The following is a 69,648-nucleotide window of genomic DNA, read 5'->3' as shown; positions in this document are numbered from 1 at the left end:
CAAGAACTTCCAAACCAGGTTTGTTGCACGAACTGCCTGATCGGAGTTTCTTGTTGGACCCTTAGCGAAAGGGCCTCTTATTGCTGCAGCTGTACAAAAAAAAAAAAAAAAATAAAAAAAAAAAAAAAAAAGTAAAAGTTTGTATTTCCTTTATTATTGTTCTGCTTTGCTTACCCTCCAAATCCCAACAGGGACTGGGTGGGCTTTGTTTGCGCCAGAAGTGACTCACATTCCCAGCAGAGATCAGCCGCAGCCAGTCTAACGTGACGCCACAAGATAGCACGGTTTCCACGCTCCTAATAGCCCATCCTGATTGATTTGTGATTGTAGTATAGCGCAGCCGCCCGCTGCGGGGGGTTAGTGGGCTCTGGGACATGCAAAGTTCAAAACGCAGCTAGTCTCTACTTATAGGCTGGTGGCTTTCTCTTTCGGCGGACACAAAAGCAAGTCGCAAGACAAAAATACAACAAGAATAACCAGAATATCCAATTTAAGAAATACATTAGCTTCAATTCTCAAAATAAATAACAAATGTCTAAATCTCCCGAAATTTTAACCTGCTAATTTCCAATTTTGTCAGTTAAAATACAAAAAATAAGTCCCTTAAAATTGCTGATTTATAGTAGATTTAAAAAGACACCTTAATTCCATGGAAAATAATAAAATATTAAATTCTGAAGACATTTTAACACCAATATCTCAAAAAAAAGGGAAGTGTTTTGCAAGGGTAAACCTACAAAACAAATTGCAAAATCCAGACACAGATTGCTGTCTTATGAAAGACTTGAATAAAAACATTCATGAAAAATTAAATCCACTCCACAATATAAAAGCAGGCTAGTTTTTAATTTTTTGCATGAGCAAATATATGCAAACAAAAAGTAATAATAAATAAAACACACACACACAAAAAAAAATAGAAATGCCGAGGGACCCTGGAGAGTTATGAAGCAGGTTTATCTAAAATATGCGCTCTGCATGTGTCCTAAAAACTGATTTGAATAGTTGGGTCCCTGCCTAATAAATATGCATCACAACTCAAAGTGAGTCACTTATTTTCCTCCTCATTAAACTATCCAGTGAACCATTGTCTCACATATGAAAGAATAATTGAGGGCGCCGTATCCTGCTGTTTGGATGGCTTTTCAGTGGCCGCTTTTTTTTTTTTTTTTTCTGTTGTATTCCAGGTTTTATAGGAACATTAAAGCTCTCAAGGTTTTAGGTAGCTACCATAGAATCTATTTGTGTCAGGATTGTTTTAAGAGATTTTTTTGCCCCCGTCAAAATGATTCCAACTAAGCTCAAAACAAATTTAATATCATCCCTTTAATATATTATATTGTACATTTGGTCTGGGGGTTTGTACACTTTATTGTGTTTAAAGCAATTAAAAGCATACAAACTCCAAAACAAAGTTAACTGGAAATAAAGCATTGTGTATGAAATCCATATTCTCAAAAACTTGATAAACCAATATATGCATAATGTTGTGTGGTGTTTAAATAAAGAGTAACATGACAATTTTTTAAAGGAATCACTTGCAGCTTTGCGGAAGCTCGTTAATTCCAGCAGTCTTCATACAAAGCAGCGGAGGAGAGAAGCTTGCTGGTCAGGTGGGTCATGCCATCATTATTCATCGTTGCCGTGGAAACCAACCTTGACCTCAGTTTCACATCTTCATCTTCATAAGAGGCCGGGGAAAAGCCAAGTGTGTGTGGGTATGCTGAAAAAAAAAGTAAAAAATGACAGCATGCAGACATTTGAAAGTCAAATTAGAAGTTTTAAGTTGTTCGCGGCTGAAGCCTGGGAACAACAAGAGAGGGGAATACAAGACGAGTGACAAGCTGAATGGTCAGCTGCAAAAGCACGTAAAAGTACAGGTGCAGGCAGAGAAGAAAGACATTTTATGTGAAGCCTGAATTCATGTCGAGAGGAAATTTGCAGCATGTAAACAGGAAACTGGTAGTAGAAAAGCCACTATGTTAAAAGAACAGGAAGTGTTGGTCTGTTCTGAACTCGGCTTTGCTTTCTTTGATCCACAAAAGATGATTTTATCTTAAAACAAAACACTTAGTTTGAACTTTTTTTTGTGGCTCGAGTGTTTAGTTGTGCTTTCTGTGTCGGTGGAAAACGTGTATGTGCGTCTTCCAGCCCGCAGGGTTCATACATTATTCAGTCTGAGACATTAAAGATGTAGATGTGGTCAGAGACATATGCAGCAGAGGCTGCACACACAAGTACACACATGCATGGGCGTGCATACAAAGATTTCTGTTGTTGCTAATGAAACTCTGGAAACATTTTCCATCCCACTGGCGTTAGAATTTCTGTAATCCTCTCAGTAAAACAATCAAGACTGCACATTGTTTTCTGAATCTTTGATCAGGCCGGGAGTGAAGGATAAGGTAAATGAGAGAAGAAAATGGCAAAATGGTAGAAAAAAAATAACGGTTTGCATGGGTAAGCGCGCGTGTGTGTGTGTGTGCGTGTGTGTGTGTGTGTGTGTGTGTGTTTGAGTAGGGGAGGCAAGAAACGTGTCTTGAGAAGGAGAGATTTCATGGCTCAGTGACTCTGTCACTGTGCACCTGCTCACCAGGATGGAGGGAGAGAGAAAATAAGATAAAAATGGGTGGTAAGGTAAGGAGAAAGTGAAAGTAAGCCAAATGTCTAAAAACAATGAAAAGGGTGAAGAACTGAAATGATCACAATCATGTTGAATAAATTACAACATCACTTAAATTTATTTTTGACAACACAATTTGCTAAAAAATTAAACCATTAAACACAGACTGTTTTCAGGTCTGTATTTCTGTTACCTAAGATGTTTTTGCGCTTACAGCTGATTGTTGTTCCATGCAAATTGAACCTAAAGAAAGACATTGTTCAGCCCATGTTACCATCCACAACCATATTCAGTTACAATTTTCTTTATGTGCACATTTTTCTAGTAACAGTTTCACTTTGCTTCTTTAGATGGAAAGAAGCTTTGTGCTTAAGTCTATTCCATCACAATTTGCTCAGGGTGTAATCGTTGTCACGTCAACATATTCTTCCACCTCAGCTGCAGATCTCTGCTGCTCCTCCTGAGTTTCGGGGGGGCCTCTGCTGCTTCACTGACTATTGCAAAGGTAAACCAGACTTGGAAAGATGAATATTCTTCTTCATTATCTTGCCTGGTTTCTTTTGATTTTGTTTTTCAGTGATGTCACACAAGGACACATTTCCAATGTTGCTTGGAAATGTTGTAGTGCCATGTTTCCTAAACTGTGTGGACGCAATGCATAATAACTCCAGGGTAAATCTGTAACTTTGAAGAAATGAAGAATTTTTCTTGTAGAATAGGAAACAAAAATATTTTTTTTTCAAATCCACATAAAACATAAAACAGCAAAGGCGTAGTTCATTGTGTGTAAATACTTAGTTCCTTTCTTCTCTCAGTGATATCTTTGTTTTTTGACTTCTCTTTTTCTCCCTCAGCCTCTTTATTCTCTCCTTCTTTTCCTTCCTTTGCTTTATGGCAAACTGGCTCTGTAATCAACCTTTTCAACCATGCCCATTTGGCTTTATCTCCTGTTTCCAGTTTACCCCTCTGTCATTACTCTGCTGTTAGCTTTTCATCCTGAGGCTAAAACACTGACCTTATAGTCACAAATATCCTCAAAATGGCTGCTATGGAGGACAGCAGTCCTCTTAACCCTGCCTATTCCGTCTCTTGTCTGTGCGCACACTAAGAAACACAAAGCACTGCACAGAAGTGCTTATGTTTTTATGTTTCAAGAAAATAAATTTTTGAGACCTAAGCTATTACAGCAAAACTTTCACAAGTATAAGATGTACTCTCTTGACTACTTGACCTTTTTTAATTTTGTTCTTAATCTCCAGATTGAGTGATGTCATTATTTTTTTTTTTTTTACTACGTTATATTTTTGTACCCTTCACATGTGTTTGTGCAATAAGCTAATATTGTTCTTTTGTAGCCTCTTTGTAAACTTTAGCTTAAGTTAAATAATATGAATGAGAAAATATCAGTTCAGACAGCTGAACTTTACTCCAGCTTAATCAAATCTAGTAAAAATAAATGACAGTATTGTTCAAAACAAACAAACAAAAAAAACACAACTAAACGTTGCAGTCAAATGGCTCTAAAGGAAGAGCAAACTGCAACCAGAGTGATGATGTTTTTGATTATTTATTTCTACCTATTATTGGAAAACACAGTTGGTATTTTTAGTCAAACCTACAGGATAAATCAAATTAAAAATCTGAGAAAATCAGAAATTAAGTCCTCTCTTTTAAGTCCTTATAAGCTTGGAACACAACATGATGGACATTGGAGCCTGTGAAAATCATACGCTGTTGATAAATCAACCTCTGAAACACACACACGTTTGTGATTTGGAAAAGATTAGTTTGAATTTCCTTGCTCATTTTACTGTTGTGTATTATCTTACGAGAGCATTGTTCTTACTGAGTTTGTTCTCCACCTAGTGGATAGTATGAGACATTACACCCATAATTCTTTAACCACTGTACTACGTTTCCTGGAAACCAGGACACAACCAGTGTCTCCAGTTAATTTTGATAAGAACAAATTAGCCATTAAACCTTCACTGATGCTATCAAGCAGGCAGGAGAAACAGTTAAATGATTAAGATTTGATGCGTTGTGGCAGTGCTTATCAAATCCTCATTCCTCCACAGGACAAATGACTGTCAGACTCTGTAATTTATTAAGTAAGAAGCGTGGATGACAGGGTGAATAGTGAAAAAAGGAGACAACATTAATCTTATATATAATACAGAATGCAAAAGTTACAAACAGACACAAACATGTGAGGTAAAAAGCCTTAATTCATTCACGTAACATAGGGTGCGTTCACACTGCAGCCTGAAGTGACTCAATTCCGATTTTTTTGACGTAATGCGACCTGTATCCGATCTTTTCATGGCAGTGTGAACAGCACAGATCAGATTCCGATCTTACATATTTGAAGTTGTTGTCCAACCAGAGCAGCATATTAACAACTTAATCCTCATATAATCCGTCATGGTTGTTGTTTTTCTTCCCGCTTGTGCGTATCAGGACGCAGAATAGTGAGATTTGTTGAGAAACAGTGACGTTAAGTTCGGATGAATGCGACCTGGACATTAGGTCGCATTTGAATCGGATACGTATCAGATATGGGTCAGATTCGAAAAAGAATCCGACCTGTGCTGTTCACACTGCCATGAAAAGCTCGGATACAGGTCGTATTACGTCAAAAAAATCGGAATTGAGTCACTTCAGGCTGCAGTGTGAACGCACCCTATGAGAGGCCCCAAGGGCCAAAACTTACAAACTCTCTTACACTACTATCACGTGTAAGAGAGTTTGTAGGTTTTGGCCCATGGGGCCTCTCATAAATAGCTGTCGAAAATCCCACTTTTCATGAATTGTGCAGTTCATGATCCACGTGGCTCCTTGGAACCACAAGAGCTGTGGTTCCAATCGGGCCGGCCAAGCGAGGCTACTTAAAATTCAACAGCTGATTGGTTTAGAGTCAGCCACTGATCGGGTCAAACTGGCTGTCACTAAACTGTTCTTAATGTACTTTGTAAAAAGTGCTCTCTTTAATATTTTATTACTATTTTTAATGTGCGATGAATTCCTCTCAATATTCTGTTGTTACCTGGTCCCATGATGAGTTAATTTTTTTTCCTCTGCTTACTCGCTGATGAACGAGTACAGAATGAGATAGATCGGTCAACGAGGAATGAGAAAGTTTTCCGCTGCATCTCTGAGGAAAAGGCTTCGGCCGCTACATCGAAACAATTGTTTAGTTTAAAAAAATAATGACGTCAGGTACAGCTTCGATGCCGCCCTCAGTTATGCAAACACAACTGGGCTGCAGTACGGGTGGAACCGGACCGAAGCGTGCCGGTCCGTTCCGTGCCGGGCCTTGCAGTGCGAAAGGGGCTTAACTACTATTAATTTGAATGTGTTTTAATTTGAATTTGGATCGTTTTTCGCTACTTGCTTCACCATGGTTACTCGAAATGCCAACAAAAGTAATAACACCGTCTTGATCAATATATATTGGTAATTTTTGATATTACTTCTTTTTTTTTTGATTAGCTGAAACAAAAACAGAAAATGAAAAAAATGTTATAGGGTAGGTGCAATTTCATTACAAAGCTGTAATATTGACCATATATTTGTGAAGTTTATGAAGTAAATTTGTGCACTTCATTATTGTTTTTAATTTGCTAATTGGTATCATCATTCCACTGTGCACTCATTTTGTCCCAAATGAGTGCATGTAAACTGTTCAATAGGTTGTAGTAATTTTTAAACATCTTTCAGAAACTGTAGTAATACTCAATATTTGTTAATACATTTCAAAGGTAAAATCCCTTCCTTGTTTGACTTTGAAATTGGTTTTCACATACATAGCGTTTATCCGTATCAAAGCTATTCCCTAACTTGTCCTCTAGATGTCAGTACAGGACTTGAGAAAAAGTTTCCATTAATTCATTTTTTTAAAATTCCACTTTAAATAAGAAAACTTTTACTGTGGTGCTGCTCTCTTTATCTAGTTTGGTGTTGTTCCACACAAAAATGTTAAAATTTGAACTTGCAAGGAAAGTTTTCTGCCTGCACAGATTATATCTTGGCCTACATTAAACCTTTAGGCTTTGGTGTCAGTTTTTCATCCCAACCCAATGCAATCCCCAAACACATCTGCTCCATCTTTTTTGTTTGACCGTTTCTTCCACCTTTCTCTTTTTCTTGTCCCACACACAGACACAGACGTGACCACCACGGCTCTCCGTGGGAGAGTTCCGCTGTGCTCCGTAGATTGGATGTCCCAGGGTGATAAACTATTGATACGAAGCTCAGGTAACGCACCTGATATCTGAGGGGGTTGTTAGGGTGAAGGAGGGGTAGAAGGCAAGGGGAAAGACAATAGCATTGTAGGAGGAATAAAACAGTAAGAGGGGGGAAAAATTGTGTGAAGCACATCATGGAGTCACATCTGCTGAGAGTTCCCATACAGGGCCTTTTTCCACTGGAGTACCAAGTGAATGCTGAAACACGTTGACCAATAGCTAGGCAGCATTATGTGATGACTCATGGCACTGCTGAGGAACTGGGATAGAGAGGACAGCAAATACATCGAAAGGGATGAGCAGCCTGCGGCTGTGTGTGTGTGTGGCAGTTAACAAATGGATTACTGTTGGAGAAGAGACCTGTATTTGTGTCTTAACTACACACATCATGGCCCTAGTCTCAAAGGCACCCAACCTCCCCTCGCTGCTCCCCCGAAATTGCTCTGCTGTCCCCTTTGTTGTACTGCTGCTTGCCTACAAGTATTTGTCATGTAAACAGTGTGACAGTTAAATTTTAGTGTCAGCACTGTGACAAAGAACTCAGCCTTTAGATTTGTCATCTTCACCTCCTTTCTGCCTGATAAGCATCTTTCCTTTTCTTCACTTTTCCTGCAGGTGGGGAGTTAACCCTGTCCTCCCATTTCTTGTAAATACTGCATCAAGGTTTGGTGTGCAATTCTCCTGATATAATACACTTGAGCAAAAATAATGCAGAATTTTCACAAAAACTTAAAACGAGAATGTTCAGCATTATCCTTTTTATTTTTTACTATAGAAGAGCCAAACTACTTTTTACTCCTTCCACAATTATATATTGTGAAAGGAGTGAAATTAAATTTTATTTATCACGTTTAAGGGGACTGAGTTACGTCCCCTTAAACAAATGACAAGTGCAAAATCAGTTTACTAAAGAGGAAGTACAACGCTTCAGAATAATACATGCAGATGAACAGTTTTTGAAAGTATTTTTAAATAAATTGTGAAAGAATTTCTGCAAAGTCCTGACACATGACAGAAACAAAATCGCTCAAATATTTGGGGCTTCTCTAGTGTGAATTACTGCCTTAATGTGCAGCTGCATGGAGGCAATCAGTCTGTGATAATGCTGAGTGTTGAGGAAGACTAAGCCGCTTTACTGGTCTCCAGCCCATCTTTATTGTTGGGTGGGGTATCATCATCTTACTCTTAATAATACTTCATAGATTCTTTGTGTGTCTTAGGTCAAACAAGCTTGGTAGCCTGAGGCCCATTCAAATACAGTGACCATTAAATCAGGTATTGGGGCTTTTGGTGGTCCAGTTGGAAAATTAAATCAGCATCTCTCCAAAAACTTGTCAGAGGAACAGGTGAAAGGCTTTATAATTTCCTGGATGCCATCTGTACTGACTGCAAACTTGAGAAAACACAGTGAGCCAACTTTAGGAGGCGGCATGGCGTACAGCAAGAAAAAAAAACATCATTGTAGACAATGTTCAAATTACGTCTGTTTGTAGAGGCTCTTGAAGCAATAATTTCAGCCCAAGTCTAAGCCTTGTGAATCTCAGTCTGACTCACGAATGAGGTTGTTTTTAACAATCTTCTCAAATGTGCTGTTATCATTGTTACTTTTGCACATTTTTTTTACCACATTTTTTCCTTCCACCTAATGTTTCATTAATGTGCTTGCATGCAGCACACTTTGAACATCCAGCTTATTTAGCAAAGATCTTTTGTGTCATTCTGTCTTAAAATTACTTCTTTTGTCTTGTGCATCAAATATTAACTGAATTTTGGAATTTTATTAGCTGTAAGCCTTAGTTATCTAAGACATCAGATATATATCTTTCCACTTGTTTCTTTAAATGTGCAAGAGCTCTCTATTTCTCTATTGATTTTGTACCACCAAAAAAAAAACAAGAAAAAATACAGAAAAAAATGCATGACATGTATGCTTTTCTTTTATAAGGTATGACCAAGACCTTTTTGGCGCTTTAGTTCTACAATGATTTGCAGATACAATTTCTGCAAAAATCAGACTACTTATTTTGATTTATTAAAATGTATTTTATTGCTGAGCAGGTATATAATAATAATAATAATAATAATAATAATAATAATAATAATAATAATAATAATAAGAAGAAGAATAAGAATAATAATAATAAGAAGAATAAAACAAATTTTGATTGCACATGTGTACTTTCAGCTTGATCATTTTGGCTCGTGTGGCAAACAGCTTGGAACCCTAATTTAAATAATATAAGAGTTTCACTTTTTTAATTGAAATGATGAAAAAGTAAATTTTTTTATTTTATTTTAAGTACTGAGAAGCACATGAATGCCAGTGCTGTTGGCGAAAAATGGTTTGATCTGAAAATGACCATTTGTTAGACAGAACAAAAAGTGAATGAAAAAAACACCCATAGTAAAAGATAAACCATAAGACTCAGGCCAAGTACTTTTGCATAGGACTTGCGTGTTTCTTGAACAACCTGTTTGATCCCAGTCGTGTGGCTCAGGTAGAAATGTAGCACTTTGGACCTCCTTTTCTTTCAAAGGAACTTGTGACCTTTAAGCTAATCCCAACTTCCAATATCAGCAGCCATGGACCGACTTGCAGAACAGCCTACCTGTGCGGGCTCTTACACCCAGCACTTATACCTGAATCACCCAATTACTCAGTCGGTGTTTGTTTTTTTTTCCTTTTGCCACTCCCTTTGTTTCCATCTTGGAACACTAATAAGTCCCGCCTTCCACCCCCCTCCCCCTTGAAGGAAGAGAGCGAGTTTCACGCTTTCCTCTGTCGTATTCGATTCTCGGGACCCATTTAAACTTCAGCTAATAGTTTTTTTTCCCACCCAAAGTCTATTCTTTGGTTTTAACACTTGAAACTCCGCACAGTAAATTCGGGACTGCAATTTTACCTCTCCTTTCCTTCTCCTTACCCGAAAGTCTTAAAGGTAAGGCCAATGAAAATGCGTTTTACAACAGGTGTACAGCACAATTTGCCTTTAGGTAACACAGCCAAACTGTTCGCCCCATTCTTCTTCTTACATGCTACGTTTAATTTAAGTAGTTATTTTGTCATGAGTGAGGAAAACTTTACTTTGTTCCTATGGCGTATTTGTCAGTTTGTTTATTTTATTTATTTAAATTGCGTTACAGTCAAATCCTTATTGCAGACTCTCAGGTGTAGCCGGGATCCAGTGTTGCGTTCAGGAACTTTGCGAATCATCAGTACTCGAAATTTACCTATCAGCGATTATCTAGTGCTTTTGTTTTTGTTTTTGTTTTTGTGTTGTTCTTTTCCTCGTTTACCCGTAAAGTCTTATGTTTGAGTCCATAAGGATCACTGTCTTAAACATTAGTTTATAGTTTGTAATCTTGCTGTGTATGTAAAAATCCGTTTTACCTGACGTAAAAAAATATTTTATGTCAGGTGAAGTGCCTTTACTTGACATAAAGGTAACTTAATCAGGGATAATTGAAATTGTGTGAAATTTTTCATGAATGACACATGAGTTTTCTAACAGCTTTTGCCTAAATGTCTGGATTGCTAGTTTTGCCACTGCGTGTATTCGTTTAATGTTGATGTTCGAACGTAACAAACTGATAGTAAACGCAGCATTTTTGACGTCCTACAGTCATCCGTAATACTTTCAAAACTACGATAGTGATCACCTGATGGTACAAACAAATTGTTGCTTTCCGTCTAGCTGGCCTATGGGTGTGTTAACATTTTTTAACTTACAACGAGAAGCGCATGTCAAAGAAATGAAACGGACACTATAAGTATTTCAAACAATACTAAAATCAGGGTTAAGAAACTGTGTTTTCAAGAAAAAAATCGTTTAATTTATGGCCTTTGATTTACATTATAACCAGCTAAAATGTGAACTTAACAAAAATTATGTGCCTTTTACAACATAGCATATAGCAAAAAAAAAATTAAGTAAGACATTTCTGCTTGAATTATTTTTTTAGGTAAAATGTTACAGCTAGATCCTGAGATTAGGATACAAATTCCTTCCAAATTATTTCACTCAACAAGGGATCTTTAATGAATAATCAACCAGTTTCAATGGCTCGACTAAATGCCACACAACTGACACATATCAGACCTCTTTATTCAGTCCAAAGGTCACATTCATTACTATAGAGCATGACATTTTTATCATTAAAATCTGTGACAAAGAACAATGCACTACAACTGCCTATATTATTTTTCAAAGGAAACATAGTTAAATCCCAACAGTAAGATATACATTATTTACCATTTCTGATGGAACCCAGTCTTTGCACATGCTAATTAGGCATGTTCTCACATAATAAATTTATTGGATTTTAGTACAGAAGTACATGAAAACATGATTAACAAACTAGTTGGTTGATTAAAAACAATCTATTCATCTTCATGTAAGTCAAAATTGATTCTGCGAAGCCAAAATCTCAAAAATAAGCACCCAGCTTTTATTAACTTGATTAAAAAAAATACAACTTATATTCTCAGTTTATTCACGTTGTCATGATAAATTCTTGAAAGTGCAACCCGCAGTCACAGATAAAACATTGTTTTTGTGGGAATGATGGAGCTAGTAATCGTCACTCAAGCAACTTGATAAAAATTGTCTGCTGCTGATGCTTTAAATTACCTACTAACTTTCTCTTGGTAGACAAGACACAACATTTCTATGTTCGGCATAGCTCTTTGGAAGTCGCCAATGTATGGTTGGTGTAAATGTCTTGACTGCCTCTAATGACTGAGGTATTTCAAAAGTTTTGCCATAATTACTTAAAAAAGTGTTACTTTCAGTCTGCCTGGCTTTAAATGTCCAATTCGAGCAGGAATTGGAGTAAGCTATTCATGCTAGAGTAAAATGTGTAATCCACCTGCTTACTGTGAGAAGACTTTTATCCTCTTGTTATTATTTCAACAATAAAAAATGTCTGTCTCAAGAGTCCTCACAAAGCCAATAATTATTTGTGATGATATGCGTTAAATTCAGCTTGACAGGACGTTGACACAGGTATAAGATGCTTTTGATATGACGACCTATAGTAAAAACAGCACAGTGTCACAGTAATGATAGATGGATTATTAAGAAAGATGTGTAACTTGATCCACTTGCCTTGCTTTTTCCAACAACTTGCCAGTCAGCTTTTAGATTGTAGTTTTGCAACTGTGTTACCCTAATAAGAATAATGGATGGTGGTCCTTTAGCTTCCACGATGTAACCTGAAAGATCGTCAAGCAGCTATGTTTCACTTGTGGAGAAAACATGCATCAGTTTGCTGTCATCCTGCTAATCGGCAGCATACAGCAATAAATGAATAAATTAAAAAAACAAAAGTTGGTCTCTCTGGGACATTCACTATCACCTCCCTGAAAGAAGATTAGCATGTTGGACAATGTTGGTAGTTTGGAAACCACAACCTTCTTAAAAACCTGTGTACCTCGGTACTGACCCGCACCTAACCCTGACTGATGGAACTGCTGCAGATGAGCACATGAAAGATTGGTTTTGTGGTGGAAGAGATCAGGGAAATTAGTAATGTGCACCTTCTTCCTGTGTGCCTAATGCCAGCTTGATTGTATTCTAAAATAATTTTGGTTATTTTGCTAACTCTGACCTGGGTCACACATTGACTGATTCAGGTATGTGTTAATTTAACACAGTAACAAAACTATGTTAATTTAGCTACATGCAGTCTGCTTATAGCAATACGGCAACTTTTTAATCTTCCATTGGCCTCTGACTTGAAAAACAGTTTGTGACCCAGTGTTTTAAACTATTTAACTCTTATCCCTTAATCATCAAGCCACCATTGGGGTTATCGATGTTACAAGTGATGCATCTTGGGCAATACCTGTTGAACTAGTTTTTGTATTTTGATGGCTGTAAATGAGCAAAAAGTATATAAGGTAAGGACAGTAGATTTACATGAGTGGACTCCTGCAGCTAAATGTCCAGTAGCTTCTTTCTAGTGCTGTTGTCTATCTTTGGACAACTTTAATATTTACAGGTGTTACTTAACCGTATGCATAAGTTGACCTGTGGTTGTCTGTCAAATGCTGATGAAGCTTTAAAAGATAAGGGCTTGCCGAGAGATCATGTTGCCATTATAAACAGCATCTCATGTGCCGTGGCCTGGGAAAGTCAGGTGATTTTTCTTTCCACTTCCATTCTGTTTTCAAAACTATTGAAGATGTTAACTGCTCTGCTGTCTCCTCGTCTTGCTGTTGAGAGTTTTGTAGTACAAGTAACTGGACACACTGTCATATTGCTGACATATGTGCTGCCGGTGTTTTAAAAACTGACCCTTGGAATGATCTAACTTGCACTGGCAAGTTGATCATTTTTTTTTAGAAAGATTTTCATTATGCAGTCATACTTTGATTGCAAAGCTGACATGATTTCATTCTTATAACCCACTTTGTTTGTATGTGTGTGTACGTGTTTCTACGTACTGCGAAGACACGCCACACCTTCGATAAGTCCTGTTTAATTTTTTATTTATTTTTTTTAAACAGTACTGAAAAGATAGGAGCCTGCCACGTGTTTGATGTCAAGATCTGACCTTCTCAGAACACACAAGTAAAATTCGCCTTTCGCTACTGTGGAAGCAGTTCTGCTCTAGATCAAGAAAACGTCATTTTTATGGGGTTTAATTATAGTATAACAAAACAGGTTATACATTTCTTTCTTTTGGTGTTGTAATAGATTTGCTTTTCATTGAGACAAAACAGAAAGTTGCAAGATGAGCCAAGTATTTCAATGGCTTAAATATTCACATGCATATTGTATGCGTGTCACACAGATTAGGCCTTTCTGTTGTACTGTTTGACCGATGTATATCATGGAGCTAAGGCAGAAAAACAACACAATTAGGTGTCCTGTGGCTTTTTTTCCCTTGGTACAAAATACATTTTCTGACTGCAGGGTGCTTGTAGGGTATATTTTGTTTGCTGAAGTCAAACTGGTCATTAGTTACACAAAAACTGCCAATTACTGTGAGATTTTTCTGCTCTCTCTCTCCGTCAGTGAATATGTCATTAGAGGGAGAACTTTTGCAGTAATTTTAAACAAGATTGTATGTTGCTAATGTTCTTACTGGTAATTTTCCTTTGTTTTATATATATATATATATATATATATATATATATATATATATATATATATATATATATATATATATATATATATATATATATATATATATATATATATATATATATATATAGATTCTAATTGTTTAAACCCATAACTTTAACATACTTCCATTAAAGGAATAATGTTTAATGGTTACAGGTACATCTCTAACCCAGTAAATATTTCTTCCAAACTGTTGCAAAATTCCACAAAATTTCTTATCAAACGATCCCCTTCATCCACATGAAGCTGCCTCGGGGTAACTAGACCCGATTGTTAGTAATTTAAGTCATGACGCATCAGAGTCCTGGGTAGATGGCGACTGGTTTCTATAGTTACTGTCAACAGTCTGGACTTTTGAGTGCTTGTTGCGATATACTCTGGACAGTGCCAAACAAAATGGTGACCCGTCTTGAGTCCTCTTACGAGGAGCCACAGCTGTTTGCAGGGACGAGGCGCATACTGTGCACAAATAGACGACTTATTCACGTCATAGTTTACATACTACAAAATAGATATTTGGCTAGCAGAAAGGATAATTCTGTCATTTCATGTAGATACAGATAAATGCTCAAGCTAGCGGTAGCTCTTATACATCCAGTAATAAAATACAAAAGACTTGATATGTTACTGGACTGATGCAAAGAACTGATCATTAAACACTTTTGCTTTGGGTCTGAGTATTGCTGACACATCATCAGTCTCTCCAGAGATGCTTTAAAGAATATGCAAAGAGCCCTGTAACGCAGTGTACATATAAAACACAAACTGAATTATCATTATTATTTTTTAATAAATAATTAACAATGCTAAGCCTCGTGGGGGCACAAGTAAAGCCTGGTGGCTCGCCAGGCTTAGAATACACTGAGGGAAATCCTGGACTAAAACTAAGATAAAATGTAATTGGAAAATATTGATACATAGTTTTTAAATTTGTGTTTTTGTTTGTTTGTTAGGTTTTAAATACTTACCTGAAAACTGTGGCGAGCATTTTTATTCCAGCAGCTTGAGTCAGTACTTTGTAGAAACATCCTTTGCTGCAGTTATAGATGCAGGTCTGTGGCGGCATGTTTCTACCAGTTTTGCACAACTACAGTCTAAAATTGTCACCAGTTCTTTACAAAATAAAAATAGCTAAGTCAGACTGGATGGAGATTTATCTATGAACAACAGTGTCTAAGTCTTGCCAAAGACGTTCAGTTAGATTAAGCTGTTCTATTGCTGGAAGGTGAAATTTTGTTGCAACTTCTAACAAATTGCCCTGTACATCCTCCCATCCATTGAGTTTTCTCAAAAAATTATTTTCCATCATCCTGTTTCCATTTGGTGATGATGTGTTCAGGGACATGTTGATGTCATTTTGCATGTAGACCAAAAAGTTCAGCGATGGTCTCGGCTGACCAGAGCATCTTCTTCCACATTTGCCATTTTCCCTACGTGACTTAGTCCAGCCTAGAACACATAACTTCCTGAGGTTTTCTTTCTTCACTGATTTTCTTCTTTCTACTGTTCCCCAAGTCCCTTTTCTGTGAAGTGTACAATTAACACTTTTCCTCTCAGCTGTTTTCTACCTGAGCTGTGGCTCTCTAAAACTCTTCATGGACCTCTATCCTATCTCTGTGGTTAGTGCTCTCCCTCGAAGGCCATATCTGGGTACGTTGTACCATATTCTTTGCATTTTTAAATTTTGCTATCTAATGTTACATGCTATCTAATGTTTAAGCATCTTCTGAATGCAAATTATCACTTTTGGATTTTGTTTTGGGTGTATCAGAGTACAGGGGGTTGAATTCATATTCATGTTGCATGTTTCATTTTCATTTCTCTCATCAAATGGCTTTTTTTTTTCTTTCTGGTCCATCACATAAAATTCAAATAAAATAAATTGAAGTGCATTGTTTCAACATGACAAAATCCTAAAAGGTAACTGCAGGAAACTGTCAGTAGTTTTACATTAATAATTTGTTTTTCATTTAGTTTTAGCTTTCTACTGTGTGTGAATCAATGCTACATTGAAACTTTTGACTCACAGTTACAGAATGTCTCTGCAGCTTGATTATTTCTAACAGAATGCTCCCCCGCCTTTGGTAGAAATTGCTCTCATGAGAAAGGACTAGACGACCTGTGTATAGAGACAAAACTTGCTTTTCCATTTTATCTTTCCCTCCCCTGCTAATAAAAGACGAGCTCTGATTGTTTTCAGAATGCACGGTGAGCGAAGCGGTTCGCTGTGTCTTCTCCTTTTGCAAAAAAGCTTTGTTGAAAACTAATAAATGTCTGTGGTTCTTTTTATGTAGAACCACAGACCTACTCATGTGATGTTTTTTTTTTCTTTTTTTCTTTCCACTTTTATGCTTAAATGTCAGCATGTTGTCTAAGGTGAAGCAACCTGTAAAAAGAGAGCATACAGCGGCGTTTAAAATAACCAACATAACGTGGTTAATCATAGGTGGTTAATCATTAATATAAATGAGAGCCACAAGGAATGAAAGTGGGCCTATAGGAGCAGTGGCATGATAAAGGCTCTTTGTGGTTGTGTTTGTGAATAGAGCGGCCGGAGGTTTAACTGGAGTGACGTTGGTACTACCCACACCATGTCAGCGATGGCCCTGCTCACACTGAAGGGATTTAATCCGACGACATCAAACCAAAACAGAAGCTTAAAAGACATAAAAGCTGCACAAATCTAAATGTTGAGTCTGTTTGGAAGCAGTTGTTCCATTTTTATTTTCCAAGAACTATGTTTGATTCGACACTTGTTTTTTTTTGTTAAATCGGCCAACGGAGCCGATGATCAGCAAGCTGACAGAAAAACGTTTGATTATTGAGGGAGGTCAAGTAAATGAAATCTGTCTAAAGGAAAAACAACTAGATGGATGCTGACACATCTTCTCTGTAAGGCTGAGATTTTTATGGAAGAAACAGAAAATGCATAATTTACATTGACAGCTTCTTTAACCTCACCCTTTAAATGATTAGATAAAGATGAGATGTTTTTTTCTCACCCTCGGTAGTCTACCTGTAAACTTAGCATTATTTATTAGGCTGCACAATCATTTACAGACCCCCAATCAACATCCTCTAGTTAGACGTATTGTGTTTATACTGTTAAGGTGCCCTTTAGCCAGTGTTGCTGGCCTAGCCGTGTTCATCAAACTGTGCAAGTTGTTCTTTTATGTCAGTGTACCTCATGTCAGGCTTTCTTTTACCTAGTTCATTCCTTCTCCACCGCTTTTGTGGAAAAACGGTGGAAAATGTATTCCTGCTGTTGTTTATCATAGAACATTTATTTAGAGGACAAAAGATTTCCAGGTTCTTCCACAGACCTTTCTGCTGCTCATGGCAAAGATGTTCTATAGGGCTTATTTGATGACCATTGAGGCTGATTTTGTAGTCTCTCCTGTGGGGATCTGAGCAGGCTTTGGATCATGCGTCTGCAGAAATGCCAAATGACAACATGTTTACAGTTTGAGCTAAAATACCCGTGGTGTTTAGCAAACTCCACACATTTATGTTTGTATTTTGTAGGAAATAAGGAGAGTTGTTTCAGTCAAAATGAAATCATACTAGTGTTTATATTGAGGCACGTATTTTGTAAAGCAACTTTATGTATTTCATGAACTTATTTATTTTTTTAAACTCCATTTTAATTTCTGGTTCTTTTTATGCGACATATTTTTATATTCAAACAAAGGGGCAGAGTTTCCTCTGTGGGGGTGGGTTTGGTCAGAGTGAAGCAAACGTCAACATCTTCATGAGGGTGTAGCCTCAAGTTATATTAGGGCTTGAGCTGACGTACCGTACCGGCCAATGTAAGAGGCGGGAATCTCTTTGGAGTATAGGAACTTGTCTCCGTTTACTTATAAGCTCTTGACAATCTGAAGGGACTGATCAGAACACATGAACAAACCATAATTACCCAGCTCCAAAGGGAATGCAAGGCCTGTCTTGCCCACATGACACCTGGCATGCTGATGTGGCAGAAGCGAATAAAAATCGGATGTTGAATGGTGTCACTCAGTTTCATTAGCAAACCAGCACACCATCTTCAAGTTCTCATGTTGCCATTGTCATGTTACCCGTTAAGCAATTTTTCTGACTGGTTACATGAACCCAATTGATTCATGATATGGCGCTGGACAAACCGGGCATAGGGGAGGGGAACACGGTGCCATGACTGGCCGTTAAGGTTGGAGGGACTGGTTGTTCAAAACAGATGTGAATTCACTTGGTCAAGTTCTGCACCACCAGACCTGCTCCAAATAAAAAAACTCTACTGCCTTCCCCCTGAATATAGGAATGTGAGCTGAAAAGAGCCTGAAATCAAAACAGTTAAAAAAAAATAAAAGTCCATGAAATATGTAAAATAGCTTTAGAAAATAAGTCTCCCAAATAAAACACCATTATGGAATGGATAAACATCGAAATGTATGCATAAATCCTGAAATAAATGAATAATTCCTGCTCAGAGACCGTTAATTGGTTTATTCCGATTTTTCAAGGAAATACTGATTTTGTTTATTTATGATGAGCATTGTTCTATTGTTTGTGATTAATGCATTTTTTGTATTTTTCTAAATTTAAAATTTGTATGACATCATCTTAGATACTACACCGCCATGCAAGATAAATTGCATAGTGCAGTAGATAATTTCTGTTCGTTTCTCCACTTAAAAAGACTAGAAATTTTATGTGGTACATTATTTTTAAGGATTTCTTTTTCTGCCATTTTTATGTTCAACATTGCTAACATATAATCTATTTTTTTTATCATCTTTATAGCCATGTTGCTGCCATCGTCTCTGCTGCTCATTCTCAGCTTCCTCACCTGGAGTCCCAGTGCGACACGGGCCGGTAAAATCATCGTGGTCCCACCCATTATGTTCGAATCGCACCTCTACATCTTCAAAACGCTGGCGACGGCACTACACCAAGAGGGCCACGAGACACATTTTCTAGTTTCAGAGGGCCGTGAGGTCCCGCCCTCTCCTCACTACCATTTGCAGCGCTATCCAGGGATCTTTAACAGCACAACAGCTGACAACTTCCTCCAGTCCAAAGTCAGCAACATCTTCTCAGGCCGCTTGACATTTCTTGAACTGTTCGACATCCTTGACCACTACTCTCAGAACTGCGATGCTGTTGTCGGCAATGGTGAAGTAATGAACCGCCTGAAGGAGGCCAAGTTCGACCTGCTGCTGGTGGACCCCAATGAAATGTGCGGTTTCGTCATTGCTCATATCTTGGGCGTGCAATATGCTGTTTTCAGCACAGGCTTGTGGTACCCTGCAGAAGTCGGAGCGCCGGCGCCGTTGTCGTACGTGCCAGAATTCAACTCGCTGCTGACAGACCGCATGTCCTTAATGCAGAGAATTGCCAACACGGGCGTCTACCTGGCACAGCGGTTTGGAGTCCATTACATTGTGTTACCAAAATATGACCGGATTATGAAGAAGCATGGAGTAAAGCCTTACGCGGCCATGGCCGACTTGGTGCAGGGGAGTAGGCTGTGGATGCTGTGCACTGATATGGCTCTGGAGTTCCCAAGGCCCACCCTCCCTCATGTCGTCTACATCGGAGGCATCCTCACAAAACCCCCGAGCCCACTACCACAGGTCAGTGCAAAGATGCATGTTTATGGTGTGAAAAATCTATTTGCCCCATGAAGATTTTCTCAGTTTTGCTTTTTCGACATACATTTACAGATCATTAAACGAATAATAATATCAAAGAAAAATCTAGAAACTGATTTTGCCGTACTTCTTGCCGTCATGCCTTTTCATGGGGGAAATTTGTCCCGCTGTTCTTTGCAGAGCTCTCTTATTCGTGATTACTGCTTAATCATTAACACTTCTCTTAACTGAGGCAAGTGACATCCGAAATTATAAATACCATTCTAGGTTCTTTTATGTAATTCTGGATGAGTTGTTGATGAGATCTTGGATTAAGTTTGGTAGACTGGCCGCTTCTGGGAAGGTTCATCACTGTTTTATGATTCCTTGACTTCAGGATGATTGCCCTCAGTGTGTTTTGCTGGAGTCCAAAAGCACCACAAATGCCTTCAACTCCTTCAAATCATTTTCAGAATAATAGGATGTCAATGAGATTGTTTCTAATCGTTGATTGAGTTTCTGTAGATCAGGACATTATGTGCTGCTCTTTGAAAACTTTTAGCCTACTTTATGTCTGTCACTCAGATTCTGTTAAACACTTTTCGTAGTACTACAGGTCAGGCAATAATCTGAAATTAAGCTCAGCTGTCCAGAAAAAAAAAGAACCACTGATTAATGGTTTAACAAGCAGAGCAGTTATATTATCACATACGGTCACATTGGTGTCGATTGCTCTTTTCTCTTACAAGATGAAATTATAATTTGAAAACAACTTTACGCATTTTCTAATTTTAACCTTAATCTGGTACTAAATCGTGTTTGATCCTAATCTGTAAAGGGTCAAATACGTTTTACAGCAGCAAATAAAACATGGGCTGGAAAGTTACTGCTTTGAAAAAGCTGCAGTTTCTAAACTATTCTAATTTTTCATCATGCCATTGTTACAGTTCAAAGTTCCTTCATTAAAATGCCAGAGAAGGTTCTGCAGCGAGTGGAGTTTGGAGCAAAGCTGCTCCACACTCGCGCCACTCTACTTGTTTCAGAGCACCACCACCCCATTCTGATTACACTGAAGACAGCCGGCTGCAAGCTAAAGGGCAACACCAATTTCTGTTATTAATGTCTGTTGAAAGCTAAGTTAACCAGAGTGCAGTCAATTTAACTGAACCCTGATTATTGGCCACCCGATATTAATATTAAGCAGAGGCATTTTTATGATCCTGACAAATTTGGAGCTTATCTCAGTCCAGAAACAGGCACTTTTACAAGAACAGTATTATAGATTGTAAATAAGTTCACATTAACATAATATGGATCATACCATTACCTGTACTATGATGGGTTTTGTATGTTAAACAAATAAGCATAATCTTTTTACTTGGCTGTTTTAATTGTGACTAAGAAAAGTGTGCTAATTTGCTAAAATAAATCATTAGAGCATTTTGTTATTGTTATAAAAAATATAATACTTGGAAACTGACTACCCATCCTCTGACAGATTGCTCACAGAGACTCATTCTGCCTCATAAATACGATCAGTTTATGTAAAGTTGCTGTTTAGCTCCGGTGATGAGCGTTCCACCCTTCACTTTTCATAGTGTGTGCCGTTTAGAGGCACACACCGTCCAAAATACAGTCATCGTGTTGGTATAAATTAATTCACTATACAAAACGAGACCGGTTCGATTTTCTGTCTAGTACACATCCAGTGATATGAGATAGTTAAAAAAAACAACTATAAACTATCTGACTTTCTTTGGCCTCAAGAAAGTCAGGCTTGTCGAAGGGAGATGGAAAAAGTAAGAAGTTTTAAAAAGTACATATTTGTACTTTTTAGGATTTCCACATTTCATCTTGTTGGCATTAATTAATTTGCTCTGTAAGAGAAGAAATTCTTGTTTTTGCAAATAACCGCAGAAATGTTTTTGATCAGCTTAATGAGTCAAGCTTGATAAATCCATCCAGCCTGACTGTGCGGAGGAAGCAACTTTGCTGTTGCTTAAGTAACAGCAGAGCTGCTTCCCCCACAGAATGCACTTTTTTTTTCACCTCTCCCAGTCCCAGCTGGATTTCTCTGGCTCAGGATAAAAGTCTTCTAATAATTATCTCAACGCTGAGGTCTGAAACTATCTGCAGAAGGAATTACTGTGGCTGTTTGGCTTTTACATAAAAGTGAATAGATCGATGTACACATTTAGTTTTAATATTGATCTAAATACAGTAATACTGTGGTATTTCTTTACAAGAATGTTATCCTGTGGGACTCTCATACTCTCATTCCACTACAACAGAAGTTGTAGAAATCTACATTTCTTACAGGCAGTGCCATAAATATCCAGAGCTAAGTGCTTGTAACCATGGCACTGAAATACAGTGCTGCATGAAGACTTGAGTGTAACTACGTCATTATGGAAATGTGTTGCCTCACATGCAAAATTTGTTTCCTGCTCCCTCATTGACTGAGGAGAGGTTCATTGTTTTGAAGTTGTACTTTGGAAAATACTTTTTTTTTTTTTCCTTCCCACATTGATTTTTTTTCTCTAACTGATATTTCTTTAGCATCATCAGTCCCTGCTGGTTTTAGGTTACAAAATATATTTACAGTAAGGGCTAAGAACCTGTTCCTGTTTCACAAAACAAGCAAATTTGTTTCCTAAAGTTGTCTAGCATTCAAGTACAATATTTTTAAGTTTTTGTTTTAAAACACTGAATTTGCACACCGTTAATAACTTATCCCTGTTTGGGGTTTTTTTAGGGAGTCTTTTCAGCTTTTCTTTCAAAACATTGGGTGTGTTTCTTCTCGGGTTTTTTTTTTTGTTGTGTTTTTTTCTTTCTTATCACTATGTATATCTTATCACACCCTGCAACAGAGTGAGCCTTCATGGCCGAGGTGGGGGTTAGGACGGGCTAGAGCTGAATGCACATGGTAAATTTTAAGCAGATGATAATGGGAGCTATGGGGAGCAGAGGCGGGCGGTGACGGGAGTTAGTTCAACGTTTGGGCATTGAGAGCGCGGGCCGTCGGTATCTGCTGCTGGGGGTTTTAGGAATGCCACTCGAGGCGAATAGGGAGCATTGTGCCGTACTGTGTGGAGGGAGTCATAATGGAAGTGGAGGGAGAACGCGCTCATTGTTCTGAGGAGAACTCTGGGGACACTGGGACTCTTTTTAAGAGGTCACTAAGGCTGCGTTGTAGGGATGGTAGGGCTGATCCGCAGGGACACTGGGCCCAGTGTGCCCATGAGGTTGCTCGGTGCCAGGGCCGACCTGAGCTGCTGCAGCTGGACCGACAGTCCCTTTCCTCTAATTGTCCTGTTCTCCTGTGACTTCAACATCCTTAATTAGTCTGTAAGCACTGCTCATCGATACAGACTCCCATAACAATTTACCTGTGGTGCCCTCCTGAATGCTTGGCAACCCCAACCAAGAGGGGCAAGGAAAACTTAAAATAGATTCATCTTTTTTTTTTTTTTTTTTTTTTTGCTGTATCTTTCTTTATGCCTTATCTACCTCTCTTGACATTCTGCTCACTAGATAGGTGGGAAGAAAAACTGAAGTTATTCTTCAGTCTTGGTTGTCTTTGTTTTGGTAGTTTTAAGACTTGAAGTATATCTCTGACTCTATAGACAGGTTTACACCAATAGACATTTCCCCCTCAATGCACATCCACCTTTCTCTGATGGCATGTTCTTCTGTATTTCTTGGGTTTCTTTACGTTACAGGAACGAGGGATTTTACTGAAAATAACTATTTCTTAACGCTGAAAAACAGTCTCAAATTAAAGGTTGGATTTGTCATGAAGAGATTATACTACTGCAATAAAATAGCTATATATTTGTAAAGGGTTTTAAATAATGTGGGTTGCAATGTATATTTTATTTGAGAAAATTTCTAAAAAAATGTTATAAAAAAATTAATTCAGATAAATATCTACTCTGCTGAGTCGAAATGGAGAACGTCTGCAGTTTTTTTTTTTTTTTTTTTTTTAGCTCCTCTTCATGCCTATTCAGAAATAATTCACATTGTGTAACGACATCCTGTAATATGACAGCCGTGGTTCCAAGTAGCGGGCGTTCTCAAAAATGAGAAGAAGTCCCCTGACGAGATCGTGGAACCAGTTTTTGTCTTCCAGGAACTCAACCTGGACAGAAGTAGCTTCCTGCCTTAATGTCCCAATGGGGCTGAGTGCTCAAAGAAATCTAGTTCAATTAAAATTCAATAACAAATATAAAATCCCACAAGCTTTCTGCCTTATTTTTACTTCTTACTATATGCTATATATAGTCATACAATGGTGGAACATTATGCCAGATCCGACAAGTAAAGTTTTACAAATGTATCCTGAACAGAATTTTTTTTTATCAACTTTTTTTTAAATAACAAACTGATATCACAATTGTGCTGAGAAGCAGTTTTGAAAACATCTACAAAAAATGTTTACAGTATTAAAAAGAAAGAAAACTCCATTTTGCTTGTTAACTGGTGTCAGTTAACCAAAAGTTTAGCATTTTGTGAAAGAAAGATTACCCACATTTGTTTGTGTGTTTCATGACAAAAAAAAAAAAAAAAAATACAGCTTGTCATTGTCCTGTGAATATTTTGCTGTTCTAGACATAGCACTAATAAAACAATTTTTATTAAAAAAAAAAAAAAAAGTTTTTTGTCATTCATTGCTCTCCATACTTTCAGAATAACTAAAGATACGTCTTTGTTAGTCGACACTTTTACGTATTTTCCCATTCATTGTGCAGTTTCTTAAATCTGCAGCTGGTCTATAAATTTGATATATTGTGCAGCTCTTTTATGCAGTCCGTTTTAATAATCTAAACTTGTGTAACGCTCACAAACAACCTGATCTTTCGCAGACTGTGCATCAGAAAATGTATGTAATTTATTACACAGATGGTCAGAGTAAGGGTCTTAAGCTAAAATTGAAATATTAAATTTATTCCCAAAAGAAATATTTCTTTGGTACCAACTAGAGAGTAAACACTTACGCATTCCAACATCGCACATGCTCTTTAAGCTCTTTAATAAAGCTATTGATACAATAACTTTTTCTCAATTTGTAAATCCAGAAAAGAATCACTGAGAAATAAATACTGTTCTTTTTTTTTTTTACTATCACTTTATATTGTCCCTGTAGGGACATTTGCCTCATTGTAATTTGAAACATTTTTCCTTGAAACATTTTTCCTTAATAGTATCAAATCAATCAAACATAAGATGGTTTGAATGATTGTGAAGAGATGAAGAAACAAAGTTCGGGTTGTACGTTAGCATGCTGTTCTGGATCTGTAGCTTATTGTGGCTATTTTGTCTCTGTTCCTTCAGTCTTTTCAGGCCCTGGTGAACGACACAGCAGAGCATGGCTTTGTGGTGGTGTCGTTTGGCGCTGGAGTCAAGTATCTCTCCCAGGACATTGCTCACAAACTGGCAGGAGCTCTGGCCCGTCTGCCACAGCGTGTCATCTGGAGGTAATGCTCGCATGCACCCGTTCATCTGTCACAGAATAATGTTTGAACAGGACTTTTTTTTCATATATATATATATATATATATACACTCATCATTCTTGATGTCACATGACGTGGAACCCCGTAATCAGCTATATAGCTGGTCAGGAGCATTGTAAAATAAAGGCAGTGCTTTGTCCCTCAGTGCCGGGTTGTTTGCTAAGGTCAGAGTCCGGACCCACCCACATGTACGTAATATCTGGAGTCATCTCATGCGCAGTGATCTCCTTTACATCATGAGACTTGCCTCTGCCAAACCTGATGACTTCCATTTTTAACAAAGGAACTATTTCATTTTAATTACTGCATCAGATCACAAGAGTATAAAAAGCTGGATTAGTTTAGTTTATTTTCTAAACTTCGTCTTTGCTGGTGTATTGTAACACACATGAAGACGGATAGCTACAATAATTGCCAATGTGCTTTCGTAGGTATGACTGCAAAGTAAGGTAGGCTTTAGGTAAACTGTGGGAATAAAAGCATGAGACATACACTGGCCTTTATTGTAAGTACAATATAAGAGAAGAAATAAAAGATTGAGAGTAAAGAGAGAAATGGAGGGGCTGTGATTTCAAACATAGCCTCTGAGCATGTTAATGCTTAACTCTTATCTTATGTAGTCATTGATTACAGAGACCCAGATCTCTGAGTTGTTCTGATCCCATACAGGATTAGGAAATTCATTGTAAAACTGACTGGCCTCCAGTATAATGTCCTCTCCCCAGGAATCCAACAGTAATACTCATCACTCTTAATCACCTTTCCATCAAAAATGTTCTGCTGACATTTATTTAGGAATATTTGTGAGAACAAACATTACCGGCTCCAAATTTAGGGACAACTTATATCGATCGTCATGTTTTCTTTCACCTTTGCTTTAATGTTCCATAATGAATTATAATCGGATTATAGATTAAGTTTTGTTGATGCTATATTTGTTAGTTAACATATATAACACACAATAAGTAAGTACCTATGATTAGGAAAAGTAATCCCACATTTTCCCTTCACTCACTTTGTGACTTAGTCTTTTTTTTTTTTAATGAACGAATCTTTGTTTAGACTCCACACCTCATGAATAAACACACAAGAAGCGGTGAAAGGATAAAGTTCAAAGTTGACAAACCACATTCCTAACTTTGTAAAGATAGGACGGACGACAGGGAAGAGAATGCCTTTTCTGTGCAGGAGATAAGAGAAACGATATATGTTAAACGTTTGGGTGTGATTTAAGAAGCAGATATCAATAATCTTGAGACTAGATGTGCAGCACATTCTTTCTGTTCTTTTATACGTATAGCAAGCTCAGTAGTTCTCATAATTAAGATGCAGCATGCTGTCTTTCTCTATTTTTAATGTAAATATGAGCTAAAAATTGGTGCGTTGTTTCTCTCCTTTACTATAATTTAGCAAACTAAACCACTGTTATTTTGGAAACTGGATTGCAGTTGTAAAATATCGAGAAGCTGATGTCAGTTATGCAGCACCCAGGGAAGTTGACTATTTGTTGTGAACATGACTCTGATAAGATTGTTTTTTTGTTGTTTTTTTTTATCGTGCCACAGGAGAGAAGTATCCCAGTCACATGGAACACGACACCTTTTATTGCTCCCATTTACTAAATGTTCCCATGATCTGCATATTTACACAGCCAAGCCTCACATCCACATAATGGTCATGTACGCCTTGTTCAACTGCAGGGTAGTTTTTGTGTTGCCGCGTCACATTTAATTTCTTTTTTTTTTTGTTTTGTTTTACATACAATCAAAATTAAATCCATGAACTGATGCATAAATGAAGACAAAGAGAAGATTCTGTTTAAAGGCTTTCAGTGTTTATTAAAACCAAGAGGATGTAAGAGATGGAGGGCCAATGTGTTCGAAAGGGGGATCAAACCAAATGAATTGTTTCATTGATAAATGCCTCCATGAATGCCGGCTTTGATTGGCACGACAATGAGACGAGGCTTTGTTGACTCTGGATAAAAGACTTTGAGTCACGGAGGGAAGCAGACAGAGATGGACAGATGGAGGTTGTTTTGTAGCATGCATATGCATCGTTAACGGAAATGCTTTACACGCGCACTCTTTCACATCCACCGATCTCGCACTCTGCTTGCTTTCACACAATGACAAGTGTTAAGGGTCTGTGTCATGCAGTTCAGTCACTCTTTGCCAGTTCAACCTTCTGTAACCTTTTGTTTTCTCAGATTCACCCGTTAATGAAATTTGCCTATTTTTACTATTGAGACATTGTGTCCATTCCAGGATTTTTTCAGAAGAGCAGCATACTTTGATTAAACATTTCATTTGATAGTGGCAAACATAATAAAAAGTGCTCAGCTAAAAAGGTTTTGGGGTTATATTCCATATCCCTCTATTATGGAGGGATCGGTTTATAGTCATGATCAGCTCCAATGTGATCAAAGATCTGCCGATACCTGTGGGTTCTGGTAACATTGCGCAACACCTGTATGTATTGCAAAAAGCTCCAGTAAAGTTGTATTGATGAAAATACTGATATGCTCTGAAGAGACTTTAATTTTCCCAAAAATGCATTGACTTCCCCAAAGAGAAAAGACTCAACATTTTATGGACTCATCAGACTTAAGATCTTTCTTTTATTCTCCAAGCAATTTGTCAGGCAACATTCAAACACTGTAAAGCTTTGTGGCTCAGGGATCATGGTATGCCGGTGTTTTTCATACTATGACGTTTGGCCGATTTGTTGTATACCAGGAATACTTAGTTTGAATAGCAGGATCATTAGTCAATGTCACGCTACATCAGCACCCACTTTCTGCACCTGTAGCCTGCAGAAAGAAAATAAAACTATATTACTCTTTATCTTTATCTGGTCAAAAAAAAGCTACATGTAAAACAACAACCTTATATTTTAGCTTTAGATATAAATAATAATCAAGCACAGCAGAGTTAATTATTTTGATTTTACATTTTTTAGATTTAGAGTTTAGAAGTGGTAAAAAAAAATCATCATGACTACTTTATTTTTGCAATTGTTTTGAAATAGAAAAACCAAAAAAACAAACCAAAAAAACAGATTGGTTATGACATTATTTTAAATGATTTACCAGGTGCAGTTTGCAATATGAATAGTTGTTTTTTTTTCTTTATACATCAATCCTCTTCCCCTCAGAGCCACAGAAATTGCTGAAAAGACTGCTGCCATTTACAGTGCCAGTTAATATTAAACTCTAATACTTAGATGCATTCCATTCACATTTCCTTCATAACTTGGGAGTCATCCAGTTCTTTAACTAAATCATTGTGAAACACTATTTTATGAACAATGTATTTGGATAGGCAGAATTTATTTTCTTATCCTATCGTTATCTAAAGAAAATAAATGGTGGTGAACACTGCATGCAAAATTTATCAATTTTCCATAGAGATTTTTTTTTTTTTTTGGGGGGGGAAAGAAGGAACTTCTGTAAATATAAAAAAAATCCACTCATTAATCATTTAAAAGCTTATATTTAATCAAATAAGATTATACCATTGTTTTATTTACCCACAAGCACCACCTAGTGGCTATTGGTGGAAAGAAAGTAGCTACAAAATGTTTAATATTGATGTCAAAATCCATCAAGAAAATATATACATGAAAACATTTGACAAAATGTAACATTTATTGCTTGTTTCATCATTGATGACTGTATGTTTCTATAATGCAAAGCACTTTAAACTGCGTTGTTGCTGAAAATGTGCTGTACAAATACATTTGACTTAACGTGATACAAAAAAATCTAACCCGAGTCCTTTACTCACTGATTAAATAAGATAAGTAGACACAGACAGTATCCACGGATCTTTCTGGCATTGTTTTATTGTGCATACATGGCATCTATTAACTGATGCATAAGCGACCGAGCTGACAGGCTTGTTAGTGGTTGGTCCATGAGGTGTGTGGTTATGCAAACAATATGACATCATGAGTTATTACTTTAGAACTTGCTTCTGGTGTGAGTAATGTATTAATATTTTCCTCCCTTTGTACATCGAGCCTCAGTGTGAGTGTATAAAAGGATGTTAAAACAACTGTGAACTTCATTGAATTGCAATTTACCTTGTTAAGAAGTTTTGTTAGCACTTGCAGTTTAATTATGCTGTGCACAATTAGGGGATTGATTTTAATGGCTTCTCGTTTAACTGTACATGGAAACCTTAAAAACACATGTCTAAATCTATGTGTACTTTGAACAATATTTACCTTCTAGACATTTTGAATAAATACCTCTGCTTCAATTCTGAAACAGGGGTGTTTATACAAAAACAGAAGGAAATAAATTTTTAGTTTGTATTGTTAGGACCTTGATTTGTCTAAATCTTAGCATTTCTTATGGCTGAAAAAGTATATATGCAAATAATTTCAGTCACTCGCATTGTGTTGCATGTGCCACAGACATGGTGCATTTGAAAAATATTGCAGGTTGGAAATTAACCACGTCCCAATAGTAAAAAAAAAAAAAAAGATTCACCTTTCTTCTGTGTGTCTCTTCTGAACAACTTGTTTCAGTGTCGGGTCCTTTCACTATGATTTTCCTTGTCTTTCTTTTAGATTCTCTGGAGTTGCACCCAGTAACCTTGGCAACAACACCAAGCTTGTTGATTGGATGCCACAGAATGACCTATTGGGTGAGTGCGTACCATTTATATTTAGCCTGGTTTTGTGTACTGTGTTTCATGGTCCCTGAAAAGAGCATTTCATTGTAGAGTTGGCCTGAATTCAAAGTCCAAATAAACAGACGCTGTAAAACACTCTTGTCAAATGAGATTGGCAGCCTTGGCCATGCTGATAACTCTATGAACTATGGAAAACACAGTGCAATGGTAAAAGAAATAAAAATAAAATAAAAAATCAAGTAATAGTTAAAATAGATTTACCGCCCAGCCAATAGATGTATAGATAGACAGCTGGATAATGGGACTTACCCGGTTGTACCTGATAGACGTTTCAGAGACTCATTAGCCACTTTAGTGGTGAAATCTAAATGCGAATGCTATCCGTGTTCTGCTCTAAAGATGTGTGAACAAAGGTTAGAAAATATTTACACATTTTCATGTTTGACCTTTTTCAAAGGTCAGAGTAAGTGACTCTGTTGACACAAAGGAAATGCATGTTTAGGTTTGCTTTGTTTTCATAAAGAGGTGATAAAATCAAGATTTTATGGAGAAACTTTTGAAATAATGTGTTTTTAAAATGTATGTTCCACTTAAAATGATGAGTCTCTGTCACCTGCCCTGAGAACTGTAAATATTTATATCAAAACAGGAGTGCAGGAAACGCAGCATGTTAATAGTTACTAATAATTTCAACACCTATGCTTCCCACCATCCAGGCCATCCTCACACTAAGGCCTTTCTGAGCCACGGGGGCTTAAACAGCATCTACGAGGCCATGTATCATGGGGTGCCGGTGGTGGGTGTGCCTCTCTTCGGAGACCACTATGACACCATGACTCGTGTGGCAGCCAAAGGGATGGGAGTCATGCTGCACTGGAAAGACATGACGGAGGAAGATCTCTACGCTTCCCTCAGCAGTGTCATCAACGACCCCAGGTTGGACTGATTGGTGTTATCTTTACTCGTACATTTCTTTGTAAGCACCTCATGCAATGCTTTGAAATGTATTAATCTTTGTTTTTTAAATTTTGATTTTATGTGATAGACCAACACAAAGAAAATAATTGTGAAGGAGAAGAAAAGTTATTATACAAATAAAAATCTGAAACCACTTTTACAACTATTGATTTTGTTCTCCAACAAACATTTACAAACATGGCGTATGCAACAACCAGGGCCTGAAACATTTCAGGCCTGAGGTGCTGAAACACTCTTCCAGTGAAAGCTTCAGGAGGCAGTGGCTACTGCCTCAGGTGTAGCCACTGCCCAAAGCGCAGAGAAGGCGCATTTTAGTACCGCTGACACCCATGAGCGCTCCACTGTGGAGCGAACCTTCTGCTTCCTAAAATGCTGGCGGCAGTGTGTAACTTGTATTTGTCACGCCACTACCGTGGCTACCAAAAGTGACAGCTTTTCAACTCTCCACCTCACTCACATCAAGTTCTGCCTTGTCAAATTGTGTTTCTTTACTCATTTCTCTGCCGTTTCCATTGTTGACCATGAAATAACATTGGTTTGCTGACTCATTGAAATGCACCGACATTCACAAGGTAGCTGCATTCGCCTTCCATGGTTGAACATGGGTGTGTAGGGGGGCCAGAACCTGAGGTGGATGCAGCAAACGAGTTGCAGCTGCTATTTATAAAGGTGAAATTGATTTCTGGTGTGTGTGCTCATGGTTTCATAAACCAAGATTTATTTTGGTGCATGCCATTTTCAGCTTTTGGGTGTAGGTAGACTTAGACCCGACGTAATGTTCTACAATGTAGCTGGCAGAACAAACTCCAGTGTTTAAAGAAAGCCAAAGGAGCTCGCAGTTGTGTAGTTTGTAACGGGGAATGGTGTTCTCTGTATCTCTTTTTTTTCATAGTCAGAGTTGTCCCCATGTTTTTGTTTTTTTTTTGTGTGTGTTTTTTTAACCCCCATCTCTGCTGTCCTCCTGTTCCCAGGTACCGCCAGCAGGCTCGTCTCCTCTCCAACATTCACAAAGACCAGCCAGGCCACCCAGTCACCAGGGCTGTGTACTGGATCGGCTACATCCTCCGTCACAGTGGCGCTAACCACCTGCGCTCGGCTGTGTATGAAGTGCCCCCCTACCAGTACTTCCTTGTGGACGTCCTTCTTGCTGTTGCAGCTGCCGGCGCCCTCATAGTGTTTTTACTGCGTAGGTTGGTACGTCTCCTCAGGGGCAAGGCCGGCGACCACAGCAGAAGAGTCGACGGCAGCATGACCAATGGACACTGTCACTCTGAGAGCATTGCCAACGGGAAGCACAAACGCAACGGTTCCTTGAAAACCGAGAAGAAGATAAATTAGTGTTTCTGAATGGCGACGTGAGGAAGAAGTTGCCCTAAGGACTCAGTTCTAGGTTTGGTTCATTGCTTTGACAAAAAGCGTGGAGCAAAAGCTGTTCTTAGGTCTGTGTCAACGAGGCAACTGCTACTCAGAGCGAGCACAAGGCTGTAGGAGGATACACTGCGTTGTGTGGGGACAGCAAGGCATCGGGTGCTCCAAATCTGTTGTGTGTATGTGTGTGTTTAGATGAATGTTTGTGCTATGAGGCAGAATTAACAGAAAAAAAAAGAAGAAAAAAAAAAAACTATAACCACAGCTACAGCGAGACACCGCAAGTTGTTTTTTTACGGATGAAACAAAGGAAGGACACATCTATACAAGCATCTCATCTACTCCATGTTCCCTGCTGGCTTCCTCAGCAGAGGGAGGACCACCAAGCCTTCATCCTAGGAACAAAAGCAACAAATCAAACTGCTTTGGATTGATCCTGTGTTTTAAAGTGTCTGGTGATAACTGTAAACAGAAGAAAAATCTATTTATTGCTGCTTGAATGCATTTTAATGATGGACCTTTTTAACCTTGTCTTTATTGTTAATTTATTTCATCTGTCTGTCAGAGATGTGACAGCATGACGGTGGACGTACACTCCTTATTCCGAGATCGCATCTCTCTTTGTATTAGTGAAACAAGCAACTTTGACAGCAGCGATCGAGGATGAGTCAGAGCATCACTCATTTACGATTGTTGCTACCGTAGTCCCGTTTCTTCATTCTGCTTCCGTAATCTATTTATTGCAGTAAAGATTTCTTACCCTGTTGCCATTGTCAGGGCTGCACTTGACTTTGTACATCATTTCTCCATTATTTAGTTGTTACTTAAATTCTGTGCACTAATTTCAACTCGTCACGATTGCTAGCCTTAAATTACTTTTCCCACAGTTTTACTTTGATAAGCCTGGAAGACATTGCTGTTGCCATCCATGTGCAAACCAGCAGACTTTATAGAACTTATTATAATTTCAATGCTTGAATGAAGTGCCTTCTCAAGGCTTTATGTAAAATCTACAGGGCTCTCCACATTATTGGCATCTCTACTAGATATCTTAAAGCAGCTGTTGAACAAATTATTCTTACGCTTTACCATAATAAAATATGTGTTTTAGCCATTCTTCAAAAAAATGTTTTATGATCATTTAGTAATCATTGACCTGTTTCCCTTTAGAGTATGTGTATGAAGTCACAGAGGCCTATTTCAATACCTGATGGTGTTTTTTTTTATTAATTTTACATTTAATTTCTATGTCTAAGAACTATTCATAGGTAACCCAAAACTTTGTTTCCCTGGAGAAACATCACCAAGATGCCATTTTCTTTTAGCCAATATTCCAAATGGGGAAAAAAAGAGAACAAGTTAAGAAAATAAGTAGAAGAAAACTGCTACTCATTCAAGCTTGAAAATATCAGCAGCAGAGACAGTATTACAAGTTTTAGGAAAAACTTAAACTGTGACAAACAAGGTCACTTAGGAAGGAAAAAAAACAAAAACATTAAGCAGCACATATGCTACTCATCCCAGTTGAAGTTGACCAGTGTCTGTAAACGTCACAATAATGAAAGACTTCATACTTTCTAGGAGAATGTATACAGAAAGCAGGGACCTATTTCTCTTGGCCACTCTTCCAAATGGGAAAGGAACTATTACTATGTCAGAAAATGGGCTTTCGTTGCACCACGTTTAGCCCAAGATCATCTTCACACCCTGCAGTGGAAAATGTTGGTAAGAGAAGCATTACCAACATTAGTCAACAGTAAACTTCTTATGTGTCTGATTGTGCTGCTTGCAGTAAAAGATCAATTATTTTCTAACTTTAAAAAAAAAAAAAAAACTACCAGGAGGTGCCAATAATTGTTGAGTGCACTGTATGTTTCTCTGTCTTTTCTGTGTTTCGTCACACATCGTTAATCTTATTATGGGAATGAGATGGCTCTACGGTTAGCTCTATGAGATTCGATGACATTTTTGTTCTATGAAATTAGAACGTGCAAACAATTGTGTGTTTTTAAGCCGTCTTCTGTTACTTTTTTTTCCGTTTATCTTGTTTCTTGGCATTCCTTAGGAACAGATGGGTGAAACAAGATCAAAAGAAGCCATAGTGTAAAAAAAAGGGAAAAAAAAGATTCTTTTATAGTTTCTTGTAATGTGACACAAGCTAAAAGAAAGTATACATAGAGCTGGGAATATTCGGGCAACGGCAACCTCCGCTCATTGTAACACTTTGGCATCGGGTATAGTGTATGCTTTCTACTCAGACTCGTATAAGCTTCAATCACAGGTAAAAGCTGGGATCAGTGACACCCTCCATGCTTTTTGTAAAATATCCCTGAAATAAATTACTCTTTCATTTCAGTAGTATAATGTCACTGTGAACATTTTCAGAGAATCCAACCTTCAGGTTGAGAGCATTTATTCAGATGGGGGCCAAGCGTGTGGGGACAATTAACTGAATTACAGCTCCAGCAATTTTTGGCACCCCCAATATTTCCTTTATGATTAATTTCTATATTTGGTTTACTTCCTTAAGAACCATTTGTAGCCCCAAACTTTTTGTTTTTCTGCAACAAACAAATCTGACGCAGAAGCCAATTTCTCTTCACAGTTGGAAAAACAACAGAACCCAACGGTAAACTAATCCAGATAAATAACATGATTACAAGATGATGGCTAATCAGCTAAGTTCCTATGAAAACCCAATCAGAGCAATAATGAGAGAGGTTTTAAAAAAGCATAGAATTGCGACAGATGGATTGAAATGAGGATCCAACTTTTATGCAGAGTGAAAAAGACAAAAAGGGAAATAAAAATAAAAATTCTCCGACATCGACAGATGTAAAATTGCAGCAAATGTTCATAAGTTGTTCTTACACAAATTTAACGGGTGGCAATAGATTTTTTTTTTTTAGGGTGCTGTAAGTATTAAACTAAAGAAAATTTTCATTTGAACAACATAAAATAACCGACTTAAAGGGGGGGAAAATCTTGATCTCTCTCTCTATCTCTCTCTTTCTCTTTCTCTGTGAGCTACATTTACACTTGCACCACACAAACCAAGCCCTGCTGAAAAACAACAGACTCTCATACTTGAATCAACTTTCTCAGTAATCATCTGTCATGATATCAGCAGTCGGGCTCTGGTAGTAGGTGGCGTTGCAGGTGCTACAACAGGCTATGAACAGGGTCTGAAGTTTAGTACACGTTTGATATTCCTTCCTTGTCATTGTTTGCAGTATTAATATTGTAGCCCCGACCTGTAAAAGAAGGCGTTGATATTTTTTTCTTTAATGTCTAGATTCACATCACCAGTCCTGTGAAGTTTGTATGTCATCAGCTTGAATACTGCCTCCACTGGTGCACATACTTTGCTCTCTTCTTGGACCTCGGATGTAAAAGTTCTCCTTTTGTCTCTGACGCTGTTTAGATTTTTGTTTTACCCTCTTTACGGGATGATATCTTTTTTTTCTCTTTTGTTCCCCCTCCACGCCGACTTCCATGCGTGTCTTATGTTGTAAATAGAATGTAAACAAAATACTAACGCTGAATAAAAGTCAAATATTTTGTTTGCAGACCTGATGGAAACCTTCTTTCCTATCTTGCAAACATGGGAGGCAAACTTTGGGTGTGGAATGTCGGAATGTGGCGTTATCTTCGCTTACAGTAAACCTGCAGAAATTATTCACAAATATTGCTTCATTGCAAGTAAAATACATGTGGTTTAAATAAAAAAAAAAAAAAAAAAAGTGGGGCTAAAAATTGTGTTTGCTCAATGAAAACAACTGAGTGTGACAGAATATTTTAATCTAACGCAACTTCGCCGACAACGAAAGCTAAAGCTGAGCATTTCGCAGAGCGGACTTTCTCAGCTCGTTGTTTCTTCTCTCTCCTTCACAGACTTCGTCTCTGCCTTACAACAGTTGAGGGTGGCAGCCTGTCAGTTCAACAAAGGCTAAATAGAGAAGTCATTGTATTTTCGTAACAGCTAAGGCACAGCGTGCAGCCCGACAGAATGCAACACTTAGCTTTGCAAACAAAATGCAGCCCTTAAATTCTGGGGGGGGGGGAAATTATTTTCTCTAAAATAAATGAGAGGCTTGTTTTACTCTGAATTTAAGATAAAATGTCTCAAAAACAGTGATTCGCAAAAGCTTTGATACCCTCAAACTCTTTTACACGGCAACCTCAAAGCTCAGAATTTATTAGACTGATTTAGATTTTAGATTGTTTTATCTGATAAACTAACAGAGCAGTGGATAATTAGGATGCAGGAAATGTGTAACCTCCACATATCTGAATATGTTTGAAACCTCCTTCTCAGCCTTAAGCCTTCTCTTTCAGGATTGCCTTGTATTTTAGCTCCATCATCTTCCCATCAGGTCTCACCGCCTTTCTTCTCCCTTGTCCAAAGCTGGAAGAAAGTATCCCCACAATTTTGAAACCTAAAGCTGCTTTGAATTTCTCCTCAACTGTCCCCCTCGCCTGTCAGCTGCGTTCCTTGGTTTTCATGATGTTGCTTGTTCACTAATGTTTTCTAGCAAACCTCTAGGTCTTCCAAGAGCCCCTGCTTTCACACACCGAGTTAAAGATGCACACAGATGGACTGTTACAAACCCCTGAAGACAATTGGTTCCTCTGGATTCTACCAGGTGTGTGAATACCAACACGCATTGTACTGCTCTGATCCACAGTGATGCACTACTTTGTGTTGGTCTGTCACGTACAATCTCAATAAAAATACTTTAAAGATTGTGATTTTAACATGTAAAAAAAACAAACAAAAAAAAAAACTATAAATATTCAAGGGATGTGAAACTACATGTTTCTTCTCTGGACTAAAAGCTGGTTTCCTTTCAATGTATTGACGGAAGAAATATATTTAACTTTGTGAGACGTGACAAGATGTTCAGTGGCTGCAGCTGCTGGAGCCCATCTTCGTTTGACAAGGGATGTCTAGGCTTTCTGTCGGGAACTGTTACCGAGCTGCAGGAGGCTTTTGAAGGTATCAAATGGTTGAATCATCTAAAGTGGCCCAACTGCGCACACACATGCACACAAGTCAGGGGGATAGAGATAGGCTTATCTAATGCTGTTTGCTCGTGCTGAGTGAGGCGGGGGTAACAAAACACCCTGCCTGGTACCTACTTCACTCACTGGCCCTGTTAATTATTCACCCAGCCTGGAGGGCCCTGTAGCCCACATACACACACACGGACACACACACACACACACACACACACACAGCAAGTCAAAAGCATCTGCAGTATGTTTAATTTACGTTCTTGAAGTTGTTTTCTTTTGTTGTTGCTGGTGGCCAATTCAGACACTCCTGTTAACTGAGACAGGAAGGGGCGGGGGCTGGGGCATTAAAGGTCTGGACTGTTAAAGAGGAACGTGATATCACAGAAAGCACAGAGGGCATCATTCATGACATCCTTCATTCATTCTTAGCCACACACCCCTCCTCACATCTTCTAAGTGCCTATTATCTGTTTTTTTCCTCCTCCTCAGACCAATTAAACACTTTGTGCGGAGCTAAGTGGACGCACATCGTACGGAGCGAGTAAAGTCCCGACTCCCAACAAAAGTCGGGACCTGCCAATAGTTTGACAACAGGGCGTGCTGCAGTCCTGCAGGAGGATGCCAGGCTTTAAGTGTTTGTGTGCGTCTGTGTGTTTTATAATGCCCGGGTGGTGTGGGCCGGTTTTGAAATTGTTGACTTAACCCAAACGGCCCTAAATGAGTGATGGTTTTCCTTCAGTGCTTATCTGTCTCTGTCGCAGTATATTCCAAGTGCTATACTTATAGATCCGGCCAGGAGTGTGTAATATTTCTTCAAACGGGTTTGACGGGACAGAAAGGCTGTCTCAGCATCGGACTGACCTTGACAATGCATGACAGCAAAAAAAAAAAAAAAAAAAAAAGACAAGGAAAGATTATGAGATGATTTTTCAAATAAAATTAGAGCTTTTGATATAAAAGTCTTTTTAATATTTAAAGATGTGTGATGAAACATTTTCCTTTTTTGCCTATTTATTGTCAAAACTAACTTGAAAGATTGTTTCTTAATTTGAATATACACAATAAAGTTTTAAAACTTGACTCTTTTTGTTAGCCGGCAAGAACAGCTGCTCCTCGTGCATGGAGAAGCTGGCAAGAGGTGCAGGTCACTATGGAGGAGTTGCAGAGAGCCACAGCTCAGGTGGGAGAAACTGTTGAAACAAGAGAGACGAGATTTGGTTCGCATGGCAAAAAAAAAAAAAAGCCACTGTTGAAAGAAATTCAAAAGAAGATTAATTTGGGGTCTGTTTTCTGGCAGTGCAGAAAACTTGTGCAAGAAGGTGCTCTGGTCAGATGAAACCAGGATTTGAGGATTATGAGCCACATCACAGAAATCTTTGCGTTGTAGAAAACTTAAGACTGCCCGTCACTTGACGCAGCATGTCTACCACGAATAAGGTGGTTTCAGCATCGTGCTGTATGGTCCTTTTGTGTTGGTGGTCTCAGTTGTTAAAAAGAAATGTGGATCTAAATGCAGGATAATCATTAGAAATCCATATTCAAAATGTTTTTTGCTTTACAGTACTTAGTGTTTTCTTGCATATGACTAACAGCACTGGACAGAGGTGTGATCTGATACCTTGTTCCCTTCCAGTAGAATTTTGCAGACATTAATCTACAAAACTACATCATCATGCAATTATGAGACTCGCTGTCATTATTAAGAACACCCTGTCTGTGGATGTTAGGTTAAATGGTGATTTTGAGCTGATTAGGGACTACGTGTAAGCAAGCAAGGAGTACATGTCGACCCCCCTTACACTCACCCATAACTCTGAATAAAATGAAGCATGTACTGATAATGAAAGCACGACTTCTGGTGAATGTACAACATTTCAAACCAGAATCAAAACAAACCCTGCAGGCTGCTTTTCTGTCCACTAGAGGGTAGTAGCATGTCATAAAAAAAATATTGAGTTGTAGCATTTAGTTTTTATTTATTTATTTGATTCACTTGTTTTTTTTGTTTTTTTTTTGACTTCTCTAATAACTGCTTCCCTGGTTTGACTAAATATCTGAAGAGCCTGTTGACTAAACTTCCGACTCAGATGCCAAAACTGCAAAGATCTTACAGTAGCTGTCATGAGAAAAAGTGTGGCACAACATATAAAGTGTGCCTGTTATTGCCATTCTGCTCCTGTGTGTCAACAGCTGCAACTCCAATTAAAGCTCCCCTTCTCCGGTAACACTCTTTGGACCCACTCTCGGCATGACAGATGTGTCCGTTGGTGGGCAAAGAGAAGCCTTCAAAATCAAAGGGCCTTCAAGTGAAGATTTCAAATAAAAGTTAAATGATTCTTGTGGAGAAACGGGCTCTCTTCGGCTGCTTCAAAGATAAGATTGAGCCAGAAGGCGACGAAGGAAGGTAATAAATAATTGCAGCCAGAAAAAAATATAATTAGCATGTGCTATATTTGTGCATGCGGGCCTCATATACGGCTATACAGATAAATAAATCTGTGCATGTGGTGAAATGTGTACTTTTTATGCGCTAGCACGCGTGTGTTTGTGCACATTTGTATGTATGTGTTTGTGTCGGGGGTGTTTGGGATGGATGAAGCCCTGTCACTGTGTCTCCATGGAGATAAGAGAAGCCCGACAGGCTGGCAGAGAGAATGACAGCTTTTATATCAATCATGCTGACTTATAACTGTACGCGTGTGGACAAGTGTGTCTGAGCGCTAAGGGGTTAGGGAAGGGTATTAGGCTGGAATCAAAAATAAATCAATGTCATGTGGTTTGTAAGTCAGCAGCTGTTGTCAGTTTGGCCTCACCTCTTGCTGTAATCTCTAAACTCCAGTGACCACACGGCCCTATACACACACACACACACACGCACACACACACACACACACACACACACGCATACACACACAGACACATGCATGCGCACGCATGCACACAACAAACAGATGCCAGCATGTGTCACCCATCTCTAAGTGCCTGGACAACGCCCAGCAGGAGACGCTCAGCCAAATGTTGCCCTGGATACATCTTTCAAGCTTCTCTGTGATTCAGCTCTGATTTACTTTCTGTTCCTCTCTGAATATCTCTTCCTTTTTGTTTTGTTTTGTTGTTTTTTTTTGTTTGTTTTTTTTTTTTTCTTTTTTTTTACTATACACCCACAACATCTTCCCACTTTCTATCTACAGCCTCTCCAGCCTCCATCTCCAAGCATCCTTCCAACCCCGGAGCCTGGCTGAATCCGTAAGCTGATGCAGCGTATCTGTGAGGAATTGGAAATTCAATTGGAGAAAATCAGGCTTTTGAGTTTGCAGCCAGATATTTAATTAGGGGAGTGAATTATAGCTGTGTCGCTGCAGGGACGAGGCGCAGAGGTAATGTGACCGAATAAATAAGAAAAAAGAGAATAAACACAGTTGTCCCTGGCATGCTTGAAGAACATCGTAACACCTACTCCTGCTCTTGCAGAACTTTCCATACTGCCTCACTTAGACCAAGAATAAAACATGTTATTCTGCACTATATGGGTTCGTGTGTGTAAACAATCGTTTCTCTAATATTATCTGAATTCTTTCCCCGGTAGCGGGTCTCAGCCTGAGAGGCCCACAGTCAGACAAAAAGATAAAGAAAGAGAGGGGACTCTGGAGATAAGACGGGGCTGAGATAAAAATCTAACCTCCACTGTGATTAGGTACTGCCCTCGTAGGCAGATCTGCGCTGATAAACACACTCACCTAGAAAATCACCCACACACCTTCATACCATTTAAATTTTGTATTATGTTTGATCCTTATCAGTTTCGTTTTGTTTCATTTTTTTCTTGGTTTTCTATCTGTTTTGTTTTATCACACAGTGGCACTCACATTTACCACCTGCTGTGTGAGAAACTTTAAAAGAATGCTGTATTCCAGGAGCAAAATATGTATTTGAGTACATTTCCATCTAAATCCAGATATTTATGTGTGATGTGTAAAAGGAAAATACATTTTCCCACCGTCTGACATTAATCCTAATTACCTTTTCCTGTTTTTGGTCAGTTGGGATTTCCAAAATGATCTCTCCTAAATACAAAAAATAATAAGCAGAGTTGTTTTTTAATTGCTTAAAATTTACACTGTATAGTTTCGTTCAAATATTTTGAATATCACTTTGGAACGTCATAATAGTTTGCTGGAAATTTGGCCCATTCCTACTGACAGAACTGATCTGAGTCCGGTTTGAAGGCTGGCTGTCTGCTTGATGTCTTGAGATGTCTCAAATCATGTTATTTTCTTATTAAGCCATCAATTTGTGAAGTGTACCAGCTCCTCCTGCAGTAAAGCATACACACAGCATGATGCTGCTGTACTTCAGTCTTGATGCTGTTTCCAGGATTTTTATCGCTAATGGTAGCAGTAATAGTACCATTATCACTATTGCTTGACACTTAAGCTTTAGTGAGTGGAGAAAAATTATTTTGATTGCACATTAAAACACTTTAACCACGTCTCCCACTCATGAATACAATGCGCCACCAATTTCACTGCCCTTACCTCTATTAGAAACTTTAAGTTTAACCTTAAATAAACACATATTTAAGAAACTTTTATATATAGGGTGTTTCCCTAGTTGTTGTGGCCTTTGAGCCGGATAATAAGAATTGGGGGTTCGTCCGGGATAACCAAAAACCTTACCAGGTTCTCAGATGTCCCACATCGGTAATCAGCATTGCAAAGAAAAGATAAATGCCCAGCCTAACCACGGAAGTGGTAATAATAGTGATATTTTGAACTGATTCATAAATCCTGAGATGTTAGTTACTGTATAATAAAAGGTGGAGAACTGCTGCTCTGAATCTCTTGTGCTCTCATCTCTTCAGCTCCCCCTACAGCTTTTGTACTGGCTTTATGTATGGGAACAGAGGTGTGCATGGGGCCCACCAGCATGCCTGTAGGGCCCATGTAGGGCCCATGTGGGATGTGGCCCTACATAGGCAAACCCATGTGGGCCCTCCTTTTCCCCACATGGGGCCCACCTAGGGATGCTACCATTCTTAACAGCAAGTTTCCTTTCCACATACACTTCTTATGATACCCAACAAACCCACCCACCAGTTTGTTGCTGAAAAGCTCAAACTTTGTCTCATCTAATATAAGGCTGAACAGCTGAAATGAAAGTGCCAGGAGGATCTTAGCAAAATTTTCATGACAGAGTTTGAGATAGAAATATGGCTATTTTTTCTGGCATGTCTTCTAAAACAACTAGTTGGCATGCACAGGGTGCCTAATAGTTGCAGTGGAGATTCGGCGACTCAGTTCTTTAATGGTAAACTTTTGAAAAACAAGGATGGCGGTGGACATCTATGCATATGGGGAGGTGTGACGCTCTGCTCTGTCACACTGCCGTCTTCAAGGAGGCTCAGACTGATATCTGTGTTGCTAAACCTGTCCAATGCAAGGCTTTCAAACATAACTCATTTTACTGTTCGGGGGGGTAAAGCATGGGATAACGTGGTTATCTTCTCTTATATCACAATCTGTTGCTCCCACACACTGATGCGTCTGCGGCGCATGTGCAGACACACGTCCATACATACTGTCGTGCCTCCATCCAGTCAGTCAGCTGGCTCTCCATCATTGCCAGCAGTAGCCCCGTTGCTCTTTGGTTGGTTGCAGGTTGATGGATGAGTCTCCCCTGAGCAGCTCTGTTAAAGCGCCTCTCTATCAGGCCGCGAGCCCGCATGGACCCTCACATTTGATTAGATCCCAATGGAAGCCAGTTGCTCCCCGTCATCACTCATACAGCACACAGGCACGGGAATGCAGTGGCGAACGGCTGCAGCCAGCGGAGCACGGCACTTGACGCGCTGAGGAAGCCATTTCAGTGCGAAGAGAGGATATTATGTGACTCGTGTACAACTCTGTTTCATATGGGTGGCAGCGGCACTTGGGTGGAGACAGCAGGAGGAAGCAGGGTGTCATTTTCATTCTTCGTAGGTCGTGTTCGAAACATAATGCCTCGTGCGTGATTCGATCAATCAAAGCTCTCCACCTAAATGTTTAAAAAATGAATGAGAGTGAAGACAATTACAGCACTCCTAAAGTAAAAAGGCTTCTGGCGCTCTGACTCTCTCTCCCGCTTTCATCTTCCATCTCCTCTCTGTTGGTATTTACATGTCAATGACTTCTGTGTAAGTGCCTTTCTTTCTTCTTTTCTCTTTTTTTCCCCTGTCTGCTATTTACATGTCATTGCCTTTCGCTGCTTGGTGGCACTGCGTTGAAATGAAAGTAATTTGCTCTCTGACAGTCGGGCCATTTTACCAGCTATTACGCTCATCCATTCTGGTCAGTGAATATTAATGACAATGAAATCATGGAGCTGTGAAGAAATTTTGCGAGCTCTCGTGTTAGTGACGCTGGTGTGGCCTCCGCAATCGCTGCCCCATTTACTTCCATTTACATTTTGTTTAATTTATATGCAGAATTTCGTCTCCCCCTCCCCGACGTCTTGTTTTGTACTGAGTTAATTGTGTCAGGAAGAGTGTGGAAACTGAACAATTCTTTGACGTCTAAATTCGATAGCAGTTTGGATAGCAGCGATAAATGTGTTTATGTTTGTTTTAATGCTCCACAGTCACCAGCAGAGCCTTGAAGTTTTCATTTCGCTTCAACTTTATTGTGTTTTGTCACTTTACAACCACACACACTTTGATGAGGTGATTTCAATCAAATCCCATGGGCCAACACTGGGTAGCTTATACTTGTAAAAATAAAAGTAAAATGGAAAAGGGACGTGCCTTTGCATTCAACCCTCTTTACTCTGATACCGCTTAGATAAACTCTAGCGCAACCAATTGCAAGTCACTTGATTTTCCCTTCCTGTGAATGCAGAACATCTACGAACATCAATTGTATGACTTGTCTCATACCTACAATTTAGTTACAATGTGACACAACAGCACTGGCTATGGAATCAGATGAAGTGTATGGATGCATTTGTCTTGCGATTAAGATCCAGCACTGACCAAAAGGACATTGTCATATAAAAGACAGACAAGTGAGAGACACTAGCGTACCCATAACTTTTGTCCTTGTGTGTGATGGTGAAGAAATGAGATTTCTTGACAATTTTTTTCAGTGCTGCCTGAGCTTTAGCCATCGCATATTGTCAATGACATTGGCAGAACCCATCGACTCAATGTGTTTTTAAACTCCACTACATCTGCGATGAAACAGACGAATGCACATAGAAGTCACCCGTGAGTCATCCAAATGTCTTGTTTCCAGTTACATAAACACGTGTTGGCTTAAAATAAAACACCATGACCAGAATACATATCTGTTTTAGATTTTTTTTTTTGCACCTATGTTTGTAGACAAAAGGAAAAATATCAAAAACATAAGTAAAACTAAAAAAAGAAAAAAAAACTTCGCTTTTGTTGTGAATTTCATTTGGAATTAAGCCATTTAAAAGCCTCACTGTGCCGTGTCCACAGTCCGAAACCTCTCATAAAAAAAAACCATCCTTCCTTGAGGTTTTACGGTTTTTTTCTACTTCTTTTTCTGTCGCTCTGTACCTTTTATCAACCACCAGATATACAATGCTATGAAGTGGAACTAGAATGCTGTGTTACGAGACAATAGTGATCATTCCCTGTTGGATTTAGTTCTACACACTTTTGAATAAGCAATGCTTTCATCTTAACATGATTCTCAAACAATGGTACAATTAACACTGGTAACATTTGTGCTCTTCTTGTTTGTAGCTCCTTATGAGAAGTTTTGGTGTCCGCTCTTTACAGGGTAAACAAAATATAAGGTAATAAAGGCATAAATAAAGCAAATTAGATGTGATAAAGAGCTATGAAGTCGAAGCATCCAAAAAAAAGGAGTAGTTCTAGTACATTCATCTTTGCTTCAGATACCCTACCATAATGGTCTCGATACAAGCAGAGCGCAGAATGACAACGAAAGGTGAACGTTTTCTGCCACTTCACATGACGCGATAGCACCAAGAGTTGAACATTTTTCAACTTTCTTGTGTCCTGTCACCTAAAAGAGATGTGACATCACATTATGGAAACAAATACTGATGTTACACATGATGGCATATATGTCTTCATAATGAAACTGTTGAACTATTTATACCAATAAAAATTGTGACCAGCTCTATCAGGGATCTTGGCAGTAAAATTTGTAAATAATGGCTGTGGCAAGTTTTTTTATTATTATTATTCTTTTAAAGAAGACCGACGTAGTGAGTTCCTTGTTTATCCACATCACTTACATGTAAGAAGTGTTGCGTCGCACAACGTCTGATTAAAGAGTTAGCTGAAACTAACAGAACATTGGAGGGAGCAAGCAGTTATCAAATATTAAACATGCTTGTTTCCCCCCANGTCGACACTTTTACGTATTTTCCCATTCATTGTGCAGTTTCTTAAATCTGCAACTGGTCTATAAATTTGATATATTGTGCAGCTCTTTTATGCAGTCCGTTTTAATAATCTAAACTTGTGTAACGCTCACAAACAACCTGATCTTTCGCAGACGGTGCATCAGAAAATGTATGTAATTTATTACACAGATGGTCAGAGTAAGGGTCTTAAGCTAAAATTGAAATATTAAATTTATTCCCAAAAGAAATATTTCTTTGGTACCAACTAGAGACTAAACACTTACGCATTCCAACATCGCACATGCTCTTTAAGCTCTTTAATAAAGCTATTGATACAATAACTTTTTCTCAATTTGTAAATCCAGAAAAGAATCACTGAGAAATAAATACTGTTCTTTTTTTTTTTTACTATCACTTTATATTGTCCCTGTAGGGACATTTGCCTCATTGTAATTTGAAACATTTTTCCTTGAAACATTTTTCCTTAATAGTATCAAATCAATCAAACATAAGATGGTTTGAATGATTGTGAAGAGATGAAGAAACAAAGTTCGGGTTGTACGTTAGCATGCTGTTCTGGATCTGTAGCTTATTGTGGCTATTTTGTCTCTGTTCCTTCAGTCTTTTCAGGCCCTGGTGAACGACACAGCAGAGCATGGCTTTGTGGTGGTGTCGTTTGGCGCTGGAGTCAAGTATCTCTCCCAGGACATTGCTCACAAACTGGCAGGAGCTCTGGCCCGTCTGCCACAGCGTGTCATCTGGAGGTAATGCTCGCATGCACCCGTTCATCTGTCACAGAATAATGTTTGAACAGGACTTTTTTTTCATATATATATATATATATATATACACTCATCATTCTTGATGTCACATGACGTGGAACCCCGTAATCAGCTATATAGCTGGTCAGGAGCATTGTAAAATAAAGGCAGTGCTTTGTCCCTCAGTGCCGGGTTGTTTGCTAAGGTCAGAGTCCGGACCCACCCACATGTACGTAATATCTGGAGTCATCTCATGCGCAGTGATCTCCTTTACATCATGAGACTTGCCTCTGCCGAACCTGATGACTTCCATTTTTAACAAAGGAACTATTTCATTTTAATTACTGCATCAGATCACAAGAGTATAAAAAGCTGGATTAGTTTAGTTTATTTTCTAAACTTCGTCTTTGCTGGTGTATTGTAACACACATGAAGACGGATAGCTACAATAATTGCCAATGTGCTTTCGTAGGTATGACTGCAAAGTAAGGTAGGCTTTAGGTAAACTGTGGGAATAAAAGCATGAGACATACACTGGCCTTTATTGTAAGTACAATATAAGAGAAGAAATAAAAGATTGAGAGTAAAGAGAGAAATGGAGGGGCTGTGATTTCAAACATAGCCTCTGAGCATGTTAATGCTTAACTCTTATCTTATGTAGTCATTGATTACAGAGACCCAGATCTCTGAGTTGTTCTGATCCCATACAGGATTAGGAAATTCATTGTAAAACTGACTGGCCTCCAGTATAATGTCCTCTCCCCAGGAATCCAACAGTAATACTCATCACTCTTAATCACCTTTCCATCAAAAATGTTCTGCTGACATTTATTTAGGAATATTTGTGAGAACAAACATTACCGGCTCCAAATTTAGGGACAACTTATATCGATCGTCATGTTTTCTTTCACCTTTGCTTTAATGTTCCATAATGAATTATAATCGGATTATAGATTAAGTTTTGTTGATGCTATATTTGTTAGTTAACTTATATAACACACAATAAGTAAGTACCTATGATTAGGAAAAGTAATCCCACATTTTCCCTTCACTCACTTTGTGACTTAGTCTTTTTTTTTTTTAATGAACGAATCTTTGTTTAGACTCCACACCTCATGAATAAACACACAAGAAGCGGTGAAAGGATAAAGTTCAAAGTTGACAAACCACATTCCTAACTTTGTAAAGATAGGACGGACGACAGGGAAGAGAATGCCTTTTCTGTGCAGGAGATAAGAGAAACGATATATGTTAAACGTTTGGGTGTGATTTAAGAAGCAGATATCAATAATCTTGAGACTAGATGTGCAGCACATTCTTTCTGTTCTTTTATACGTATAGCAAGCTCAGTAGTTCTCATAATTAAGATGCAGCATGCTGTCTTTCTCTATTTTTAATGTAAATATGAGCTAAAAATTGGTGCGTTGTTTCTCTCCTTTACTATAATTTAGCAAACTAAACCACTGTTATTTTGGAAACTGGATTGCAGTTGTAAAATATCGAGAAGCTGATGTCAGTTATGCAGCACCCAGGGAAGTTGACTATTTGTTGTGAACATGACTCTGATAAGATTGTTTTTTTGTTGTTTTTTTTTATCGTGCCACAGGAGAGAAGTATCCCAGTCACATGGAACACGACACCTTTTATTGCTCCCATTTACTAAATGTTCCCATGATCTGCATATTTACACAGCCAAGCCTCACATCCACATAATGGTCATGTACGCCTTGTTCAACTGCAGGGTAGTTTTTGTGTTGCCGCGTCACATTTAATTTCTTTTTTTTTTTGTTTTGTTTTACATACAATCAAAATTAAATCCATGAACTGATGCATAAATGAAGACAAAGAGAAGATTCTGTTTAAAGGCTTTCAGTGTTTATTAAAACCAAGAGGATGTAAGAGATGGAGGGCCAATGTGTTCGAAAGGGGGATCAAACCAAATGAATTGTTTCATTGATAAATGCCTCCATGAATGCCGGCTTTGATTGGCACGACAATGAGACGAGGCTTTGTTGACTCTGGATAAAAGACTTTGAGTCACGGAGGGAAGCAGACAGAGATGGACAGATGGAGGTTGTTTTGTAGCATGCATATGCATCGTTAACGGAAATGCTTTACACGCGCACTCTTTCACATCCACCGATCTCGCACTCTGCTTGCTTTCACACAATGACAAGTGTTAAGGGTCTGTGTCATGCAGTTCAGTCACTCTTTGCCAGTTCAACCTTCTGTAACCTTTTGTTTTCTCAGATTCACCCGTTAATGAAATTTGCCTATTTTTACTATTGAGACATTGTGTCCATTCCAGGATTTTTTCAGAAGAGCAGCATACTTTGATTAAACATTTCATTTGATAGTGGCAAACATAGTAAAAAGTGCTCAGCTAAAAAGGTTTTTGGGTTATATTCCATATCCCTCTAGTATGGAGGGATCGGTTTATAGTCATGATCAGCTCCAATGTGATCAAAGATCTGCCGATACCTGTGGGTTCTGGTAACATTGCGCAACACCTGTATGTATTGCAAAAAGCTCCAGTAAAGTTGTATTGATGAAAATACTGATATGCTCTGAAGAGACTTTAATTTTCCCAAAAATGCATTGACTTCCCCAAAGAGAAAAGACTCAACATTTTATGGACTCATCAGACTTAAGATCTTTCTTTTATTCTCCAAGCAATTTGTCAGGCAACATTCAAACACTGTAAAGCTTTGTGGCTCAGGGATCATGGTATGCCGGTGTTTTTCATACTATGACGTTTGGCCGATTTGTTGTATACCAGGAATACTTAGTTTGAATAGCAGGATCATTAGTCAATGTCACGCTACATCAGCACCCACTTTCTGCACCTGTAGCCTGCAGAAAGAAAATAAAACTATATTACTCTTTATCTTTATCTGGTCAAAAAAAAGCTACATGTAAAACAACAACCTTATATTTTAGCTTTAGATATAAATAATAATCAAGCACAGCAGAGTTAATTATTTTGATTTTACATTTTTTAGATTTAGAGTTTAGAAGTGGTAAAAAAAAATCATCATGACTACTTTATTTTTGCAATTGTTTTGAAATAGAAAAACCAAAAAAACAAACCAAAAAAACAGATTGGTTATGACATTATTTTAAATGATTTACCAGGTGCAGTTTGCAATATGAATAGTTGTTTTTTTTTCTTTATACATCAATCCTCTTCCCCTCAGAGCCACAGAAATTGCTGAAAAGACTGCTGCCATTTACAGTGCCAGTTAATATTAAACTCTAATACTTAGATGCATTCCATTCACATTTCCTTCATAACTTGGGAGTCATCCAGTTCTTTAACTAAATCATTGTGAAACACTATTTTATGAACAATGTATTTGGATAGGCAGAATTTATTTTCTTATCCTATCGTTATCTAAAGAAAATAAATGGTGGTGAACACTGCATGCAAAATTTATCAATTTTCCATAGAGATTTTTTTTTTTTTTTGGGGGGGGAAAGAAGGAACTTCTGTAAATATAAAAAAAATCCACTCATTAATCATTTAAAAGCTTATATTTAATCAAATAAGATTATACCATTGTTTTATTTACCCACAAGCACCACCTAGTGGCTATTGGTGGAAAGAAAGTAGCTACAAAATGTTTAATATTGATGTCAAAATCCATCAAGAAAATATATACATGAAAACATTTGACAAAATGTAACATTTATTGCTTGTTTCATCATTGATGGCTGTATGTTTCTATGATGCAAAGCACTTTAAACTGCGTTGTTGCTGAAAATGTGCTGTACAAATACATTTGACTTAACGTGATACAAAAAATCTAACCCGAGTCCTTTACTCACTGATTAAATAAGATAAGTAGACACAGACAGTATCCACGGATCTTTCTGGCATTGTTTTATTGTGCATACATGGCATCTATTAACTGATGCATAAGCGACCGAGCTGACAGGCTTGTTAGTGGTTGGTCCATGAGGTGTGTGGTTATGCAAACAATATGACATCATGAGTTATTACTTTAGAACTTGCTTCTGGTGTGAGTAATGTATTAATATTTTCCTCCCTTTGTACATCGAGCCTCAGTGTGAGTGTATAAAAGGATGTTAAAACAACTGTGAACTTCATTGAATTGCAATTTACCTTGTTAAGAAGTTTTGTTAGCACTTGCAGTTTAATTATGCTGTGCACAATTAGGGGATTGATTTTAATGGCTTCTCGTTTAACTGTACATGGAAACCTTAAAAACACATGTCTAAATCTATGTGTACTTTGAACAATATTTACCTTCTAGACATTTTGAATAAATACCTCTGCTTCAATTCTGAAACAGGGGTGTTTATACAAAAACAGAAGGAAATAAATTTTTAGTTTGTATTGTTAGGACCTTGATTTGTCTAAATCTTAGCATTTCTTATGGCTGAAAAAGTATATATGCAAATAATTTCAGTCACTCGCATTGTGTTGCATGTGCCACAGACATGGTGCATTTGAAAAATATTGCAGGTTGGAAATTAACCACGTCCCAATAGTAAAAAAAAAAAAAAAGATTCACCTTTCTTCTGTGTGTCTCTTCTGAACAACTTGTTTCAGTGTCGGGTCCTTTCACTATGATTTTCCTTGTCTTTCTTTTAGATTCTCTGGAGTTGCACCCAGTAACCTTGGCAACAACACCAAGCTTGTTGATTGGATGCCACAGAATGACCTATTGGGTGAGTGCGTACCATTTATATTTAGCCTGGTTTTGTGTACTGTGTTTCATGGTCCCTGAAAAGAGCATTTCATTGTAGAGTTGGCCTGAATTCAAAGTCCAAATAAACAGACGCTGTAAAACACTCTTGTCAAATGAGATTGGCAGCCTTGGCCATGCTGATAACTCTATGAACTATGGAAAACACAGTGCAATGGTAAAAGAAATAAAAATAAAATAAAAAAAATCAAGTAATAGTTAAAATAGATTTATCGCCCAGCCAATAGATGTATAGATAGACAGTTGGATAATGGGACTTACCCGGTTGTGCCTGATGGACGTTTCAGAGACTCATTAGCCACTTTAGTGGTGAAATCTAAATGTGAATGCTATCCGTGTTCTGCTCTAAAGATGTGTGAACAAAGGTTAGCAAATATTTACACATTTTCATGTTTGACCTTTTTCAAAGGTCAGAGTAAGTGACTCTGTTGGCACAAAGGAAATGCATGTTTAGGTTTGCTTTGTTTTTATAAAGAGGTGATAAAATCAAGATTTTATGGAGAAACTTTTGAAATAATGTGTTTTTAAAATATATGTTCCACTTAAAATGATGAGTCTCTGTCACCTGCCCTGAGAACTGTAAATATTTATATCAAAACAGGAGTGCAGGAAACGCAGCATGTTAATAGTTACTAATAATTTCAACACCTATGCTTCCCACCATCCAGGCCATCCTCACACTAAGGCCTTTCTGAGCCACGGGGGCTTAAACAGCATCTACGAGGCCATGTATCATGGGGTGCCGGTGGTGGGTGTGCCTCTCTTCGGAGACCACTATGACACCATGACTCGTGTGGCAGCCAAAGGGATGGGAGTCATGCTGCACTGGAAAGACATGACGGAGGAAGATCTCTACGCTTCCCTCAGCAGTGTCATCAACGACCCCAGGTTGGACTGATTGGTGTTATCTTTACTCGTACATTTCTTTGTAAGCACCTCATGCAATGCTTTGAAATGTATTAATCTTTGTTTTTTAAATTTTGATTTTATGTGATAGACCAACACAAAGAAAATAATTGTGAAGGAGAAGAAAAGTTATTATACAAATAAAAATCTGAAACCACTTTTACAACTATTGATTTTGTTCTCCAACAAACATTTACAAACATGGCGTATGCAACAACCAGGGCCTGAAACATTTCAGGCCTGAGATGCTGAAACACTCTTCCAGTGAAAGCTTCAGGAGGCAGTGGCTACTGCCTCAGGTGTAGCCACTGCCCAAAGCGCAGAGAAGGCGTGTTTTAGTATCGCTGACACCCATGAGCGCTCCACTGTGGAGCGAACCTTCTGCTTCCTAAAATGCTGGCGGCAGTGTGTAACTTGTATTTGTCACGCCACTACCGTGGCTACCAAAGGTGACAGCTTTTCAACTCTCCACCTCACTCACATCAAGTTCTGCCTTGTCAAATTGTGTTTCTTTACTCATTTCTCTGCCGTTTCCATTGTTGACCATGAAATAACATTGGTTTGCTGACTCATTGAAATGCACCGACATTCACAAGGTAGCTGCATTCGCCTTCCATGGTTGAACATGGGTGTGTAGGGGGGCCAGAACCTGAGGTGGATGCAGCAAACGAGTTGCAGCTGCTATTTATAAAGGTGAAATTGATTTCTGGTGTGTGTGCTCATGGTTTCATAAACCAAGATTTATTTTGGTGCATGCCATTTTCAGCTTTTGGGTGTAGGTAGACTTAGACCCGACGTAATGTTCTACAATGTAGCTGGCAGAACAAACTCCAGTGTTTAAAGAAAGCCAAAGGAGCTCGCAGTTGTGTAGTTTGTAACGGGGAATGGTGTTCTCTGTATCTCTTTTTTTTCATAGTCAGAGTTGTCCCCATGTTTTTGTTTTTTTTTTGTGTGTGTTTTTTTAACCCCCATCTCTGCTGTCCTCCTGTTCCCAGGTACCGCCAGCAGGCTCGTCTCCTCTCCAACATTCACAAAGACCAGCCAGGCCACCCAGTCACCAGGGCTGTGTACTGGATCGGCTACATCCTCCGTCACAGTGGCGCTAACCACCTGCGCTCGGCTGTGTATGAAGTGCCCCCCTACCAGTACTTCCTTGTGGACGTCCTTCTTGCTGTTGCAGCTGCCGGCGCCCTCATAGTGTTTTTACTGCGTAGGTTGGTACGTCTCCTCAGGGGCAAGGCCGGCGACCACAGCAGAAGAGTCGACGGCAGCATGACCAATGGACACTGTCACTCTGAGAGCATTGCCAACGGGAAGCACAAACGCAACGGTTCCTTGAAAACCGAGAAGAAGATAAATTAGTGTTTCTGAATGGCGACGTGAGGAAGAAGTTGCCCTAAGGACTCAGTTCTAGGTTTGGTTCATTGCTTTGACAAAAAGCGTGGAGCAAAAGCTGTTCTTAGGTCTGTGTCAACGAGGCAACTGCTACTCAGAGCGAGCACAAGGCTGTAGGAGGATACACTGCGTTGTGTGGGGACAGCAAGGCATCGGGTGCTCCAAATCTGTTGTGTGTATGTGTGTGTTTAGATGAATGTTTGTGCTATGAGGCAGAATTAACAGAAAAAAAAAGAAGAAAAAAAAAAAACTATAACCACAGCTACAGCGAGACACCGCAAGTTGTTTTTTTACGGATGAAACAAAGGAAGGACACATCTATACAAGCATCTCATCTACTCCATGTTCCCTGCTGGCTTCCTCAGCAGAGGGAGGACCACCAAGCCTTCATCCTAGGAACAAAAGCAACAAATCAAACTGCTTTGGATTGATCCTGTGTTTTAAAGTGTCTGGTGATAACTGTAAACAGAAGAAAAATCTATTTATTGCTGCTTGAATGCATTTTAATGATGGACCTTTTTAACCTTGTCTTTATTGTTAATTTATTTCATCTGTCTGTCAGAGATGTGACAGCATGACGGTGGACGTACACTCCTTATTCCGAGATCGCATCTCTCTTTGTATTAGTGAAACAAGCAACTTTGACAGCAGCGATCGAGGATGAGTCAGAGCATCACTCATTTACGATTGTTGCTACCGTAGTCCCGTTTCTTCATTCTGCTTCCGTAATCTATTTATTGCAGTAAAGATTTCTTACCCTGTTGCCATTGTCAGGGCTGCACTTGACTTTGTACATCATTTCTCCATTATTTAGTTGTTACTTAAATTCTGTGCACTAATTTCAACTCGTCACGATTGCTAGCCTTAAATTACTTTTCCCACAGTTTTACTTTGATAAGCCTGGAAGACATTGCTGTTGCCATCCATGTGCAAACCAGCAGACTTTATAGAACTTATTATAATTTCAATGCTTGAATGAAGTGCCTTCTCAAGGCTTTATGTAAAATCTACAGGGCTCTCCACATTATTGGCATCTCTACTAGATATCTTAAAGCAGCTGTTGAACAAATTATTCTTACGCTTTACCATAATAAAATATGTGTTTTAGCCATTCTTCAAAAAAATGTTTTATGATCATTTAGTAATCATTGACCTGTTTCCCTTTAGAGTATGTGTATGAAGTCACAGAGGCCTATTTCAATACCTGATGGTGTTTTTTTTTATTAATTTTACATTTAATTTCTATGTCTAAGAACTATTCATAGGTAACCCAAAACTTTGTTTCCCTGGAGAAACATCACCAAGATGCCATTTTCTTTTAGCCAATATTCCAAATGGGGAAAAAAAGAGAACAAGTTAAGAAAATAAGTAGAAGAAAACTGCTACTCATTCAAGCTTGAAAATATCAGCAGCAGAGACAGTATTACAAGTTTTAGGAAAAACTTAAACTGTGACAAACAAGGTCACTTAGGAAGGAAAAAAAACAAAAACATTAAGCAGCACATATGCTACTCATCCCAGTTGAAGTTGACCAGTGTCTGTAAACGTCACAATAATGAAAGACTTCATACTTTCTAGGAGAATGTATACAGAAAGCAGGGACCTATTTCTCTTGGCCACTCTTCCAAATGGGAAAGGAACTATTACTATGTCAGAAAATGGGCTTTCGTTGCACCACGTTTAGCCCAAGATCATCTTCACACCCTGCAGTGGAAAATGTTGGTAAGAGAAGCATTACCAACATTAGTCAACAGTAAACTTCTTATGTGTCTGATTGTGCTGCTTGCAGTAAAAGATCAATTATTTTCTAACTTTAAAAAAAAAAAAAAAACTACCAGGAGGTGCCAATAATTGTTGAGTGCACTGTATGTTTCTCTGTCTTTTCTGTGTTTCGTCACACATCGTTAATCTTATTATGGGAATGAGATGGCTCTACGGTTAGCTCTATGAGATTCGATGACATTTTTGTTCTATGAAATTAGAACGTGCAAACAATTGTGTGTTTTTAAGCCGTCTTCTGTTACTTTTTTTTCCGTTTATCTTGTTTCTTGGCATTCCTTAGGAACAGATGGGTGAAACAAGATCAAAAGAAGCCATAGTGTAAAAAAAAGGGAAAAAAAAGATTCTTTTATAGTTTCTTGTAATGTGACACAAGCTAAAAGAAAGTATACATAGAGCTGGGAATATTCGGGCAACGGCAACCTCCGCTCATTGTAACACTTTGGCATCGGGTATAGTGTATGCTTTCTACTCAGACTCGTATAAGCTTCAATCACAGGTAAAAGCTGGGATCAGTGACACCCTCCATGCTTTTTGTAAAATATCCCTGAAATAAATTACTCTTTCATTTCAGTAGTATAATGTCACTGTGAACATTTTCAGAGAATCCAACCTTCAGGTTGAGAGCATTTATTCAGATGGGGGCCAAGCGTGTGGGGACAATTAACTGAATTACAGCTCCAGCAATTTTTGGCACCCCCAATATTTCCTTTATGATTAATTTCTATATTTGGTTTACTTCCTTAAGAACCATTTGTAGCCCCAAACTTTTTGTTTTTCTGCAACAAACAAATCTGACGCAGAAGCCAATTTCTCTTCACAGTTGGAAAAACAACAGAACCCAACGGTAAACTAATCCAGATAAATAACATGATTACAAGATGATGGCTAATCAGCTAAGTTCCTATGAAAACCCAATCAGAGCAATAATGAGAGAGGTTTTAAAAAAGCATAGAATTGCGACAGATGGATTGAAATGAGGATCCAACTTTTATGCAGAGTGAAAAAGACAAAAAGGGAAATAAAAATAAAAATTCTCCGACATCGACAGATGTAAAATTGCAGCAAATGTTCATAAGTTGTTCTTACACAAATTTAACGGGTGGCAATAGATTTTTTTTTTTTAGGGTGCTGTAAGTATTAAACTAAAGAAAATTTTCATTTGAACAACATAAAATAACCGACTTAAAGGGGGGGAAAATCTTGATCTCTCTCTCTATCTCTCTCTTTCTCTTTCTCTGTGAGCTACATTTACACTTGCACCACACAAACCAAGCCCTGCTGAAAAACAACAGACTCTCATACTTGAATCAACTTTCTCAGTAATCATCTGTCATGATATCAGCAGTCGGGCTCTGGTAGTAGGTGGCGTTGCAGGTGCTACAACAGGCTATGAACAGGGTCTGAAGTTTAGTACACGTTTGATATTCCTTCCTTGTCATTGTTTGCAGTATTAATATTGTAGCCCCGACCTGTAAAAGAAGGCGTTGATATTTTTTTCTTTAATGTCTAGATTCACATCACCAGTCCTGTGAAGTTTGTATGTCATCAGCTTGAATACTGCCTCCACTGGTGCACATACTTTGCTCTCTTCTTGGACCTCGGATGTAAAAGTTCTCCTTTTGTCTCTGACGCTGTTTAGATTTTTGTTTTACCCTCTTTACGGGATGATATCTTTTTTTTCTCTTTTGTTCCCCCTCCACGCCGACTTCCATGCGTGTCTTATGTTGTAAATAGAATGTAAACAAAATACTAACGCTGAATAAAAGTCAAATATTTTGTTTGCAGACCTGATGGAAACCTTCTTTCCTATCTTGCAAACATGGGAGGCAAACTTTGGGTGTGGAATGTCGGAATGTGGCGTTATCTTTGCTTACAGTAAACCTGCAGAAATTATTCACAAATATTGCTTCATTGCAAGTGAAATACATGTGGTTTAAATATAAAAAAAAGAAAAAAAAGTGGGGCTAAAAATTTTGTTTGCTCAATGAAAACAACTGAGTGACAGAATATTTTAGTCTAACGCAACTTCGCCGACAACGAAAGCTAAAGCTGAGCATTTCGCAGAGCGGACTTTCTCAGCTCGTTGTTTCTTCTCTCTCCTTCACAGACTTCGTCTCTGCCTTACAACAGTTGAGGGTGGCAGCCTGTCAGTTCAACAAAGGCTAAATAGAGAAGTCATTGTATTTTCGTAACAGCTAAGGCACAGCGTGCAGCCCGACAGAATGCAACACTTAGCTTTGCAAACAAAATGCAGCCCTTAAATTCTGGGGGGGGGGGAAATTATTTTCTCTAAAATAAATGAGAGGCTTGTTTTACTCTGAATTTAAGATAAAATGTCTCAAAAACAGTGATTCGCAAAAGCTTTGATACCCTCAAACTCTTTTACACGGCAACCTCAAAGCTCAGAATTTATTAGACTGATTTAGATTTTAGATTGTTTTATCTGATAAACTAACAGAGCAGTGGATAATTAGGATGCAGGAAATGTGTAACCTCCACATATCTGAATATGTTTGAAACCTCCTTCTCAGCCTTAAGCCTTCTCTTTCAGGATTGCCTTGTATTTTAGCTCCATCATCTTCCCATCAGGTCTCACCGCCTTTCTTCTCCCTTGTCCAAAGCTGGAAGAAAGTATCCCCACAATTTTGAAACCTAAAGCTGCTTTGAATTTCTCCTCAACTGTCCCCCTCGCCTGTCAGCTGCGTTCCTTGGTTTTCATGATGTTGCTTGTTCACTAATGTTTTCTAGCAAACCTCTAGGTCTTCCAAGAGCCCCTGCTTTCACACACCGAGTTAAAGATGCACACAGATGGACTGTTACAAACCCCTGAAGACAATTGGTTCCTCTGGATTCTACCAGGTGTGTGAATACCAACACGCATTGTACTGCTCTGATCCACAGTGATGCACTACTTTGTGTTGGTCTGTCACGTACAATCTCAATAAAAATACTTTAAAGATTGTGATTTTAACATGTAAAAAAAACAAACAAAAAAAAAAACTATAAATATTCAAGGGATGTGAAACTACATGTTTCTTCTCTGGACTAAAAGCTGGTTTCCTTTCAATGTATTGACGGAAGAAATATATTTAACTTTGTGAGACGTGACAAGATGTTCAGTGGCTGCAGCTGCTGGAGCCCATCTTCGTTTGACAAGGGATGTCTAGGCTTTCTGTCGGGAACTGTTACCGAGCTGCAGGAGGCTTTTGAAGGTATCAAATGGTTGAATCATCTAAAGTGGCCCAACTGCGCACACACATGCACACAAGTCAGGGGGATAGAGATAGGCTTATCTAATGCTGTTTGCTCGTGCTGAGTGAGGCGGGGGTAACAAAACACCCTGCCTGGTACCTACTTCACTCACTGGCCCTGTTAATTATTCACCCAGCCTGGAGGGCCCTGTAGCCCACATACACACACACGGACACACACACACACACACACACACACACAGCAAGTCAAAAGCATCTGCAGTATGTTTAATTTACGTTCTTGAAGTTGTTTTCTTTTGTTGTTGCTGGTGGCCAATTCAGACACTCCTGTTAACTGAGACAGGAAGGGGCGGGGGCTGGGGCATTAAAGGTCTGGACTGTTAAAGAGGAACGTGATATCACAGAAAGCACAGAGGGCATCATTCATGACATCCTTCATTCATTCTTAGCCACACACCCCTCCTCACATCTTCTAAGTGCCTATTATCTGTTTTTTTCCTCCTCCTCAGACCAATTAAACACTTTGTGCGGAGCTAAGTGGACGCACATCGTACGGAGCGAGTAAAGTCCCGACTCCCAACAAAAGTCGGGACCTGCCAATAGTTTGACAACAGGGCGTGCTGCAGTCCTGCAGGAGGATGCCAGGCTTTAAGTGTTTGTGTGCGTCTGTGTGTTTTATAATGCCCGGGTGGTGTGGGCCGGTTTTGAAATTGTTGACTTAACCCAAACGGCCCTAAATGAGTGATGGTTTTCCTTCAGTGCTTATCTGTCTCTGTCGCAGTATATTCCAAGTGCTCTATCCGGCCAGGAGTGTGTAATATTTCTTCAAACGGGTTTGACGTGACAGAAAGGCTGTCTCAGCATCGGACTGACCTTGACAATGCATGACAGCAAAAAAAAAAAAAAAAGACAAGGAAAGATTATGAGATGATTTTTCAAATAAAATTAGAGCTTTTGATATAAAAGTCTTTTTAATATTTAAAGATGTGTGATGAAACATTTTCCTTTTTTGCCTATTTATTGTCAAAACTAACTTGAAAGATTGTTTCTTAATTTGAATATACACAATAAAGTTTTAAAACTTGACTCTTTTTGTTAGCCGGCAAGAACAGCTGCTCCTCGTGCATGGAGAAGCTGGCAAGAGGTGCAGGTCACTATGGAGGAGTTGCAGAGAGCCACAGCTCAGGTGGGAGAAACTGTTGAAACAAGAGAGACGAGATTTGGTTCGCATGGCAAAAAAAAAAAAAAGCCACTGTTGAAAGAAATTCAAAAGAAGATTAATTTGGGGTCTGTTTTCTGGCAGTGCAGAAAACTTGTGCAAGAAGGTGCTCTGGTCAGATGAAACCAGGATTTGAGGATTATGAGCCACATCACAGAAATCTTTGCGTTGTAGAAAACTTAAGACTGCCCGTCACTTGACGCAGCATGTCTACCACGAATAAGGTGGTTTCAGCATCGTGCTGTATGGTCCTTTTGTGTTGGTGGTCTCAGTTGTTAAAAAGAAATGTGGATCTAAATGCAGGATAATCATTAGAAATCCATATTCAAAATGTTTTTTGCTTTACAGTACTTAGTGTTTTCTTGCATATGACTAACAGCACTGGACAGAGGTGTGATCTGATACCTTGTTCCCTTCCAGTAGAATTTTGCAGACATTAATCTACAAAACTACATCATCATGCAATTATGAGACTCGCTGTCATTATTAAGAACACCCTGTCTGTGGATGTTAGGTTAAATGGTGATTTTGAGCTGATTAGGGACTACGTGTAAGCAAGCAAGGAGTACATGTCGACCCCCCTTACACTCACCCATAACTCTGAATAAAATGAAGCATGTACTGATAATGAAAGCACGACTTCTGGTGAATGTACAACATTTCAAACCAGAATCAAAACAAACCCTGCAGGCTGCTTTTCTGTCCACTAGAGGGTAGTAGCATGTCATAAAAAAAATATTGAGTTGTAGCATTTAGTTTTTATTTATTTATTTGATTCACTTGTTTTTTTTGTTTTTTTTTTGACTTCTCTAATAACTGCTTCCCTGGTTTGACTAAATATCTGAAGAGCCTGTTGACTAAACTTCCGACTCAGATGCCAAAACTGCAAAGATCTTACAGTAGCTGTCATGAGAAAAAGTGTGGCACAACATATAAAGTGTGCCTGTTATTGCCATTCTGCTCCTGTGTGTCAACAGCTGCAACTCCAATTAAAGCTCCCCTTCTCCGGTAACACTCTTTGGACCCACTCTCGGCATGACAGATGTGTCCGTTGGTGGGCAAAGAGAAGCCTTCAAAATCAAAGGGCCTTCAAGTGAAGATTTCAAATAAAAGTTAAATGATTCTTGTGGAGAAACGGGCTCTCTTCGGCTGCTTCAAAGATAAGATTGAGCCAGAAGGCGACGAAGGAAGGTAATAAATAATTGCAGCCAGAAAAAAATATAATTAGCATGTGCTATATTTGTGCATGCGGGCCTCATATACGGCTATACAGATAAATAAATCTGTGCATGTGGTGAAATGTGTACTTTTTATGCGCTAGCACGCGTGTGTTTGTGCACATTTGTATGTATGTGTTTGTGTCGGGGGTGTTTGGGATGGATGAAGCCCTGTCACTGTGTCTCCATGGAGATAAGAGAAGCCCGACAGGCTGGCAGAGAGAATGACAGCTTTTATATCAATCATGCTGACTTATAACTGTACGCGTGTGGACAAGTGTGTCTGAGCGCTAAGGGGTTAGGGAAGGGTATTAGGCTGGAATCAAAAATAAATCAATGTCATGTGGTTTGTAAGTCAGCAGCTGTTGTCAGTTTGGCCTCACCTCTTGCTGTAATCTCTAAACTCCAGTGACCACACGGCCCTATACACACACACACACACACGCACACACACACACACACACACACACACGCATACACACACAGACACATGCATGCGCACGCATGCACACAACAAACAGATGCCAGCATGTGTCACCCATCTCTAAGTGCCTGGACAACGCCCAGCAGGAGACGCTCAGCCAAATGTTGCCCTGGATACATCTTTCAAGCTTCTCTGTGATTCAGCTCTGATTTACTTTCTGTTCCTCTCTGAATATCTCTTCCTTTTTGTTTTGTTTTGTTGTTTTTTTTTGTTTGTTTTTTTTTTTTTCTTTTTTTTTACTATACACCCACAACATCTTCCCACTTTCTATCTACAGCCTCTCCAGCCTCCATCTCCAAGCATCCTTCCAACCCCGGAGCCTGGCTGAATCCGTAAGCTGATGCAGCGTATCTGTGAGGAATTGGAAATTCAATTGGAGAAAATCAGGCTTTTGAGTTTGCAGCCAGATATTTAATTAGGGGAGTGAATTATAGCTGTGTCGCTGCAGGGACGAGGCGCAGAGGTAATGTGACCGAATAAATAAGAAAAAAGAGAATAAACACAGTTGTCCCTGGCATGCTTGAAGAACATCGTAACACCTACTCCTTCTCTTGCAGAACTTTCCATACTGCTTCACTTAGACCAAGAATAAAACATGTTATTCTGCACTATATGGGTTCGTGTGTGTAAACAATCGTTTCTCTAATATTATCTGAATTCTTTCCCCGGTAGCGGGTCTCAGCCTGAGAGGCCCACAGTCAGACAAAAAGATAAAGAAAGAGAGGGGACTCTGGAGATAAGACGGGGCTGAGATAAAAATCTAACCTCCACTGTGATTAGGTACTGCCCTCGTAGGCAGATCTGCGCTGATAAACACACTCACCTAGAAAATCACCCACACACCTTCATACCATTTAAATTTTGTATTATGTTTGATCCTTATCAGTTTCGTTTTGTTTCATTTTTTTCTTGGTTTTCTATCTGTTTTGTTTTATCACACAGTGGCACTCACATTTACCACCTGCTGTGTGAGAAACTTTAAAAGAATGCTGTATTCCAGGAGCAAAATATGTATTTGAGTACATTTCCATCTAAATCCAGATATTTATGTGTGATGTGTAAAAGGAAAATACATTTTCCCACCGTCTGACATTAATCCTAATTACCTTTTCCTGTTTTTGGTCAGTTGGGATTTCCAAAATGATCTCTCCTAAATACAAAAAATAATAAGCAGAGTTGTTTTTTAATTGCTTAAAATTTACACTGTATAGTTTCGTTCAAATATTTTGAATATCACTTTGGAACGTCATAATAGTTTGCTGGAAATTTGGCCCATTCCTACTGACAGAACTGATCTGAGTCCGGTTTGAAGGCTGGCTGTCTGCTTGATGTCTTGAGATGTCTCAAATCATGTTATTTTCTTATTAAGCCATCAATTTGTGAAGTGTACCAGCTCCTCCTGCAGTAAAGCATACACACAGCATGATGCTGCTGTACTTCAGTCTTGATGCTGTTTCCAGGATTTTTATCGCTAATGGTAGCAGTAATAGTACCATTATCACTATTGCTTGACACTTAAGCTTTAGTGAGTGGAGAAAAATTATTTTGATTGCACATTAAAACACTTTAACCACGTCTCCCACTCATGAATACAATGCGCCACCAATTTCACTGCCCTTACCTCTATTAGAAACTTTAAGTTTAACCTTAAATAAACACATATTTAAGAAACTTTTATATATAGGGTGTTTCCCTAGTTGTTGTGGCCTTTGAGCCGGATAATAAGAATTGGGGGTTCGTCCGGGATAACCAAAAACCTTACCAGGTTCTCAGATGTCCCACATCGGTAATCAGCATTGCAAAGAAAAGATAAATGCCCAGCCTAACCACGGAAGTGGTAATAATAGTGATATTTTGAACTGATTCATAAATCCTGAGATGTTAGTTACTGTATAATAAAAGGTGGAGAACTGCTGCTCTGAATCTCTTGTGCTCTCATCTCTTCAGCTCCCCCTACAGCTTTTGTACTGGCTTTATGTATGGGAACAGAGGTGTGCATGGGGCCCACCAGCATGCCTGTAGGGCCCATGTAGGGCCCATGTGGGATGTGGCCCTACATAGGCAAACCCATGTGGGCCCTCCTTTTCCCCACATGGGGCCCACCTAGGGATGCTACCATTCTTAACAGCAAGTTTCCTTTCCACATACACTTCTTATGATACCCAACAAACCCACCCACCAGTTTGTTGCTGAAAAGCTCAAACTTTGTCTCATCTAATATAAGGCTGAACAGCTGAAATGAAAGTGCCAGGAGGATCTTAGCAAAATTTTCATGACAGAGTTTGAGATAGAAATATGGCTATTTTTTCTGGCATGTCTTCTAAAACAACTAGTTGGCATGCACAGGGTGCCTAATAGTTGCAGTGGAGATTCGGCGACTCAGTTCTTTAATGGTAAACTTTTGAAAAACAAGGATGGCGGTGGACATCTATGCATATGGGGAGGTGTGACGCTCTGCTCTGTCACACTGCCGTCTTCAAGGAGGCTCAGACTGATATCTGTGTTGCTAAACCTGTCCAATGCAAGGCTTTCAAACATAACTCATTTTACTGTTCGGGGGGGTAAAGCATGGGATAACGTGGTTATCTTCTCTTATATCACAATCTGTTGCTCCCACACACTGATGCGTCTGCGGCGCATGTGCAGACACACGTCCATACATACTGTCGTGCCTCCATCCAGTCAGTCAGCTGGCTCTCCATCATTGCCAGCAGTAGCCCCGTTGCTCTTTGGTTGGTTGCAGGTTGATGGATGAGTCTCCCCTGAGCAGCTCTGTTAAAGCGCCTCTCTATCAGGCCGCGAGCCCGCATGGACCCTCACATTTGATTAGATCCCAATGGAAGCCAGTTGCTCCCCGTCATCACTCATACAGCACACAGGCACGGGAATGCAGTGGCGAACGGCTGCAGCCAGCGGAGCACGGCACTTGACGCGCTGAGGAAGCCATTTCAGTGCGAAGAGAGGATATTATGTGACTCGTGTACAACTCTGTTTCATATGGGTGGCAGCGGCACTTGGGTGGAGACAGCAGGAGGAAGCAGGGTGTCATTTTCATTCTTCGTAGGTCGTGTTCGAAACATAATGCCTCGTGCGTGATTCGATCAATCAAAGCTCTCCACCTAAATGTTTAAAAAATGAATGAGAGTGAAGACAATTACAGCACTCCTAAAGTAAAAAGGCTTCTGGCGCTCTGACTCTCTCTCCCGCTTTCATCTTCCATCTCCTCTCTGTTGGTATTTACATGTCAATGACTTCTGTGTAAGTGCCTTTCTTTCTTCTTTTCTCTTTTTTTCCCCTGTCTGCTATTTACATGTCATTGCCTTTCGCTGCTTGGTGGCACTGCGTTGAAATGAAAGTAATTTGCTCTCTGACAGTCGGGCCATTTTACCAGCTATTACGCTCATCCATTCTGGTCAGTGAATATTAATGACAATGAAATCATGGAGCTGTGAAGAAATTTTGCGAGCTCTCGTGTTAGTGACGCTGGTGTGGCCTCCGCAATCGCTGCCCCATTTACTTCCATTTACATTTTGTTTAATTTATATGCAGAATTTCGTCTCCCCCTCCCCGACGTCTTGTTTTGTACTGAGTTAATTGTGTCAGGAAGAGTGTGGAAACTGAACAATTCTTTGACGTCTAAATTCGGTAGCAGTTTGGATAGCGGCGGTAAATGTGTTTATGTTTGTTTTAATGCTCCACAGTCACCAGCAGAGCCTTGAAGTTTTCATTTCGCTTCAACTTTATTGTGTTTTGTCACTTTACAACCACACACACTTTGATGAGGTGATTTCAATCAAATCCCATGAGCCAACACTGGGTAGCTTATACTTGTAAAAATAAAAGTAAAATGGAAAAGGGACGCGCCTTTGCATTCAACCCTCTTTACTCTGATACCGCTTAGATAAACTCTAGCGCAACCAATTGCAAGTCACTTGATTTTCCCTTCCTGTGAATGCAGAACATCTACGAACATCAATTGTATGACTTGTCTCATACCTACAATTTAGTTACAATGTGACACAACAGCACTGGCTATGGAATCAGATGAAGTGTATGGATGCATTTGTCTTGCGATTAAGATCCAGCACTGACCAAAAGGACATTGTCATATACGTAAAAGACAGACAAGTGAGAGACACTAGCGTACCCATAACTTTTGTCCTTGTGTGTGATGGTGAAGAAATGAGATTTCTTGACAATTTTTTTCAGTGCTGCCTGAGCTTTAGCCATCGCATATTGTCAATGACATTGGCAGAACCCATCGACTCAATGTGTTTTTAAACTCCACTACATCTGCGATGAAACAGACGAATGCACATAGAAGCCACCCGGGAGTCATCCAAATGTCTTGTTTCCAGTTACATAAACACGTGTTGGCTTAAAATAAAACACCATGACCAGAATACATATCTGTTTTAGATTTTTTTTTTTGCACCTATGTTTGTAGACAAAAGGAAAAATATCAAAAACATAAGTAAAACTAAAAAAAGAAAAAAAAACTTCGCTTTTGTTGTGAATTTCATTTGGAATTAAGCCATTTAAAAGCCTCACTGTGCCGTGTCCACAGTCCGAAACCTCTCATAAAAAAAAACCATCCTTCCTTGAGGTTTTACGGTTTTTTTCTACTTCTTTTTCTGTCGCTCTGTACCTTTTATCAACCACCAGATATACAATGCTATGAAGTGGAACTAGAATGCTGTGTTACGAGACAATAGTGATCATTCCCTGTTGGATTTAGTTCTACACACTTTTGAATAAGCAATGCTTTCATCTTAACATGATTCTCAAACAATGGTACAATTAACACTGGTAACATTTGTGCTCTTCTTGTTTGTAGCTCCTTATGAGAAGTTTTGGTGTCCGCTCTTTACAGGGTAAACAAAATATAAGGTAATAAAGGCATAAATAAAGCAAATTAGATGTGATAAAGAGCTATGAAGTCGAAGCATCCAAAAAAAAGGAGTAGTTCTAGTACATTCATCTTTGCTTCAGATACCCTACCATAATGGTCTCGATACAAGCAGAGCGCAGAATGACAACGAAAGGTGAACGTTTTCTGCCACTTCACATGACGCGATAGCACCAAGAGTTGAACATTTTTCAACTTTCTTGTGTCCTGTCACCTAAAAGAGATGTGACATCACATTATGGAAACAAATACTGATGTTACACATGATGGCATATATGTCTTCATAATGAAACTGTTGAACTATTTATACCAATAAAAATTGTGACCAGCTCTATCAGGGATCTTGGCAGTAAAATTTGTAAATAATGGCTGTGGCAAGTTTTTTTATTATTATTATTCTTTTAAAGAAGACCGACGTAGTGAGTTCCTTGTTTATCCACATCACTTACATGTAAGAAGCGTTGTGTCGCACAACGTCTGATTAAAGAGTTAGCTGAAACTAACAGAACATTGGAGGGAGCAAGCAGTTATCAAATATTAAACATGCTTGTTTCCCCCCACTGTTTACATTTGATCTCACAGCTCCCCGCCTCCTCCAGTGCAAACTTGTCACAACCGATGATGCAAAAGTTGGAATAAATACAACATGACTGTTCAGCCTGACGTCACTTGGAAAACCGTCAGATAGGGCAACATGTGTGATTGAGGGTCACATAAGAAAGACGCCGGGGTGTGATTTTATTTATTTGTTTTGCTTACGGGAAAAAAAGTCAGATTGGGCCTCTCAGTGTGAATGTTTTTTTTAATTTTGAATGACCTGAAGAGCTGGTGATATCTGGAGGTCATTCAGAGTTGCCATGGTCCTTCTTGGGCACTTCTCTCAATAACGCTCTTCCACACCCCTATTTTACTTAGGGGTGTCTACATAAAAGGGGCCCTTATAATAAATAAGGCACAGCACAGAGAACATTTTTATTTTGGAAATATTTTGAAAATCATGTGCAATTTTTCTTCTGCTTCACATTTATTTGTTGGGGTCTACGATAAAACGATGACAACTAAGTACTTAAACTCAATATATTCCCAAGAATCACAATTTACCGTTGCAATGTATCAAAATGTGGAAAAAGGTTCAGGTCGGTATTAATTTCTGAAATTCAATGTATGAGATCTGAAATAATTTATGGGGCCTCAACAGTTTGAAAACCTTTGCATCTCCAGTACATTACTCCCAGTAACAGCCGTTTCATTGCGAAAATTAGACACCTCCCTCTGTGGGAGTGTAGACAAGTCTCAACTGATAATCCAGTTTTAAAAATAAAGACTAATTTCCTTTTAATCAGTGGACTGGACCCATGCTGCCCAGGGTGTTGGATCACCATTGCAGAAGTGATTTGAAGGATAGCTGCACACGCGTCAAAGCAGGACTGATGAGGAAGAGGAGGAGGGACCTGCATGGCCAGTGTCGGCAGCTCACATGCCTGGACGAAGAAACGTTAACACACACTCGCACACTAACTCTCTGCTGTGGTTTTTTTTGTTTTTTTTTTTTTGTTTTTTTTGGAGTTCCATAGGTCATTAATGATTTAGTCTTACCGGCAGGACAGAAATAAAGACTGCTTATCGCTGAAATATTGATGGAATTTTATGAATTATTAATGGGGCTGATTTCTGAAATAAAGATGCAGTTGACCTGCTATGTCAGAGGTGAAGGGGATCGGTCCAGCAGCTGTGTTCTTCAGATGGTGTTGATGTTTGTGTTTGCTTCAGGTTTCATCTATACTTCACTTTCTTTGTGTGCGTGAGTAAAAGTGTGTCTCCGTGTCCAGGAATGTGTCTGATCCAACACACACAAAGATAGTCTGTTGAGAAATGCATTTTTGAATGGGAGCAGGTTTTACTTCACTCATTCATTCTTTTGATGTCTTCACCTTTGAACTATAATCCAGATAAATTGTTAGAAGTCACTGAGTCACAATCTGAGCACTATATGTAGCAATCTCTTTCCAAAACAACATGGATATATTATCATTTGGTTCTGAAAAGCAGCCTCTGACTGAGAAAAAAGAATACTGGATATATATTTTGGAAAGGATAAAAAAAAATGACTTTAGCTTTAGCTCCCCTAAGATATTGTTTTTTTTAACAAATTAAAGGCTTTTTACTTGACTTAAATAAAAAACCCTGATGATTTTTACTATGTGAACTCTTTGGAAATTCTCCTAATTTTTTCCAGGTCTAAAAAAAAAAGAGTTAAATATGTTTCAGTAACATTTGTGGTCAGAAGATTACCACTTGTCATGGGAATAAGTATAACATTTAATTTTGGGCTTTAATTATAATGCATGGTGTTGTTCAGTTGCCAAAGCTCACTTTGTCTCCTGCTAACATACTTCTTGTCCGTGTAGTTGAAAACCTTTATATTATTCTTATCTGACCATAGAACTTCTCAAAAAGATATGTGTTTTGTTTATGTTGGCAGCAGCAAATTTCAGTAAAATTTGCTGAAATCAGCACGTTCAAAGTAAAGCTTGAACATGTTGATTGTGGAGCTGTGGCTTCCTTCTTGATTGGGACCCTGCAAGATCATCGGGTGGGCAAGACTTACATCGCCAAATGAGCCAATTTCCATTTAACTGAAGGTGAGAGTTTGCATCTTTTTCCAGATTCTGGCAAAGTGACGACGTATCCAGATAATCTGTACTGAACTGCATGAACTGTCAATCTGCATTTTTTAAAATTATTTCAAAAGAGTTGTCAAGATTGGTTATTTCTTTCCCACAATGTCGACCTGGATAAGTGTTTTCACTTGCATCAGGTAAGAGCAAAACCATAGTTTCGACATATCATCAGGATCCAATTATCAGTGACCTTAGCTCAGTTCATTTTAGCTTCCTTTCTATTGTCCATATTGTTCTAATATGGACAATTACCACACACTTAGACCTAGCCATTTGGGTGCCCCAAGCACAAATGCTTTGCATAATCTTTCCATAAATTTTGCTCCAATACCTGGGTACAGCACTCTGTGAACAACCAGCTTCTTTAGCATGGACTTATTGTGGAGTGTCGTCCTTTGTGTAAATGACTGTCTACCAGACAGCTATCACTTATCCTGCAATGGTTCCCATGATTATTTAGGTCATGACATGACCATGACATAACATTTCCATAATAAAAATCAGATTTTTGATTCATTTTACACAATATTCTAATTTTCCGAGAAGCTTAACTTTTGTGTTTAATCAGCTGCACACCATAATCATCAAAATTAAAATAGGGAAAACTTAAATTGGTATCGCTCCACTTGGAACAAATCCAAGCTTCTGGTTTTGATTTGATTTACTTTTTTAATACCTACTTCCCTGATACGCCCTGTGCTTGTGTTTGAGGCTTGAGCAATATAAAACTTAGTCATAACTGTAAGAGTTTGTCTTACTCCTATTTAATATAATGTAAGCCCACAATATATTGCTGAAAGTCAGGATTTTGAGTAGCACAGATCCCAGTGGAAGG

General features: G+C 38.7%; 2 protein-coding genes across 3 annotated transcripts; both read left to right on the top strand.

The window, feature by feature from the left end:
* Positions 1 to 9,595: 9,595 nt before the first annotated feature.
* Positions 9,596 to 33,950, top strand: LOC103137882 (2-hydroxyacylsphingosine 1-beta-galactosyltransferase). Of its 2 annotated transcripts, XM_016671378.1 has the most exons (7): positions 9,596 to 9,809; positions 15,561 to 15,653; positions 18,783 to 19,615; positions 24,947 to 25,089; positions 29,706 to 29,782; positions 30,487 to 30,706; positions 31,720 to 33,950. In XM_016671378.1, exons 2-7 carry the CDS (start codon positions 15,599 to 15,601, stop codon positions 32,084 to 32,086), a joined length of 1,695 nt encoding a protein of 564 aa, XP_016526864.1. In that variant the 5' UTR covers positions 9,596 to 9,809; positions 15,561 to 15,598; the 3' UTR covers positions 32,087 to 33,950. The 2 variants fall into 2 exon arrangements, with proteins under 2 accessions (XP_016526864.1, XP_007551916.1); XM_007551854.2 differs by lacking the exon at positions 15,561 to 15,653 and having other exon boundaries at positions 9,597 to 9,809; positions 31,720 to 32,086.
* Positions 33,951 to 42,463: 8,513 nt separating this feature from the next.
* LOC103137940 (2-hydroxyacylsphingosine 1-beta-galactosyltransferase-like) lies at positions 42,464 to 55,957 on the top strand. Its single transcript, XM_016671372.1, has 5 exons — positions 42,464 to 42,493; positions 46,103 to 46,278; positions 50,894 to 50,970; positions 51,677 to 51,896; positions 52,910 to 55,957. The coding sequence occupies exons 1-5, from the start codon at positions 42,464 to 42,466 to the stop codon at positions 53,274 to 53,276; spliced, it is 870 nt and encodes a 289-aa protein (XP_016526858.1). The 3' UTR covers positions 53,277 to 55,957.
* The last annotated feature ends 13,691 nt before the right edge of the window (positions 55,958 to 69,648 follow it).

This window comes from Poecilia formosa, unplaced genomic scaffold (assembly GCF_000485575.1).
Source record: "Poecilia formosa unplaced genomic scaffold, Poecilia_formosa-5.1.2 Scaffold44, whole genome shotgun sequence".
Lineage (NCBI taxonomy): Eukaryota > Metazoa > Chordata > Actinopteri > Cyprinodontiformes > Poeciliidae > Poecilia > Poecilia formosa.
The sequence above is the reverse complement of the archived record's forward strand: the minus strand, read 5'-3'. Positions and strand labels throughout refer to the sequence as shown.

Bases quoted from the DNA above. Each gene is read 5' to 3' on its own strand.
- LOC103137940 (XM_016671372.1), top strand. From the start codon at position 42,464: ATGGCGGTGGACATCTATGCATATGGGGAG. The intron at 50,971-51,676 runs GTGAGTGCGTAC...CCCACCATCCAG, and splicing joins GCCACAGAATGACCTATTGG to GCCATCCTCACACTAAGGCC. The intron at 51,897-52,909 runs GTTGGACTGATT...TCCTGTTCCCAG, and splicing joins AGTGTCATCAACGACCCCAG to GTACCGCCAGCAGGCTCGTC.
- LOC103137882 (XM_016671378.1), top strand. From the start codon at position 15,599: ATGGACCTCTATCCTATCTCTGTGGTTAGTGCTCTCCCTCGAAGGCCA. The intron at 15,654-18,782 runs GTACGTTGTACC...TCATCTTTATAG, and splicing joins CCCTCGAAGGCCATATCTGG to CCATGTTGCTGCCATCGTCT. The intron at 19,616-24,946 runs GTCAGTGCAAAG...CTGTTCCTTCAG, and splicing joins CCCCGAGCCCACTACCACAG to TCTTTTCAGGCCCTGGTGAA.